The sequence below is a fragment of the Micromys minutus genome (assembly GCF_963924665.1).
Source record: "Micromys minutus genome assembly, chromosome: X".
NCBI classification, from domain to species: Eukaryota; Metazoa; Chordata; class Mammalia; order Rodentia; family Muridae; genus Micromys; species Micromys minutus.
Genome location: NC_137970.1, coordinates 60282017 through 60354105, shown reverse-complemented (window position 1 = coordinate 60354105; position 72089 = coordinate 60282017). Strand labels below are relative to the sequence as shown.

Genomic DNA, 72089 nt, shown 5'->3' with positions numbered 1-72089 from the left:
GAAAATTTTAAGTGCAATAAAGATAGTTAGCAGCTAGTTTTAAAGAATGTTGCCTGTATTCTTGGATTTCATTTGTATAATACTTCGGAACATTTCTATCATTAAGTAGATTAAACTTGGGAAAAAGACACATGATTAATCATTGACAGATTTGATAATTCCAGGCTCAGAAAATAAGATCAAATTTTATTATCAGTTCATATTTGGTATTCAGAATATCATATATTTGATAGCTCAACCAGAAACACACTACCCCTTCCACATATAAGAAACACCTAGGTTTCATCCTCAGAACTCATGTAAAAGTTATTATGTGTCATTGATTCTGCTTATGATTTCAGCACTGGGGAAGTAGTGGCAGTTGAATCACTAAACCCCACTAGAAAGCCAGTCTATACTACTTAGTGAATGCTATCAGTTTCAATGGGAGTAGGTGGCACTTGAAGATTTTCTCTGGCCTCCATAAATGTACACATATGTGCACAGTATTCTGCCTCTTAAGATCAGAGCACAATTACATATACACAAATAAAAAGAGTATGAAAAAGTTAGTTACAGAAGTTACTTTCCTTGAATCAAGAAAAATGCTCCAAATTGTGGTATAGACGTACATATTTATTGGATAGTCTCTGTATTTACATTTCAGATGTTATCCCCTTTTCCCCAATCCCAACCCTCTTCCCACTCCCATTCCTTCCATGAGGGTGCTCCCTCCCCCAACCACCCCCAGCAACTAGGTATTCATCTACACAGGGAAAATGAACCTTCCCTGGACTAAAGGCCTCTCCTCCCATTGATGGCAGAAAATGATATCCTCTGCAGCATATGCACCTGAAGCCATGAGCCTATCCATGCAAACTCATTGGTTGGTATATTCACAGAGCTTACGAAACTCAAAGAGAAGGATGGCCAAAAAGTGTTTGCCTCAGTCCTTCTTAGAAAGGAGTACAAAACATTCATGAGAGGAAGTAAAGGAACAAATAGAGGAACAGGGATTGGAGAAAAGATCATCCAGAGACTGTCTCACCTGGGTATCCATCCCAAATGCAGACACTAAACCCATATAATATTGCTGATGCTAAGTAATACTTACTGGCAGGAACGTGATATGGATGCATCTTCAGAGGCTCCGCCAGAGCTATATTGATACAGAGAATGATGCTTGGAACTATCCATCAGACTGAACAAGGGGACACCAATGAAGGAGCTAGAGAAAGGAATAAAGAAGTACATACTTTAACTAATGAATACCTGTAAAATTGTTCTTCTCTAACTTTTAACTGCTTGTTTTTCAACTTCATTCCTGTTGTCTTTCCGTAATTAATATAATAACATTTGTAAATGTTTCTTACAATTTTCCTCAATACCCAATTCGTTTTATATTTTTCTCAATTTTTTGTGTATTTTATTTTCCATCATGTCCATCACAGAAAATAGAATGTAAAACTTCTAAAATAAGTGCTTATCTCAGCAGACATTTCTTGAGATTTATGTCTAAGAAAACCATTTGCCTAAAATGCACATTTGTTATTAGCTGGTTTCAAACAGCCATGCTTTGCAACAAATCTTCATGATGTCTATAATTTTGATTAAATATATCCTAAATCATATGCTTAAAATGTGGGACAGATGTGCAATAGAAATAGAGCAAATATGAGTATCATAATATATTTTATATACAGACAATGATGTGTTAAAAACATCTGCTGTGCAAAAGAAAATCAACAACAACAAAATATAATGCATCATGTTGAGCAGGAATTTAATTCAGGATGAAGCAGCCCAAAATGATCTTTTAGGAATTTATTTTTGTTGTTATTATCATATTGTGGTCTAATGCGATCTTTTTCTTATTATTTTTATACTACACCCACAACTCTATCTCACTCATATTGAGGTTTACATTTTATAATATTAATTTATAATTAGTCTATTATGCACAGTTAGATGTAGAAGTTATATGTATGTTAGCATGACACCATAGGTACAATTTAGAATAAATTCACTAAAAGATACACTTTGGACTGGAGATGTCACTCAGTTGCTACAGCTCTAGACTAGCATACATGAAATCTTGCATTTGACCTGAAGCAGCACATAAATATCATAAGATGCTATGCATGTTGCATACTAGTAACTCTTCCAAAAATGAAGCTAAAGTAAGACTTTCATGAATTGGAGGACAACCTACACTACACAATAAGTATCCTGGTTGGATTAAAAAAATTGTTCAAGTAGAGCTATCTGGGAGGAAAAAGAACTTCAGCTGATAAACATACTCCCATAGGATTGCCCTGTAGGAACGACTGTGGGGTCTTTTCTTGATTAATAATTAATGGGGCAGTACCAGAACATTGGTGGTACTGCTACCCCATGAAAGTTGTCCCTGATATGTATAAAAATTTTTAAGTAAGCCATAAGTAGCAAAGCATTTAGGTAACATATCACTGGGTCCTCTGCATCAGCTCCTATCCACAAGGTAGTAGGAGTCTTGTAGTGTGTGGCTAAAAAAAGGAAGTAATACTTTATCCCTCACATTGCTTTTGGTTATGGTATTTTACTATATCAGTGGAAAACTCAACTAAAACATAAATATATTCCAGGTTCATGCTATATTGTTGTGACAGACCTGTCCATACTTAAAGGAGAATTGTAGAACTATTTTTGGAAATTGAGGCTAGGAAGTTAATTGAGTGTTCTGGGCAGCTTGAAAGATAAGTGAATCAAAGCAGTGAAGACAACAGAACCTGGCTTGTGAAATTTCTGAGGGAAGTAAACACTGTTCTTGGTATTTTATGTTAAGACTCTGATTATGATTAACTAAGGATGCAGAATCATCTATTATTAAAACAAGATCAATTTCACCGAGGGGAAAGGGGGTTCAGATTGGCAAAGGCTGTGCCTTGTATTGCATCTGAACTCATTAAGTTTAAGAGTTTTATAGGTGATTGTAATTTTGAAGGCATGCAGGGTTCATGTACAGTAATCTAGGATTGACTCTATGGTGAGGGTGCAGCATCAGTTACAAATGAAGTCCCAGAATTGAAGTGGTCATGGAGAGAATTTAATATTTGGCATTGTGCTGAAGGGTTAGATTCCTTGTTGCATTTTTATTGTGGCTACAGATAAAGCAGCAATAAATGTAGTGAGAGCAGAGTCCTCAGAATTTTAGAGATTTCAATGTGGAAACATAAAAGGAAGCCTGGTTCCTGGTTGACCTAAGGTTAGAAACTCCAGTGACCCTGAAGGGAAGTGGAGCTTCCAAGGCCATTTGTAGACTAGAAGATTATGAGTTCCCAAAGTATGACAATTTAGTTTTACAAGGTTAGACTGTGGCTTTACTTTAAGTTGATTACAAATATTCCCTGACTTCATTTTTGGGAATAAGTTTTAAAATTTTATACTAGTACAAAAATAAGAAATATTGAAACATTAGAAAGACTTTGGGCATTTTAGAGAGATCATTTTATCTATTTTTACTTTAAATATATTGTATTTTTGTGCATTTACATTTCAAATGTTATCCTCTTTCTCAGTTTCCCCATCTGGAATCCTCTTCTCCCAAGCCACCCTCCCCTGCTTTAAAAGGGAGATTTTGATTACTTTAAAGTCACTGAATTTTTTTTAAGGATTTTAACTGAGAAATACAAAAGTCTCTTCTCACTCATTTGGATTGGCTCGTAGGCAAGTCTATAGGGTATTTTTTGATGAATCATTGATATAGGAAAGCCCAGTTCACCTTGGCCATTCCACTCCAGAGCAGATAGCCTTGATGGTATGAGAAAGCAAGAAAGTTAATCATGGGAAGTAAGTCAGTATGCAGCATTCCTTTGATGGTTTCTGAATCATAAGTTCTAGTTTTGAGTTCCTCTCCTAACTTCAAGGATAAACCAAATAAACCCTTTCTGCCCCAAGCTGCTTTTGCTCGTAGTGTTTTATTGTAACAATAGAAACCTAAAATAAGATAAAATATCCAAGCTATTATATCTAACCAATAAACTGAAAAACTTATACAATGAAAAACGTAAGGCCCTTAAAATGTTAGTTAATGAAGACTTGAAAATAAAAAGCCCTCTCTCACCCAGAGATTCTTTTTTATAATTAGATACTCTGTATTTACATTTGAGATGCTATCCCTTCACCTTGACTGCTCCCATCTCCCTCCCTCTCCAGTTGCCTTCACAAAAGCACACTCCCTTCTGATGCCTCTCTCTACCCCATTGCCTTGACATTCCACTACATTGGGAAAATGTGTACTCTCTGGGACAAAAGTATCTTCTCACATTGATGCTAGACAATGCTATCTTCAGCTACATATGCAACTGGATCAATAGGTCTCTCAAAGTGCACACAGAGGTTGGTAATTTACTCCATGGGAGTTTTGGAGGGTTTGGTTGGTTTATAATGTTGTTATCTTCCCATGAGTTTGCAACCCCTTTCAGTTCCTTAGGTCCTTTCTTTAGCAAGCTCATTGGAATTCCCATGTTCAGACTGATGGTTAGCTGCAAGCATGCCCAGCTGTATGTATATGACTCTAGGACACTCCCTGAGGTGGCATCTCTGTCTGGTTTCTACCAGTAATTAATTTTTGGTATCAGCTATAGTGCTTGGATTAGGTGACTGCTTATGTAGTGGACCCCAAATGAGGTGGTTTCTGAGTGATCTTTCCTTCAATCCCTGTTCCTCTATTTGACCTTGCGTTTCCTCCCATGAGAGTTTTGTTCTCTTTTCTAAGAAGGACTGAGAAATCCTCATTGTGGCCTTCCTTCCTTTTGAGCTTCATATTGTCTGTGAATTGTTTCTTGGGTATTCAGAGCTGTCTGGAACTAGTATCCCCTTTTCAGTGAGTGCATACCACGTGTGTTCGTTTTTGACTGGATTACTTCACTCTGGATGATAGTTGTTAGTTCCATCCATTTGCCTACAAATTTCATGAAGTCATTTTTTTGTAATACCTGAGTAGTACACCATTGTGTAAATCCACCACACTTTCTGTATCTATTATTCTGTTGATGGACATTTGGGTTCTTTCCAGCTTCTGGCTATTATAAATAAAGCTGCTATAAACATGGTGGATCATGTGTCCTTGTTATATGTTGGAGCATATTTTGTGTATATGCCCAAGACTGGAATAGCTGTGCTTTCAGAAAGTACAATGTCCAATTTTCTGAGGAATGGTTAGACAGATTTCCAAAGTGGTTGTACTAGCTTGAAATACCACAAATGGTTGAGGAGTGTTCCTCTTTCTCCACATCCTTGCCAGCATCTGCTGTCACTTGAGTTTTTTATCATAGCCATCCTAACTGGTGTGAGGTGGAATCTCAGAGTTATTTTGATTTGCATTGCCCTGAGATTAGGGATGTTGAGCATTTCTTTAGGTGCTTATCAGCCATTAGATATTCCTCAGTCATTCAATATTCCTCAGTCATTCAATATTCCTCAGCTGATAATTCTTTGAGTAGCTCTGTACCCCATTTTTAATAGAATTATTTGATTCTGTATAGTCTACCTTTCTGAGTTCTTTGTATATTTTGGATACTTGCCCTATATCAGATGTAAAAATTGGTAAAGATCCTTTCCCAATCGATAAGCTGCCATTTTGTCTCCTTAACAGTGTCCTTAGCCTTACAGAAGCTTTGCATTTTCATGAGGTCCCATTTGTTGATTCTTGATCTTAGAGCATAAGTCATCGGTGTTCTGTTCAGAAAATTGTCCCCTGTGCCTATGTGTTCGAAATTCTTTCACAAATTCTCTTCTAAAAGTTTCAGTATACCTGGATTTATGTGGAGAAATTTGGTCCACTTGGCCTTGAGCTTTGTACAAGGACATAGAAAAGGATCAATGTGCATTTTTCTGCATGCTGGTTGTCAGTTGAACCAACACCATTTGTTGTAGAGGCTGTTCTTTTTCCATTGGATACTTTTAGACCCTTTGTCAAAGATCAAATGACCATAGGTATGTGGGTTCATTTCTGGTTCCTCAATTCTGTTTCATTGATCTACCTGCCTATCTCTGTACCAAATTATGCATGTTTTTTTTTTCCACAATTGCTCTATAACATAGCTTGAGATCAGGGATGGTGATTCCCCCAGAAGTGTTTTTATTCTTGAGAATAGATTTTGTTATTCTGGGTTTTTTGTTATTCCAGATGAATTTGCAAATTGCATTTTCCAACTGTATAGAGTTGTGATTTTGATGGAGATTGCATTGAATCATTAGATTGCTCTGAGCCAGATGGTCATTTTTACAATGTTGATCCTAAAAATCCATGAACTTGGGAGATCTTTCCATCTTCTGAGATCTTCTTCAATGTTCTTCTTCAGAGTCTTGATGTTCTTGCCATACAGATCCTTCATTTGCTTGGTTAGGGTCATGCCAAGGTATTTTATAGTCTTTGCAACTATTGTGAAGTTTGTTGATTCCATAATTTCTTTCTCAGTCTGTTTATCCATTGCATAAATTGATTTGTTTGAGTTAATTTTATAGCCAGCCACATTGCTTATGTTGTTTATTAGTTGTAAAAGTTCTCTGGTGGAATTTTTGTGGTCACTTAAGTACACTATCATATCATCTGCAAATTGTGATATTTCAACTTCCTCTTTTCCAATGAGAATCCCTTTGATTTCTTTGGTTGTCTAATTGCTCTGGCCAGGACTTTCAGTACTATATTGAATATGAAGTGGAAAAGTGGGCAGACTTATCTAGTCCTTGATTTTAATAGGATTGCTTCAAGTTTCTCTCCATTTAATTTGATGTTGGCTACTGGTTTGTTGTATATTTCTTTTCCTATATTAAAGTATAGGCCTTGGATTCCTTATATTTCCAAGACTTTTATCATGAAGGGGATGATCATGTGTGTGTGTGTGTGTGTGTGTGTGTGTGTGTGTGTGTGTGTGTGTGTCTGTGTGTGTGTTTTGTTTTTTATTTGTTTTCCCCTTTGAGTTTGTTTATATGGTAAACTGATGGATTTCTGTATGTTGAACCATTCCTGCATCCCCAGGATAAAGCCTACTTGGTCATGATGGATGATTGTTTTGATATGTTCTTAGATTTGGTTTGCAAGAATTATATTGAACATTTTTGCATTGATATTTATGAGAGAAATTGGTCGGAAGTTCTCTTTCTTTGTAGTGTCTTTTTTGTGGTTTAGGTATGAGAGTAATTGTGGCTTCAAAGAACAAATTGACTAGTGCTACTTCTGTTTCTATTTTGTAGAATAATTTGGAGAGTATAGGTATTAGGTCTTCTAGAAAAGTCTGATAGAATTCTCCATGAAACCCATCTGGTCCTGGTCTATTTTTTTGGTTGGGAGGCTATTGCTAACTGCTTCTATTTCTTTTGGTGTTATGGGACTCTTCAGATGGTTTATCTGGTCCTCATTTAACTTTGGTATCTGGTATCTGTATAGAAATTTATTTATTTATTCCAGATTTTCCAGTTTTGTTGAGTATATGCTTTTGAAATAGGACCTGGTGATTTTTTGAATTTCCTCAGTTTCTGTTGTTATGTCTCCCCTTTTATTTGTGATTTTGTTAATTTGGATACTCTCTCTTTGCCCTCTAGTTAGACTGGCTAAGGGTTAATCAATCTTGTTGATTTTCTCAAAAAAAAAAAAAAAAGCAGCTATTGGTTTTGTTGATCCTTTGTATAGTTCTTTTTATCTCTATTGGTTGATTTCTCTTCTGAGTTTGATTATTTCCTGCTGTTCATTCCTCTAGGGTATATCTGCTTCTTTTTGTCCTAGGGCTTTCAGCTGTGCTGTCAAGCTACTAGTGTATGCTCTTTCCAGTTTCTTTTTGGAGACACACAGAGCTATGAGTTTTTTTTTTTTTTTTTTCTCAGTACTGCTTTCATTGGATCCCATATGTTTGGGTATATAGTGGTGTCATTTTCCTTAAATTCTAAAAAAAAAAAAAAAAAAAAAAAAAAATCCTTGATTTCTTTTTTTTTATTTAATTTTTGACCATGTTATCATTGAACAGTGCATTGTTTATCTTCCATCTGTATGTGGGCATTTTGTTGTTTCTGTTGTTATTAACCAGCCTTAGTCCATGGTGATTTGATAGGATGCATGGGAGTATTTACATCTTCTTGTGTCTGTTGAGGCCTGTTTTGCGACCAACTATATGGCCAATTTTGGAGAAGGTATTGTGAGTTGCTGAGAAGAAAGTATATTCTTTTGTTTTTGGATGAAATGCCCTGTAGATGTCTGTTAATTCCATTTGGTTCATAACCTCTTCTAGTTTTGCTGTGCCTCTGTTCATTTTGTGTCTCAATGATCTGTACGTTGATGGGAGTAACATGTTGAATTCTCCCACTATTATTGTGTATGGTGTAATATGCTTTGAAATTTAGTAGGATTTCTTTTATAAATGTGGTTGCCCTTGTATTTGGAGCATAGATGTTCCAGATTGAGAGTTCATCTTGATAGATTTTTCATGTGATGAGTAAAAAGTGTCCTTCCTTACCTTTTTTGATGACTTTTGGTGATGATATTAGAATAGCTACTCCAACTTGTTTCCTGGGCCCATTTGCTTTGAAGGTTTTTTCCCAGCCTTCTACTCTGAGGTAGTTTCTGTCTTTGTCTCTGAGATGAGTTTTTTATATGCAGTAAAATGTTAGATCCTGATTATGTATCCAGTCTGATAGGCTATATCTCTTTATTGGGGAATTGAGTGCAGTGATGTTAAGAAAAATTATGGAATAGTGATTTTTGTTTTCTGTTATTTTTGTTGTTAGAAGTAAACTTATGTTTGTGTGTTTTTCTTCTTTTGGTTTCCTTGTATGATTGTTATTATTATTATTATTATTATTATTATTTTTATTATTATTATTATTTTGCTTTTCCTTGGGTGTAGTTTCCTTCCTTTTGTTGGATTTTTCCATCTATCATTTTTTGTAGGGCTGGATCTGTAGACAGATATTATGTAAATTTGGTTTTGTCCTGGAATATCTTGGTTTCTCCACCTATGGTGATTGAGAGTTTAGCTCGATATAGTAACCTAAGCTGACATTTGTGTTCACTTGAGGACAGTATGACGTCTCTTCAGGATATTCTGGCTTTCATAGTCTCTGTTGAGAAGTCTGGTGTAATTCTGATTGGTCTGCCATTATATGTAACTTTTCATTTTTCCCTTATGGCTTTTAGGATTTTTTTTTTTTTTTTTTTTTTTTTTTTTTTTTTTTTTTTTTTTTTTTTTTTTTTTTTTACTGAATATTCGGTGTTTTGACTATTATTTTTGGGGAGGAGCTTCTTTTCTGCTCCAATTTATTTGGAGTTTTGTAGGCTTTCTATATGTTCATGATCATCTCCTTCTTAAGGGAAGGAAGTTTTCTTCTATGGTTTTGTTGAAGATATTTACTCTGCCTTTATTTGGTATTCCTCACCCATTTCTACAACTATTATCCTTACCTTTGGTCTTATGTGTCCTGAATCTCCTGGACATTTTGGGTTAGAAGCTTTTTGGTTTTTTCATCTTCTCTGAATGTTTTGTCAATGTTTTCTTCATCCTCCAAGATTCTTTCTTCCATCTCTTGTAGACTGTTGGTGATACTTGCATCTGTAACTATTGATTTTGTTTTTTGTTTTTCCATCCCCAATGTTGTCTCTTTTGTGTTTTCTTTATGTTTTCTATTTCCATTTTTAATTTCTTTTTTAACAACTTTATTTTAAAAAAACAAATATAAATGTACAAATATTAAGCATTTTTGTATAAAAGTATACAAATACATTTTTGTCAGTGCTTGTTTTTTTTTTTTAAGTTTTGATAGTGTGCATTAAAATCTTACTAGTTACAATGAGCATAAAATACATGTAAAACAGGATGTAACCTGGAATGAGTCAACGTTTTCTTGGTGTGTAAGGATTAAGCATAATGTTTTTTTTTTTTTTTCTTTTCTTTTCTTGAACTTCATATAGTCTGTGAGTTGTTTCTGGGGTGTTCATAGCTTTCTGGGGTTAGTATCCACTGACTGCTCTCCCAGAGGTCCTGATTTCAAATCCCAGGAACCACATGGTGGCTCACAACCATCTGTAATGGGATATGGTGCCCTCTTGTGGTGTGTCTGAAGACAGCTACAGTGTACTTATATATAATAAATAAATCTGAAAAAAAGGAAAGAAAAGAAAAAAGAAAACCAAACCAACATTTTCAATTTCTTTATCTGCTTATTTTTTCTTTTCCCTGTAGTTCTTTGAGTGATTTTTCCTGGTTCTCTGTTACTTGTTTAAGGGAGTTATTTATGCATTTCTCCAAGATCTCCATCATCATTATGTAGCATGATGTCAATTCTAGGTCTTGAGTTTTTGTGTGTTTGGAAATCCTCTACTTGCTGTGGTGGGAGAGCTGGGTTCTGATGTTGCTATGTTGTGTTGTGTTCATTGCTTAGGTTCCTTTATTTTTCTTTTGCCATCTTGTCTGTGATTACAGGTGCTCTTGTTGCCTCTGACTGGAGCCTGTATCTCTTGTGGATCTGATGGCCTGCAGGCTCAGGAAAAAAAATCTTCTGGATGTTTGACTCTTTGCTGGCAGGTAGTGACTTCTGATTGTAGTGGCTTTGTTCTGTCTTTGTGGACTCAGGGTGCACCAAGCTAGCTGGCCTCCAGGTCTCCAGGCTATCTCTACTGGGGCAGCCAGAATGGCATGTGGCAAGCACCCATTCATTGGGTCAGGTAGGAGAGCACTTGCAAAGCTCCTATGTGAGCTAAGCCCCTGTGCAGGCAGGTCCTGAGTCTTAATGGTGTTTCCAGTGCCCTCTTGCTGGTCTGGAAAGATCCTGATCTCACAGTTCACCTCCCATCTTCTCAGGGGATCACTAGGTGTTCCTTCCCTGAACCGCTAGTGAGCATTTGGGGCAGGCTTAGGGCTTAATGTGGGCTCAGATGGGAGAACACTTGCAAGGCTTCACTGCAGGCTCTGCTGTGTGCAGGCGGGTCCCGAGTGTTGATGGAGGTCACCTGCCCTCTTGCTGGGTGGAAGAGCTTGCTCAGAGATTCGTAATATTATTATTAATATAATCCCACCATAAGTAATCTAAACTTTCAGTGAAATTTCCATCAAATTCCAATGAAATTGCATCTAAAACTTGAAGAAGAATATCAAATTTCACATGGGAATACAAGGGACACAGCATTAACAAAATAATTATTTAAAAAAATGAAATAAGTTAGAGGTATCACCATCCCAGATATCAAGTTATAAAAGAGAACTATATTAATACAAACAATATTGTACTGGCGTAAGACAAATGGATAAGTGGAATCAAATTGAGGACTCACGTATAAGCCTATATTACTATAGACAACTAGATTTTAAACACAGATACCAAAACACATAGGAAAAAAGAAAGCATCTTTAATAAATACTGCTGTTCTGACTGAATATCTGCATGTAGAAGATGAAAATCGATCCTTTGTACTCACCTGGTACAAACTCATTTTCAGGTAATCAAGAGATTAAACAAAACTAATCGAATTCACTGAATTTGGTTAGAGGAAGTAGAAGAACCACTGATTTAAGGATTTCCTGAGAGAATGTATATTTCTGACATGGTTACACCAAGGACCCCAGTGATTCAGCCACATTGAATGACAAAGTGTTTCCTCTATGAGTCACAGAATAATATCAAAGCCTTCCTCAGGGTCTGAGTACATACAATCAATCAGTTTGTCCAAACTCTAGTAACTGCAGCTTCCTCCTCTCAAATATTTATAGCCTGAGTCTGATCATTTACAGTAACAAAGAGATTCTGGATTATGGTGGCAATTGCCATTTCATTTCTTCGCATTCAGAATGGATAAGAATTTTCTTAAAAAAAAAATGACTATAAATAACTACATGATTTTGAGACAGTGGAACACTGACTTACTTTTAGTAATAGTTCAAACTGGTGCAGCCACTGTACAAATCAAAGTGGAGGTTTTATAAAAGGCTACAAATGCAGCTATGCCACTCTTAAAAGCAAACATAAATTACTGTGTTTTATTACAAGAACAGCAGCATTTTCATGTTCATTACTACTCTCTTTAAAATCGTCAAAACATAGAAATTGCTTAGGTATTCCCCAATTGATGAATGGATAATGAAAATGTGCTCGATTTTCATATTGACAATATTACACATCTATTAAAATATAAAATTGTAAAATTTACAGGTCCAATGATAAAATCTAAGAACAAAAATATCCTCAGTGAGTTAACCCAGAGCAAGATAGACAAATAGCACGTTATTTTCTAATCTGTGAAGGTGTCTCAGGATACTGAGAACTGTGTGTTTCATTTGGAACACAAACAGAGGCTAGGTAATTAGTAATGAGTAATGGGTGGAAGGTCAGGTGCTCCAGGAGTGGGAGATAGAATGTAGTGATATATAAAAAGAACAGGAAATAATGGATTAAGAATTGTTAAATGAATTGGGAGACAGAAAGGCACAATATAGGAGGAAATACGGAGAAGGATATCCAATAAGAAAATCTTCTGAAAAAGTCATTTGAAGAACTACTACTTCCAAAACTTTTATATAATATAAAACATGTAAAAAGTACTTCAATGGAGTTACTATATAATGGGTCAATAATAATCCTAATAGACAGCATAGGCTAACAAATAAGTCCAGTGACAAAAATGGCTTTTCCCTATTAGACTTGTTGACTAATGTGGAAACAGAGACTCCCAAACTTACAAGCTCTGACATTGGTCTTAGTTGCTATGCAGAACTCTATAGAACCCTATTGTTAAAGGCACCATATGCTTTAGTCACAGAACATGGACAGAACATGGACAAATCAGGGTGATACTCACCTGGAAGCTTCATTTTACTGGCTTGCTATGAAATTGCTGGAAGGCGATATGTACTGAAAATTTCTAATAAAATAATACATAGTAATCATTGATCTTACCCTGATGTGAACATGGACTTCAATAATGATTATGTTAGCAAGATATGCCTAATGATACAACTGTTGCCTAATTGTCATGGGAGTGATAAATCATTTTCTGACTGCATTTATATTCCGCTCTACAGGATGTAACCCATGTCTGACATCATTATTAGAGCTAAAAACTGTGATTTGAAAAGGCACAATCCCCCAATCCCCAGAGAAAAGAACTCCTGTCATTACTTTGATAAAAGAACACAGTATTAAACTGACTACTAATGTCTCATCATACATTATTCCTATAAATTAGCACATTTACCAAACCCTGTCAGAAAAGTATATTTTTGGTCTCAGTGGATAACTAACATAGCAAGCCTCAACTGGCCACAGAGCTGAGAGTAAGAGACTGGAATGATTGTCCCTAATTCTCATATCCATACGGACACCTCTTGCAAATGCTCAGGACAATAGGACATGAGGGATAGAAAAAAATACAAAACCCAGAGGTAATTCATGACTACAAAGAAACAATGATTTGTGGACACAACAGGGAATCTGTATATATGAACTTAGTGGTTGTGATAGTATGCACAAGACCTGTGTTAAGTTCAAACCAGAGCATATAAACATGAAGATATGATTTGGACATGAGGTTTAACTTTCATCAGGGGAACTGAAGATAATTTTCTTTAAGCATGTGACTGCTATTATATCAACAACCTCAGAGAATATGGGCAACACAATTCAGACTCGGTGGATTTAAAAACTGAGTAGACAATGTAGGGTAGAATAGAAGAGATAGATGACTATGAAAAATATAATGAATAAATATTTAATGATTCGATAATAAAAACCACAGTAAGGTGAACTTACAACTATTTTATCACTTAAAATATTAAATAATTATCCACCATGTACAATGTGGGTGTTGATGATTATAAAATATTTACATTGTAAAATAAGAGATTAACAAGAGTAAAATATGTAGTTAGTTTCTGTCATTTGCTATTGTATTCAATTTAAGAATTAGTTAAACATTGATATTTAAGTCTTATAAATGAAAAAGAAAAAAATATTAGTTTATTCTTAGGAATATTTCTCATTTGAAAATAAATTTTAGTATTATATGAAGATATAAACATCATAGATGACACTGATTAGATGTCATTTCATATAACTCAACATCAAGGTATTTATGAGGGGTGTTAAGGTAGATCAATGGGTGAATATGCTTTATGCCAAACCTGGAGACCTGAATTCAGTCTATGAATTCCACAGTGGAAGGATAGAAGGGACTTCACAATGTTGTCTTCTCACCTCAGTGTATAGACTGATATATGCATGCATACAGATATGCAAACACACACACACACATAACCCCCACACAGACCACATGACTTCTTACACTACAAGTTAATATAATTGAAAATATCATAACACTTGAACATTATAAACACAAGGAATTCTTTGTAGTTTATTCTCTGAGGATTCTAAATGAATCTAAATAGTGGTAAACAGTGTTAAAATTATTTAAAATATTTAACCTTACATTATTTAATTGAATGCTTAAAGCCAATAATTCTCATTTACTTTTAACTATGCTATGTATATAGGTCATACTTATGCAAAATGAAAATCCCTAGAAATTATTTCAAAGCATCAATCTTACTACCTTTTCACCCATTATACAGCACACTCCTAGGTAACAAACTAATTCAAGTGTTTTTTGTAGGTAGTCTTATATTGTCTTTATTTATAAACATTAGTATGTGAGTCATTTCTCTTGTTCAATCATGCAAGTCTTCAAAAACTTCTCTGTTTTCTCTGAGACAAAATAAAATTTGATCAAATAAGTCTACTGAAACCGTTGAACCCATTCTTAATGATGGTGCTTGCATTATTGAGTGTTTCACATAACATGGCTAACCTTGTAATAAATTTAGAAACCATAGATTTGAATACTCAGAACTTAGGCATAGTAGGAAGGCTTAAGACCTGTCTAGGCTGCAGAAGGTCCTCAACATCATTTGGCAAAAGCTAGGTATACTATATCCCAAAATATAATAGAATAAAGGAGACATGAATATAGTATGTTGATTAGGCATCTTGCCAAATATCAAGATGTAGAAATAAAAATATTAATTAAAGTAACAATAACTGATGGAATAAAGAATAAATAAGGAAATCAAATAGAGCCCATCACTTTTCTTTTTTTTTCTGTAGTAGAGATTTCAAGTAGTCTTTTTTCCCTCTCTTACAACTTTATTAAAAAAGGAGGGATACATATACAGATTTTTAAAGGCATTTTGGCATAACACTATATGAATATACTTTTGTCAGTACTTAATTCTTTTAGAGGTTTGATGGCATGCATTGAAATCCCACTAGTTGCCATAAGCCTAAAGTACATGTAGAGCAAAATGTAACATGGAAACAGTCAGTTTTCATGGTGAGTATAGATTAAGCAAATGGTCTTTGAATACCAAAGATTGCCACAATGCTATATCCAGAGCCCTTGGATTATTAATGATTTAAGGTCCAGGTATAACACACTCTGAGAGGGTGTTATATATTTATTTTTTTCCTAAGAAGGACTGAGACTTTCATTTTTTGGCCTTTGTTTTTCTTGAGCTTCATATGGCCTGTGAGTTGTTTCTGGGTTATTCGGGGATTTCTGGGGTTAGTATTCAATAATCAGTGAATGCATATTGTGTGCGTGTTTTTGTGACTGGGTTACTTCACTCAAAAAGATATTCTCTAGATGCATCCATTTTTCTTGGGAATTTCATAAATTCAATGTTTCTAATAGCTAAGTAGTACTCCATTGTCTGAATATACCACAATTTTTAATCCATTAATCTACTGAAGGACATCTTGGTTCTTGCCAGCGTCTGACTATTATAAGTAGGGATGGTATGAGTATTGTGGTGCATGTGCCCTTATTGTATGTTGGAGCATCGCTGGGGAATATGCCCAGAAGTGGAATAACTGGGTTTTCAGGTAGGACTATGTCCAATTTTCTGAGGAACCATCAGACTGATTTCCAGAATGGTTGTACCAGTTTACAACCCCATCAACAATGGAGGAGTGTTCCTCTTTCTCTACATCCTCACCAGCATCTGCTGTCATCTGTGTTTTTGATTTTAGCCAATCTGACTGGTGTGAGGTGGAATCTTAGGGTTGTTTTGATTTGCATTTCCCTGATGACTATGGATGTCAAGCACTGCCTTAGATGCTTTTCAGTCATTTGATATTCCTCAATTAAGAACTTTTTGTTTAGCTCTGTATCCCATTTTAAATTAAATTGTGTGATTCTCGTGCATCTAACTTCTTTGTATACATTGGATATTATACTGCTAACAGATGTGGGGTTGGTAAAGAACTTTTCCCAATATGTTGAATGACGTTTTGCTTTCTTGACAGTGTCCTCAGCTCTACAAAAACTTTGCAATCTCATTATTTCCCATTTGTCGATCTTTGGCCTTAAGCACAAGCCATTGGTGTTCTGTACAGGAAATAATCCTTTGTGCCTATGTGTTCCAAGGCTTTCCCTACTTTCTCTTCTAACAGTTCTAGTGTACCGGGTTTAATGTGGAGATCTTTGATCCACTTGCACTTGAGCTTTGTACAAGGAGATAAGAAAGGGTCAATTTTCATTCTTCCACATACTGAGTGCCAGTTCAACAAACACCATTTGTTGAAGAGGCTGTTCTTTTTCCATTGAATGTTTACAGCCCCTTTGTCAAAAATCAAGTTACCATATGTGTGACAGTTCATTTCTAGATCTTCTGTTCTGTTCCATTGATCAACATGCCAATCTCTGTACTGGTATCATGAGATTTTTAACACAATTGTTTTGTAGTATAGCTTGGGGTCAGGAATGGTGATTTCTGTAGAAGTATTCTTGTTATTGAGAATGGATTTCGATATTATAGATTTTTTGTTATTCCAGATGAATTTGCAAACTGCTCTATCCAACTCTTTGAAGAATTGAGTTGGAATTTTGGTGAAGATTGCATGGAATCTGTAGATTGCTTTTGGTAAGATGGTCATTTTTACACTGCTAATTCTTCCAACCCATGAGCATGGGAGATCTTTCCATCTTCTGAGAACATCTTCAATTTCCTTCATCAGATATCTGAAGTTCTTATTATACAGATCCTTCACTTGCTTACTTAGAGTAAATCCAAGGTATTTCATATTGTTTGTGACTATTGTGAAGGGTATGTTTTCCCTAATTTCTTTCTCTGTATGTTTGTCTTTTGAGTAGAGGAAGGCAACGAATGTGTTGGATTTAATTTTATATCGAGCCACTTTGCTGAAGTTGTTTATCAGCAGTAAAAATTTTCTGCTGCAATTTTTGGGGTCACTTAAGTATATTATCATGTCATCTGCAAATAGTGATATTTTTTACCTATTCCTTTCCAATTTGTATCCCTTTAATTTTGTTTTGCCTTCTAATTGCTCCGGCCAGGACTTCCAGTACTATATTGAATAGGTAGTTTGAGAGTGGGCAGGCTTGTTAGTCCCTGATTTTAGTGGGATTGCTTCAAGTTCTCAATGTTATGTTTGATGTTGGCTATTGGTTTGCTGTATATTGCTTTTATCGTGTTTAGGTATGGGCCTTGGATTCCTGTTCTTTCCAAGACTTTTCACATGAAGATGTATTGAATTTTGTCAAATGCTTTCTCAGCATCTAGTGAGATGACCATGTGTTTTTTTTTTCTTTGACATTTTTTATATAGTGGATCACATTGATGTATTTCCATATATAAAAGCATCACTGCATCCCAGGGATGAAGCCAACATAATCATGGTGAATCATCATTTTGATGTGTTCTTGGATTCATTGTGCAAGGACTTTGTTTAGTGTTTTTGTATCAATGTTCATATGGAAGATTGGTCTTAAGTTTTCTTTCTTTGTAGGGTCTTTGTGTGGTTTAGTAATGAGGTTTATTGTGGCCTCAAAAAATTACTTGGGTAGTGTTCCATCTGACTCCATTTTGTGGAATTGTTTTTAAAGTATTGTTATTAGGTCATTAATAAATGTCTGATAGAATTCAGTACTGAACCCATATGGTCCTGGGCTTTTTTGGTTGGGAGGCTTTTGATGACTTCTATTTCATTAGGAGTTATGGGATTATTAAGTGGTTTATCTGGTCCTGGTTTAACTTCAGTACCTGGTATCAGTCTAGGAATTCATCAGTTTCCTCCAGATTTTCCATTTCTGTTAAGTATAGGCTTTTGTAGTAGGATCTGATGATTTCTTGAGTTTCCTCAGTTTCAGTTGTTATGTCTCCACCTTCATTTCTGATTTTCTTAATTTGGATACTCTCTCTTTGCCCTCTAGTTAGTCTGACTAAGGGTTTATCAATCTTGTTTATTTTCTCAAAGAACAAGCTCTCTGTTTTGTTGATTCTTTGAATGGTTCTTTTTGTTTCTATCTGGTCATTTTCTGCTCTGAGTTTGATTATTTTTTGCTGTCTACTCCTCTTGAGTATATCTGCTTTTTTTTTTTGTTCTGGAGCTTTCAACCATGCAGTCATGTTACTAGTCTATGTTCTCTCCTGTTTCTTTTTGGAGATAGAGCTACAAGTTTTCCTCTTAGTACTGCTTTCATTATATCGCATAGGTTTATATATGTTATGCTTTCATTTTCATTAAGTTCTAGAATATCCTTTATTTCTTTCTTTATTTCTTCTTTGTCCATGCTATTGTTTAGTAGAGTATTGTTCAGCTTCCATGTGTATATGGGATTTGTTGTTATTAAAGACTAGCCCTAGTCCATGGTGATCTGATAAGATGCATGGGATTATTTCAATCTTCTTATATCTATTGAGGCTTGTTTTATAACAGACTATATGATCCATTTTGGAGAAGGTGCCATGAGATGCTGAGAAGAAGGTTATTCTTTTGTTTTATGGTGAAATGTTCTTTAGGTGTCTATTAATTCCAATTGGTTAATAACCTCTGCTAGTTTCATTGTGTCCTTGTTCAGTTTCTGCTTCCATGATTTGTCCATTGATGAGAGTGGGGTTTCGAAGTCTAACACTATTTTGTTTGTGGTACAATGTATTTTTTGAGCTTTAGTAGGGTTTCTTTGATGAACATGGGTGCTCTTGTATTTGGAGCATATATATTAAGGATTGAGAGTTCCACCTGATAAAATTTCCCTGTAATGTGTAAAAAGTGTCCTTCCTTATTTTTTTGCTAACTTTTGGTTGAAAATCTACTTTATTCGATATTAGAAAGGGTACTCCAGCTGGAGGCCATTTGCTTGGAACTTGTTTTCCCAGCCTTTTACTCTAATATAGTGTCTGTATTTGTCTCTGAAATGAGCTTTCTGTATGCAGCAAAATGCTGGATTCTGTTTATGTATCCAGTTTGATAGCCTATGTCTCTTTATTGGGGAATTGAATCAATTTATGTTAACTGATATTAAGGAATAGTGGTTGCTGTTTCCTGCTATTTTTGCTTTCAGAGATAGAATTATATCTGTGTGTCTTTCTTCTTTTCGTTTTCTTGCTTATTTATATTCTTGTTTTGCTAGGATGTAGTTTCCCTCCTTGTGTTGGGTTTTCAATTTATTATTCCTTGTAGTGCTGGGTTTGTGGTCAGGTATTGTTTAAATTTAGTTTTGTCCTGGAATATCTTGTTCTCTCCATCTATGGCGATTTACAGTTTTGCTGGGTTAGTAGCCTGTGATGACATTTGTGTTCTCTTAGAGTCTGTATGATGTCTGTCCAGGATCTTGTAGCTTTCATAGTCTCTGTTGAGAATTTGGGTGTAATTCTGATTGCTCTGCCTTTTTATGTTACATGACTTTTTTCCCTTACTGCTTTTTGTATTCTTTCTTTGTTTTAAACACTTGGCTTTTTGACTATTATGTGTTGGGATTAACTTCTTTTTTTTTCCACTCTAATTGGTGTTTTGTAGGCTTCTTTTATGCTCATTGTCATCTCATTTTTAAGTGTAGAGAAGTTTTCTTTTATGATTTGGTTGAAGTTATTTACTGTGCCTCTTAGTTTATATTCTTCGCCCTCTTCTATTAATATTATCTGTAGGTTTGGTCTTCTTATTGTGTCCTGGATCTCCTGGACATTTTCGGTTAGGAGGTTTTTTTTTTTTTTTTTTTTTTTTTTTTTTTTTTTTTTTTTTTTTTTTTTTTGCCTTTTCTCTGACTGTTTTGTCTATGTTTTCCATGTTGTCTTCGGCCCCTGAGATTCTCTCTTCCATCTCTTGTAGTCTGTTGGAGATGTTTGCATCTGTGACTCCTGATTATTATTATTTTTTTTTATGTTTTCCATCTCCAGGGTTGTCACTTTTTTGGATTTTCTTTATTGCTTCTATTACCATTTTCAATTCATTCATCTCTTTGGTTCTGTTTACCTGTAGTTCTTTGAGTGTTTTTTGTTTCCTCTTTAAAAGCTTCTATTTGTTTATGGTTGTCCTCACATACTTAAAAAAAGAGTATTATTCATGCTCTTCTCAAAGATCTCCATCATCACCTTGAGGTGTGATTTCAGGTCTGAGTCTTCTTTTTCTGGAGTATTTGTTAATCTACTGCTTGTTGTGGTGGGAGAGCTGGCTTCTGATGTTGCCAGGTTGTCTTGGTTTCCCTTGCTTATGTTCTTTTGTTTTCCTCTTGCCATCTTGTTTTCTGTGTTTATTCATGGTCTTGTTGTCAGTGATTGATACCTGTCTCTCCCATGTACCTGAGGGCCTATGAGTTCAGGAAGAAAACCAGTTCTGAGTGTTTCGCTTTTAGTGGGCAAGCTGTGAGTTCTATTACCAATGACTCAGCTCTGGATTAGTGGGCTCAGATGTGGAAGCTCTTGTGAGGCTGTTCTGGTAGCTCAACACTGTGTCCACAGGTCCTGAGTACTACTGGTGGGGACCTGGCTCTTTCTCTAGGCCACAGCAGATCCTTTTCCAGACAGCAAAGTACTTTCTGATCTCTGAGGACTCCTGATGTGCTCTCCCTGGGCCTACGTGTCAGGCTCTCCTCTGGATCAAGTAAGTGTAAGAGAGTCTGTAGAGTTGGACTTCAATGACTGCCTTTCCAGGGCAAACCACAGCTCCGACTGACAAGGGCCTGTGCATTATTGTGTGCCTGTGTGTCTAGACATTGAGCCAGGCCTTCTGGACAGATCTCGATCCCCTATGACAGAGGACAGGCTCCATTGAACCAGAGGGCAGTGTTTTCCACATGCTCTGCCTAGCCCTCTCTGTGCTTTGGTTACTCACAGTGCATTATCACAAGGCCTGTGTTCCTGGATCTCTGCTGTTCCAGATGCCAAAGGGCCCTATCATTTTTCAAATGCCCACGGACTTTCCGGGCAGATTCTGAGTCCCTATACCAGAGGTCTGGCTCCACTGAAACAGAGGGCAGTGTTTTCCACATGCTCTGCCTAGCCCTCTATGTGCTTTAGTTACTCACAGCGCAGTATCAACTGGTCTGTGTCCCTGGATCTCTGGTGTTCCAGGTCGCAATAAGTATTCTTATAGGAGACTATGGAAGAGAAAAAAGATGTTCTTAAATGAGTTTGGAAGAGGAGCAAAAATGAAGGAAATACAGTGATTAAAGTGCAGGGGACAGAAAAAAAAATAAAATGGAGAATTTGAAGTGAAGGGAACACCAGCCAAGGGAGGAATGAATTGTGAGTGAAAATGAGGAAGAGGATCAGCGATCAAACTACCTATGCCTTACCACTGATGCGATTGCACTTGCATGCTGCCTGTATTTGCCTTAAAAACAAACAAACCAAAATCCATGGGTATTTGGGGGATCAACCTTGGACACGCCTGCTTGCATGGCAGGCATTTCACTAATCAATCCATTTTCAGTGCTTAGAATTATAAAAATGTTGTGATTCCTTCTAAAGCTTGGAGTGCCTCTCAACTGTTACATTTCAATTTTTACTGATAATGCGTTCTTTTGAATATTTTAATATTTGTAAATATTGGTGTCATTGTTACTTGATTTATCAAATTATCAAACTCATTCAGTTTTGTAAACTGAGCCTGAGAAAAAAGATAAATCAAACAAAGGGAAATTAAATCTTAAACACATTTACAGACTATTTTTTCTTGTTGTAAGATAAAAGGGTTTTTTCTTTGAAATTCAGTGAACATAATTTATTGAGGTAATAGTATTAACAGAGTTCAAGTAAAATAATTTATCATTATTCTGTTTAGGTTTGAATCTGAGAATTCCCCATCACACATATGCACATGCACACACACACACACACACACACACACACCCACTCATGTACCAACTCTTAATTAAATTTATCCAAATTTTAACACTGTTTTGTAGCCTATGAAACTTTCGGGACATGGGAATAGACAACTAGTGGAGGTAGGGTCTTTCAGAGTCATTTATCCTCGGCTTCTAGTCCTACTAAGGGGTTTGTAGTTTGCCAAGTTTTCTTAAATGCCAGGAAGCCAATCTGTCCTACCTCCTTTGCTATGGCATAACTTTCATACCCCCTGAAGTGAGAAAAATAAACCTTCCTTCCACCCATTTGCTCCTATCCCATGTTCTCTCACAGTAGTGATAAAAGTAACTAATACAGTTATTGGAGCAGTTGTTTAGGTAACTATTTATTAGCATTACAAAATCACAACGGTTTCTAAATAGAGGACAGAAGACTATCTAAATCTTTTGCCAGTTTTCTTTTATCTCATCCATACTAAAATGATTTATTCTTATGTTCCCAAAAGATTCAAGTCCTTAAATTTCATTTATTAAAAATCTTTGTCAAATTGGCACATAAGCTAAACATAAATTTCTTAATGATTTGTAAATAAATAAGCTCAGAAAAGAAAAGCCTTCTACAGGCATTCTCCTTAACTTTGCATAGATTGAGTCACAGAAGGCAATGCTATTTGTGAAATGAGAATTTATTTCTTTCAGGAGCCTTGTATTAGATTCATTTGTGTCTTTGTAATATTTCCTGGCTATTGATTGGGAAAAAAAGAAACCAGAGTCTTCTGTATTCTATTTCAGTGTCCTTCCATTTATTTGTACTGTGCAAAGAGTCCTTGGAGAGAACTTCCAGATTGCAATAAGGAAATTGCATTTTCTGAGTATAGACAAAATAGACCCAGTGAAGCACTTTTGTGAACTCTAGTGGTTGTGAGAGTCCATGAATATGATTATCGAGATTCCAATGATATATGTATGTCTCGTGTAGGTGACCCACTCAGTAAAAGGAAACAGGATTATGATCTTAAACAACACAAAATACACTAAAATAGAGCTAAATTTAGCTAAGGAATACACTATTCTAGAAATTACCTTAGCAGTTCCAAATACATAAATCAAAACCAAACATCTAAATAATATTTTGCCTTATTTATATTTTACCTGGAATAATAAGTTTAGAATCTCATGCTTAATATATACTAATATGTTCACATTATTTTTCAAAAAAATGTTTGTAATTTCATCTCATACCAGTCACAATGCCTACGATCAATAACACAAGTGACAGTTCTTACTGGCAAGGATGTGGACCAAGAGAAATAATCCTCCATTTTTGTGGGAGTACAAACGTTTACAACCACCAAGAAAATCAGTATTGTATGACAGTTCCTAAGAAAACTGTGAATGTATCTTCTTCAAGATGTAGATATACCACTCTTGGGCATGCATTTTAAAATGATATCCCATCCTACCATAAGAACAAATGCTCAACTTTATTTCCTGTTTATCAGTAATAGTCAGAACTTGGTAAAAACCTAGCTGTCCCTTCATTAAATAAAAGATGAAAATGTGGTACATTTACAACATAGAGTATTATTGAGCTGTTACAACATAATATCATGAAATCTGAAGGCAAATGGATTCAACTCGGAAAAAAAAAATCATCCTCAGTGGGGTAGCCCAGACCAAGAAACATAAATATTGTATGTATTCACTTATTATTATGTATGTATATTATCAATTGTACTGGCTGACTTTGTGTCAGCTTGATTCAAGCTGGCGTTATCACAGAGAAAAGAGACTCAGTTGAGGGAATACCTCTGTGAGATTCAGTTGTAAGACATTTTCTCAAATAGTTACAAAAAGGTGAGGTCATAGCTTATTATGGGTAGTGCAATCCCTGGGCTGGAAGATGTGGGTTCTATAAGAAAGCAGGCTGAGCAATCCGGGGGAAACAAGCCAGTAAGCAACATCCCTCCATGGCCTCTGCATCAGCTCCTGCTTCCTGACCTGCTTGAGTCCAGTCCTGACTTCCTTTGTTGATAAACAGCATGTGAAAGTGTAAGCTGAGTAAACCTCCCCACCTTGCTATTTAGTCATAATGTTATATGCAGAAATAGAAACCTGGACTAAGACATTCACTAAGTAAATGATAATAGAGTTACTACCCATAGACCCAGAGAAGTTAGATAAAGAGAAGGGGTCTAAGGTGAAACACATGGACCTCCCATTGAAAGAACAGAATAGTTTTGTATGGGTAGACTGGGGGTGGGAAGGAATGAAATTAGGAGGGGTAAAGTGTCAGACACATGGGATAGAGGTGTGTTCTAGCACAAAAGAATAAATGAAGTCAAATAACATTTTTGGACGTAGAATGAACTTGGATAATGGTTTATTCCTTCCCAAGGGGCATGAATCATACATATATAAAATGTGGTAGGTAATGAGTATTAGGGTTTATAATTTAAGAAGTTAGTGCCATCATCTAGAATGATAAAATGTATGCAAAAAATCTAAAACATAAATAGAATTAATTCTGAATAATAAAAATATGTTGTAATTCAGTCAGATAATAGCAATGCCAACCCAAGTACACAGTAATTTAGAAATAAATGTTTTACAGGTGTATAATTGAATGAGTTGATATAGTTAGAGAAACTCTTAACTAGATGTATAATTTCTACACTAATAAAATAAACCATTATTATTTATTTAAAATTTAAGATACATAATAGTATTTGGAACTATTCAGTTTACTATTTAAACATATATTAAGCTAAGCTTTCATATTTTTATTATTTTCATATTCTAAAGTTAAAATATTTTGTTAAAATCTGTCTCTTCAACAATTATGAATTTATTTTTTTCGTAGTTTCTCACTCATATTGCATATAATTGCATCTCTTTTAGCTGCTTCTTATAAATATAAAAGAGGTACAATAATATTATCTTCTCTACAGGGGTTTTGACATATCCTATTAAATAGGCTATGAAAAGTAGCTGCCACAGCAGGCATCCATTTTATATTTAAGGGGAGCTACAGGAAATGTGAATCATTTTATTTATTGACTCCCTTCTATCTACTAAGATGTGAATTAAAAAGTTCAATTTAATACCGTTTCTGTATTTCTGTCACTTGTAAATGCATACCAAATCAAAACTGTATTTTTACAAATCTGTTCTTCAAATTAAGCAAGCAATAAAATGAAAGGGAAAACAGATGGGTAGTAAGAGAAAAAGTTTTCTAATAATAAAAACACAATACATTTTGGGTTAATTATCTAAGAGTTCAATTGAAAAATTGATTGCTTTCTTTTCCCTTCAAGGTGGGATTGGGTGTCCTCACTTGGGCTTTTTGTTCTGTTAGCTTTCCTGAGATCTGTAGACAGTATCCTGGGTATTCTGTACCTTTTTTTGACTAATATCCACTTTTTATTGAGTACATACCATGCATGTTCTTTTGGGTCTGAGTTACTTACATGATCAGGTATTGAGTGGGGATAGGCAGGGTGGCAGATAGGAAAACAGCCTTGAGGGTATACAGAAGGAATCTCATGATGTAAGAGGTAGAGGTAACCTCAAGAATATGCCATAGTCCTGGAAGGTGAGAGACTATCAGGACGCAATGGAAGTGATATTAGGGAACTTGTAGAGTTCTATCTCTATTTTAAGACAACGCATCAAGTGGAGTTGTCATCCAATAGTCAAAAATTCTGACCCAGAATTGTTCCTTTCTGAAAGAACTTTAGGGACAAAAATGGAAAAGAGTCTGGGAAGCCAAGGTCCAGTGACAGGTCCAAATTAGGATCCAGCTCAAGGAGAGCACCCAAAGCCTGATGCTATCACTGATTCTATAGTGTCTTTACAAACAGGGGCCTATCATTACTGCCCTCTGAAAGGCCTAACAAATAGATGAAAGAATAAGATGCAGATATTTAAACCCAATCAATGGTTAAAAGCCGGTGACCCCTGTGGTTGAATTATGGAAAAGCTGGAAAAATCTGAAAAGGAATGCAACCTCATAGGACGACCAGCAGTCTCAACTAACCTGGACCCCTGAGCTTTCTCAAACACAGAGCCATCAACCAGGCAGCATACACCAGCTGATATGAGACCCACAACACATATACAGCAAAAGACTGTTGGGTCTGGACTCAGTCAGAGAAGATGCACCTAACCCTCGAGAGACTTGGGCTATAGGGAATTGGCAGGTCCCATGGAGTGGGGGTGAGAACATCCTCTTAGAGATGGTTTGCCACCAGTACTGGTAAATAGAGAGGAATGAATACAAAACTATTTTAAATTTACACAATGGAGTACTACACAACTATTGAAAACAATGGCTTCATGGAATTCTTAGGCAAATCGATGGAACTAAAAAATATCATCTTGAGTGAGGTAACTTCATCCCAAAAGAACACAAATGTTATGTACTCACTGATAAATGGATATTAGTCCCAAAAGCCCAAAATACCCAAGATACAATCAAGAGACCACATGAAGCTCAAGAAGTTGAAAGACCAAAAAGTGGATGATACAGTCCTTCTTAGAAGGGGGAACAAAATACTCACCGGAGAAAATGCAGAGATAAAGTGTGGAACAGAGACTGAAGGTAAAGTCATCCAGAGATGACCCCACACAGGGAACCATCTTATATATAGTCACCAAACCCAGACAGTATTGTGGATGCCAAGAATGCATGCTGACAGGTGCCTGATATAGCTGTCTCCTGAGAGGCTCTGAAAGAGCCTGAGAAATAAAGGAGAATGCCAGCAGCTAACTATTGGAATGAGAATGGACTCCCCAATAGAGGAGTTAGAGAAAGGACAGAAGGAGCTGTAGTGTTTTCAACCCCATAGAAAGAACAAAAATATCAACCAACCAGACACTTCAGAGGTCCCAGAGACAAAACCACCAACTAAAGAGTTCACATGGAGGGACCAATGGCTCCAGCTGCATATGTTGCAGAGGATGGCCTTATTGGGCATCAATGAGAGAAGAGGTGCTTGGCCCTGTGAAGGCTCAATGCCACTGTGTAGGGGAAAGTCAGAAGGTGTGAGGGAGTGGTTGAGTGGGTGGTTAAGGGAACACTCTCATAGAGGCAGGAGGAGTAGGTATAGGATAGGGGGATTCCAGAGGGAAAATCTAGAAAGGGTATAACATTTGAAATGCAAGTATAGAAAATATCCAATAAAAAGAAAGAGGGAGAGAGAGAAAGAAAGAAAGAAAGAAGGGTAAAGAAAATAAAAGAAAAATGTCAAAGTGTTCCAAACACGATGCCCTGCTCCTCTCCAGCTCCAGTGGTCTCTCCACCTCCATGGCTAACTCTTTGCAGAGACTACCTATCTCTAAGCTCTCTGACCTTTTGCTCTAAAATATCTCCACATGACTTGCTAATTTCTCATGGTTGTTCTCTCCCAAGCCAACCCCAAGCCTATCAATTCTGTGGCAGGCTTGGTGAGTCTTGTCACTTTTTTTTTTTTTTTTTTTTTTTTTTTTTTTTTGGAACTCAGTTGGCATCTGTTACTAGAAGATTTATAATTTAGAATGACTTAAAAATTAGAATGCTAGTTGCTGCACTCACTGATTGTTGATACCTGTTGAATCTAAATTATGATTGTGTGGAGTTTTATTTTCTGGCATGGGAACTTTGTGATTTTAGGAAAAAGGTCAGAGATCCGCTAGCCATGGAGGCAAGGAGACCACACAAGTCAGAAAGTAACAGGGTGTAATATGGCATGATTCTTGGAAGCATTCACTTTATTCTAATATTTACCACTAGAGCTGGCATCCTGCTAAAACAACCCCATAGAGTTCACTATTTTTATACATAAGGTAGGTTTGGACTGCTGTCTTACACCTTGCATTGCCTTAAGTTGCATCCTCATAGTTCCACCAGACTTTATTCAGAATAGTGACTTAACTGATCTATGGTTCCACAGGTCATCTCACCTCCGCAGCTCTCAGAGGCATTACTTTAAATGGTACAGAAGTTGCCCTATGCTTATAAAAGTGCATGGATCCATGATGGATGTAATATTGCTAATGATTTCTGAATCACCTCTAAAATAATTGTACCATTACTTTACATGTTTTCTATAAGTTCAATTTGATGAGAGATGAATCTGCCTATCACATCAGCATTTGGTATCACATATGTGTTCTCATTTGAACACATATTTTTTTGTGAATTTGTTGGAAAGTTTTTACATATTATGTTCTGTTTCCACTTGAATGAGAGTTTACATTTCAATGATTTCTTTTCTCTCATACTTTACTCAGAGCAGTCAAGAGAGACCAAACCACATAGTTGATACATGATTTTTTATCCAAATCCAATTTCATTGCTCATGAGGTCCATATTCCAAAACACATTATATCACTGTAATAACAGAAATTAAAAAATCTCCTTTTCTTTGACCAAAAATGTATTTCTCATTTCCATAAATGATTGCAACAGGATATTTTATAACCATTAATCTTTAATCACATTGTTTGACTACCACAGAGGTGTTCTATAAAACACTGTAAACATTGCCCATACCTATGTTTTCTTTGGTAACTTTAACAGAATGACATTTAAAGTCTGTTCATGTTAATGTAAGTAGAGTTTCTACAATGATCACCTCAAGAATTCTGGCCACATAGCATAGTTCCAAAACCATGCTATCTTTTCCAGTATTAGTTAAAATAATCACACTTACTTCTTGATACCTGTTGTGTATTAATATCTCATGAATTACAGGCTAGAAATTCAAAGACTAAAGTATATTGCCTGCATAGTAATTAATAGATTACTTTATATATATACAATTGGGATTAGCTAACTTTGTAAAATTTTTGTTTACAAATTGCCTATGTTTTCTTTCTTATTAGAGGACTCTACTCTCCTCAAGAGGTAACCAATTTGTAAAGAACCAAACGTTTCAAACCCATTACTTATGATGAGAATTTTAACATAAAAAATTTAAAGGTACATAAATATTCAGACTATGCCACACAGATTGAAAAAAATATTGTTAGAACAGTGCCAGCCATCTGCTAAATTTCAAATGACAAAGCCTCTTTTTAGAATTTGAGATATGATAAATAGTGATGGGTGAAATAGGCAGAAAATAAAAACAATTAGAAACATACTTTAAAATTTTATAATCTTAACTGGAAATTTTATTTATGTTTTAAAGTATTATACTTTTCATAGAATTCTGTATTACAGAGGTAGTGAGCCTGTGTGATTTATAATATTTTGAGTTAAGGTTTTGTTGTACATATTCTGCTATTGTTTCCTGTTTCAAAGGCCACTAACTACAACTTATGCTAGACTATTGTCTTAGTTAAGGTTTCTATTTGCTGAAACACTGTGACCAAATCACCTTGGAAAGAAAAGGGTATATTTCATCATATGCTTCCACATCACAGTTTATAACTAAGGAAAGTCAAGCCAAAAATTTAAGGCACAAACCTAGAGGAAAAAGGTGGTGCAAATGCCATATAGGAACTATGCTTACTTATTTGTTATTATGATTCCTTCACTCTGCTTTTTTATATACCCCAGAAACATCTTAACAAGTGTGGCAACACAATCATGGGATAGGTCTTTCCACATCAATCACTAATTTAGGAAATGGCATACAGGCTTTCCTACAGGCCAGTCTTATGAAACCAGATTCTTTTTTTTTCATGATATAATAACCTTTAATGAATGAATATTGAAAGGAGAAACAAGTAAATAAAAATGAAATTATAACTAATGAATCAAAAATACACATTTCTACATATGACCAAAATTATTATAGGTTTACTAATTCAACTTTTCTTTTTGGTTTTGTTTTGTATTCTTTTTTTCTTGGATTTCACAGATTCTGTGAGTTGTTTCTGGGGCAGTGCAAGCCTCTGGGATTAGAATCCCACTATCAGTGACTGCATATTATGTCTGTTCTTTTGTAACTGGGTTATCTCACTCAGGATGATATTCTCTAGATGCAGCCATTTTCTTAAGAAATTGTTTAAGTCATTGTTTCTGGTGGCTGAGTAGTATTTCATTGTGTAAATGTACCGCAATTTTTGTATCCATTCATCTACTGAAGTACATCTGGGTTCTTTCCACCTTCTGGCTATTATAAATAGAGCTGCTAAAACATTGTGGTGCATGTATCTTTGTTTTGTATTAAAGTGTCTCTGGGGTATATGCCCAGAAGTGTAATAGCTGGGTCTTCAGGTAGTACTATGTCCAATTTTCTGAGGTATCGCCAGACTGATCTCCAGAGTGGTTGTATCAGTTTACAACCCCACCAACAGTGGAGAAGTGTTCCTCTTTCTCCACAACCTCGACAGCATCTGTTCTCATCTGAGTTTTGGATCTTGGCCAATCTGACTGGTGTGAGGTGGAATCTCGGGAGTGATTTGATTTGCATTTCCCTGATGGCTAAGGATGTCAAGCACTTCCTAAGATGTTTCTCAGCCATTTGATATTCCTCAATTGAGAACATTTTGTTTAGCTCTGTACCCCATTTTTTAATAGTGTTGTTTGATTCTCTTGTGTCTAGCTTTTTGAGTTCTTTGTATACCTTGGATATTAGGCCTCTATCTGATGTTGGTAAAGATCTTTTCCCATTCTGTTGGCTGCTGTTTTGTTTTCTTGACAATGGAAAGGACCTTTTCTACATTAATGATAAACTTTTATATACATATCTCAATTAGAGAAAAAAATTTAATATATAAATATTTTTCCAGAAAGTTCAAGTTTTCTTAAAGTTTGAAGAATTATGTTTTCCTTTATTTTTATTGGATATCTTTTATTTACATTACCAATGATAACGCCTTTCCCAGTTTTCCCTTCATAAGCCCACACAATTCCTTTGCCCCTTCCACTGTGCCCCCTCATCCCCTCCTGCTTCTCTGCCCTGATAATTAGCCTTGGCAACACCAAGGGCTTCTCTTCCCAGTGATGCCAAACAAAGCCATATTCTGCTATATATGGAGCTAGAACCATGGGGCTGTCCATGTGTACTCTTTGGATACTGGTTTAGTCCCTGGGAGTCCTGGTTGGTTGGTATTGCTGATCTTATGGAATAACAAAACACTTCAGCTCCCTCAATCCTTTCTCTAACTGCTGCATTGAGGACACTGTTCTCAGTTCAGTGGTTGGCTGTGAGCATCTGTCTCTGGATTTGTCATAATCTGGCAGAGCCTCTCAAGAGACAGCCCTGTCAGCACTTACTTATTAGCATCCTCAGTATAGTCTGTGTTTAGTGTATGTATATGGGCTGTATATCCAGGGGGGAAAGTCTTTTGATGGCCTTTGCATGAGTCTCTGCTTCAAACTTTGTCTCCATATTTCTTCCTGTGGAAATTTTTATTCCTCTTCTAAGAAAGACAGATCTGCTTGTACTTTGGTTTACCTTCTTTTTGAGATTCATGTGGTCTGTTAATTGTATCTTTGTGATTGTGTTACCTCACTTGGGATAATATTTTTTAGTTCCATCCATTTGCCTACAAATTTCATGAAGTCATTTTTTTTAGTAGCATCTTAGTATGCCATTGTATAAATGCACCAAGTTTTCTGTATCCATTCCTTTGTTGAAAGACATTGGGTTTCTTTACAGCTTCTGGTAATTAGGCTGCCATAAACATAGTGGGACAAGTGTTATTGTTATATGTTGGAACATCTTTTTGGGTATATGACCAGGAGTGCTATAGCTGGGTCCTCAGTTATTACTATGTCCAATTATCTGAAAAACCTCCAGACTGATTTCCAGAGTGGTTCTACAAGTTACAATCCCACAAAGAGTGAAGGTATGGGTCTCTTTTTCCACACTCTTGCCAGTATCTGCTGTCACCTAAGTTTTACAATTTAACCATTTTGACTGGTGTGAGGTGAAACAGTGTTATCTTGACTTGCATTTCCCTGATGACTAAGGATGTTGAACATTTCTTCGGGAGTTTCTCAGCCACTTAATATTCCTCAGTTGAGAATTCTTTGTTTAGTTCTGCTCCCCATTTTTAATGTGTTATTTGATTCTCTGGAGTCTATGTTCTTGAGTTCTTTGTATATATTGACTATTATCCCTCTGTCAGATATAGGGTTGGCAAAGACATTTTGCACTCTTTTGATTTTCATTTTGTCCTAATGGCAGTTTCCTTTGCCTTATTGAAGCTTTGCCATTTTATGAGATCCCATTTGTCTATTATTGATCTTAGAGCATAAGACATTGGTTTTGTATTCAAGAGCTTCTCACCAGTGTCCATGTCTTTGAAGCTTTTCCACATATTCTTTTCTATCATTTGAGTGTATCTGGTTTTATGTGAAAGTTCTTGTTCCACTTGGACTTGAGCTTTGTACAGGACAATGGATTGATTTACACTTTTATACATGCTGACTGCCAGTTAGACTAGCATCATTTGATAAAAATGCTGTCTTTTTTCCATTGATTGGTTTTAGCTATTTTGTCAAAGATCAAGTGACCATACGTGTGAGGGTTCATTTCTGGGTCTTCATTTTTATTCCATTTCTCTACCTCCCTATCTCTGTGCAAATACCATGCAGTTTTTATCACTATTGCTGTGTAAAACAGCTTGAGATTGGGGATCTCAATTCTCTCAGAAGTTCTTTTATTGTTGAAAATAATTTTCGGTATCCTATATTTTATTTTATTTTGTTTTTCTTTTTTGTTATTCCAAATGAATTTTCAAATTCCACTATATAAACAAACTCAAGAGAGAAAAACCCATGATCATCTCATTAGATGCTCAAAAAGCATTTGACAAAATACAAGACCCCTTCATGTTAAGAGTCTTAGAAAGAATCGGGAATACCTAAATTAGTCCATACCTAAATTAGTAAAAGCAATATAGAGCAAACCAGTAGCCAGCATCAAACTAAATGAAGAGAAACTTAAAAAACAATCTCAGTTAAATCAGGACTAGACAAGGCTACCTATTGTCTCCCCATCTTTTACATATAGTACTAGAATTCATAGCCAGGACAATTAGACATCAAAAGGAGGTCAATGGGATACAAATTGCAAAGGAAGAATTCAAATTATCATTATTTGCAGATGATATGATACTATATTTAATTGACCCCAAAAACTCCACCAGAGAACTTCTAAACCAGACAAACAACTTGAGCAAAATGCTTGTGTATAAAAGTAAATTAAACAAATCAGTATTGTTCTTCTACTCAAAAGATAAACAGTCTGAGAAAGAAATAAGAGAAATGACACCCTTCACCATAGTCAGAAATAATATAAAATACCTTGGTGTAACTCTAACCAAGCAAGTCAAAGATTTGTATGACAAGGACTTCAACTCTCTGATAAAAGATCTCAAAAGATGGATAGATGTCCCATGATCATGGATTGGCAGGATAAATATAGTGACAAAGGCTGTCCTGCCAAAATAAATTACAGATTCAGTGCAATCCCTAACAAAATTTCAACTCAATTATTTATAGAGTTAGCAAGAGTAATTTAATTATGTTTTTCTAAGTCTCAGCAGTTAAACTTAGAAATATGTAATTCCTAGACTTTGACCTTTCTCAATGTACTTCAGTTAATATTCATTAATTTTTTATATTCTTAGAACAAGCATATAGTTACCCTACAATGACCTACTCACTTTCAGCACCCTAGGAAGCAAGTTATTAAGTTTTAGAGATATGAATGCATCAAAAACATTCAAATTAGTTTTCACTAAGTGTTGTCATAGACTACTGTTCTGCCACATTTCATAAACCTCATTATTAGTACCTGTCCTGAGTAACTGTAAATTAAAGTAGTAAAATGCAATAATTGAACACTAATTTTTACTTTATCTCTCACCTTGGATTTTTTTGACATAATTGCTCTAATGTTTTTCAAAATATGATCTTCTCTTTTTCACGCATGAATATATATGAATAGCAGAAAATCTATTATTTCACTATTTAGAAAGTCATATTACCTTCTTTTACTTTTGTCTCTATTAAATGGTGTTTAGTAATGATTTTCTAATCTTTTATAAAACTTTACCTTTCACTGGTATATAATTTCATTAAACTTTATAAAAAGTCATACACCTTTGAAGAATATTCATTAAATATATAGAACAGGGTGGTGTTTCAGTGAGGGTGTCTCTTACTAAATTCAAGAACTATAACAAATAATAAATTTATTGCAGTTGTGGTTTGATATTTACTATGTTGTTATTTAATTTTTATAAAACTCTCTAACCTTTTATTTTCTAATTTTTATATTTCTACTAAGTTGTATTGGATTGAGCAGAATCTTAATCTGCAATTCTCCCCTTTGTTTTAATATTAGAGACATTAGGGCTCCCTCTTTAGGGTTAATTGAAAGATAACTTAAGAATTTATTCAAATGGGCATGCAAGGACAATTTCATTATAGTTTTATAGTAAAAAAATATGCTGGGTAATCAGTAAAGCTCTGTAGCTACTCAAAAAGTGAAGAATGAACAAGAAATGGGAATGAGAGCAATGCCAATTGAGTTAAGTTGGCACAGATAATAGCCACATGCTGAGCAAGATGCCACATGATAGAGAAGGAAGCTTTTTAAACAGAAAGTTCACATTGGTAGGAAAAGCATCTTTAGAAGAATTTAGAAAACAGAAAAAGTAAATTTACAATCTTTTGACTAATTCAGGAAAATGGGCAGACTTACAAAGATGAAAGTCACTGTTCTGGGATGGACAGAAATTCTGTGAACATACTTGTCCTCAAGGCAGGGTCAGTGGGGCCAACTTAAAACTTTAATTCTTCTAATAGCACTTTACAAAGTTGTATTTAATGACAGAATCATGTTGCCATATCATTTTGTTTTTTTATCTTTTTGGATATTCTAGGTATTTGCATTTCAAATGTTATTCCCTATGTTCCCTCTCCCACTCCCCCTCCCCCTGCCTCCATGAAGATACTCCTATTGCCACCCATGCAGTCACTCATACATCATTACCCTAGCATATTTTTATATTATGAAACCAGCCCCAACAGGACCTCCCTATCACTGAGGCCAGACAATGGCATCTTTTCCTACATATGCAGGAGGTATCATAGGTCCCTCCATGTGTTTTCATTGGTTGGTGCTTCAGTCCCTGGGAGCTCTGAAAGTTTAGGTTGGTTGATATTTTTGGTCTTCTTATGAGTTTACAGACACCTTCAGCTCCTTCAGTCCTTTCTCTAGCTCCCACACAGTTATGTCCCCATGCTCAGTTTGATGGTTAGTTGCAAGCATCCTCATTTGTATCAGTAAGGCTCTGACATACCCTCTGAGGAAGCAACTATAGCAGGCTCCTGTAAACAAACACTTCTTGGCATCAGCAATAGAGAGTAGGTTTGGTGGCTCCATATCAGATAGATCCCCAGGTGAGGCAGACTCTGAATGACCTTTTCCTCAGTCCCTGCTCCACTCCTTTTTCCTGTATCCTCCCCCCCAAAGAATATTTTGTTCACTCTTCTAAGAAGAACTGAAGCATTTACATTTTGGTCTTATTTCTTGAGATTCATATGAATTGTGAGTTATTTCTTGGGTATTTCGAGTTTAAAACTCTGATATTCCACCTCATACCACTCAGAATTGCTAAGATCTAAACTCAGGTGCCAGCAGATGCTGGCTAGGATGTGGACAAAGAAAAACACTCCTCCATTGCTGGTGGGATTTCAAGCTGGTACAACTACTCTGGAAATCAGTCTGGTGGTTCCTCAGAAAATTGGAAATAGTTCTACCTGAAGACCCAGCTATTCCACTCTTGTGCATATACCCAAAAGATGTTCCACCATATCATAGTGAAAAGTTATTGATGATATTCATAGTGGCCTTATTGTAATAGTCACTATGAAAAATAAAACTTAGATGTCCTACAAATGAAGAGTGGATACAGAAAATGTGGTTCATTTATAAAGTAGAATACTATTCATCTATTAAGAATGAGTACCTGCTCAGAAAAAAAAAAAGTTTTTTTTTTTTTCATTTAAAGTGGTTATCAATTGGAGATAGTGTCTGGGTTGAGAGATATGAGTATGTGTCTACTCCTTTAAACTCTAGGAATCTCTATTTGGTGCAGACCCATTAAGGTCCTATACATGTTCCCACAGTATTTGTGAGTTTGCATATATGTTTGTCATTCTGTGTATAGAAGACTTTGTTTTAATGTTATCTTCCATCCCTTCTGATCCTCTTACACATAAAAGGTCATTTTATTGGATTTCTCTGAACCATGAAGGCAGAGATTTGGTGGGTATATCCATTTAGGAAGAAATTTTTCAAGGTCTCTCATTTGCCAAGTTATTTGTCTATGAGTTTATTCTCAACCACTGCAGAAGGCATTTTATTTAATAGTGACTGAACAAGGCATTGATGCATAAGTAACAAAATTTTATTTGGAATATTGTATCAATGCATTGCTTTATACTAATACTAGTATTTTGTTTTCCTTTATGTAAACAGTCTATCTAGTGTTAGATTCCTGGTCACTCAATAAGCTTTGTATATGGGTTCCATCTTATGGTGAGTCTTAAATCTAATCAGATAGTTCTTGGTCATGCCAGAAAGCATTGTGCCACTCCAGCATATCTATGTAGGTTGAAGATTTTGTAGCTGGTTGGTCTTTACCTTCTTTTGTTGGTACACTAGAGAATGCTTTTCATTACCTTGTAAACTAATTATTACGGGAGAAGGTTCTAGATTAACATCAGCTTGACTTCTTTGTTTTCAGTGGTTTTTATTGGTTTAAGGAGAACATTTTAGATAAACTTGGCAATAGCTTGTGTTTTTTAGAAGTTCCAATGTTTTCCATTTATCCAACCATTTGATTAGATGTATATTAGAATCTTCATTTGGTGGGAAATCTCCATTTCAATGATTGATTTATAATTTCATTTAGATCATTTTTATATATGTATATGTTTAGTGTAAATTCAGCTGCATTAGTTTTTTATATAAACCTTCAAGTGATCCTAATAGGAGGCCAGCACATTTAATGGGAGAGATCCCATATAACTATAACAACAGAACAGGAACCAATGAACAATGCTTGTTGATAACTCCCAATTTCAATGGGCTTAATTTCAACATTAAAATGATGGAAAGTAACAATATGTTTGAAAGTAGGACTGATATATCTGCTGCATCCAAGAAACACATATTATCAATGGATATTGTACCCTAGGGTAAAAGGATGCAAAAATAGTATTCTAGCAAATGGACTTAAAAAGCAAGCTGGAATAGCCTTTACATTATCTGACTAAACAGTGTCCAAGCCAGAACTTTCATATCTAAAGAGATACAGGATCATAGTATATACGCATCAAAGGAAAAATTAATTAAGAAGATATTTCAATTCTTAACATTTATGCCTCAAACACAAGAGCAAACACATTTCTAAATTAAACACTGCTACAGATTAAATTGCATATTTAGCCTCACACAATGTTTGGTAGTTTGAATATGTTTGTACAAAGTGATGGTACTATTAGGAGGTGGTATCTTTTTGGAATAGGTGTGGCCTTCTTGGAGGAAGTGTATCATCATGGGAGTGGGCTTAAGACTTTTATGTAGTTGCCTGGAAACCAGTCTTCTAACAGCATTCAGATGAAGATGTAGGTCTCTCAGTTCCTCCTGCATCATGCCTTCTGGACACAGCCATGCTCCTCCTTTGATGATAGTGTATTGCACATCTGAATCTTTAAGACATCCTTAATTAAATGGTAACCTTATAAGAGGTGCCTTGATCATAGTGTTTGTTCACTACAGGAAAACCCCAAATAAGAGGCACTGATAATGCAAAACTTCAATACCTCACTCTTATTAATAGACAGGTCATCCAAATATAAACTAAACAAACAAAGAAAAAGATAGAACTTATAGGATTTAAAGTTATAGATAAATAACTAACATCATAAGCTAAATGGACCTAACAGATATTGTAGGGCATTTTTTATCTAAACACAAAGGAATATACATTCCTCTCAGTAGCAAATTGGACTTTCTCAAAAAATGACCACATACTTAGACAAATATCTAAAAGAAAAATAAAATAATGTCCTTTATCTTTCCTTACTACCATTGATTAAAAATGGATATCAGCAACAATAGAAAACTTCCAGACTAATGGAAACTGAATGACTTACTACTAAATGAAAAATTGCTCAAGACAGAAATTAAGAGAAAAATTATGGACTTTTCAGAATTGAATGAAAATGAAAAGACAGCATACATAAGTTTATGGGACTCAACAGAGGTGGATTTTGGGGCAAGTCCAAAGCACTGCATGCCTACATCTAAAAAATTAAATAAAGAGGGTACAGTTCTTTTCATACTACTAAGAACAGCCCATTAAAAGATCTAGAAAAAGAGAAAAACTAGTTTCTAAAAGACACATTCAGTGGGGAATAAATTCAGTGCTAAAATCAATACAATAGAAACAAATAATAAAAGTACAAGATAAAACAATGAAACAAAGAGATTGCACTCTGAAATAATAAAACTGACAAACTTCCATTATATTAATTAAATTATTATTAATTAAAAGGTATAGAAAAAAATCCAAACCATTAATATTAGAGACAGCAAAGGAACATAACAACAGACATTAAGGAAATCTATCATTTACTTTTCAAACTCTCACTGATTTTACCAATTTTTAAAATTTAATTTAATTTATGTATATGAGTGTGTTGTCATTGAAACACCAGTAAAGGGTATCAGATCGCATTACAGGTGGCTGTGAACCAACATGTGGTTGCTGGCAATTGAACTCATAATCTCTTGAAAAGAAGCCAGTGCTCTTAATCACTGAGCCATCTCTCCAACCATGTTCCCAGTGTTTTATGCAAGGAAAAAATTAACATTTCCCTGTCTATTTAAATATTAGGGAATTGACAATTAAAACAAAAATAAGTAAAAAGATTATAATAAGTTCAGTTACCTAGGTAGTTATGTTAATTACAATCATATATTTGGTTTTAATTATGCCAAAGTGATAAGATGATTTAAAGTGAATAGAAGTTCTAATATACTAAAAACCAAAACTGTAAGTCTTGTAAATATTTCTTGACTCATATTTTAGATAATGCAGAACTGAGATATTTTAGCAAAGAAGGCCCAAAACTGAAAATTGTATGGAATTTCATATTCACTGCTTAATCTTTTTGGTTAAAGGTATCACATTGTACTGCATTTGTATTTTTAAAACAAAATTGTGTTATACAAAAAAGAAATTTAAATCTGTATACAAAAGCTAGATATAAGATTATATTTTTGGTTTCACTAAATAGTAGAAAGTTCTGTATAACATAATTTTCAAAAACACAAAAGTGATATTTATAGAAACTTACCTCATTAAGGTTGAATTCTTTTGCATCACAAGGCTTTTATAAAAGTGTCACAACCTTACCTTGAACACTGAAGATCCAATCCTGTAAGAGAATGTGAGTAATAAAATGTAGGCTTCATAAACACTTACAGACCATGTAACTGGCTTGCATCTTAATATGAGTTCTCTACTTTCAGTATCATTAAATCTGACATATCAAATTTTATTCTCTTTAGCCATGTTGTTAGGATGACTGCCCACAAAATATGAACCTTATGTGGAGACTGCTTCACCTTGATACTGTTCTTTCTTTGCTTGAATTAACTGTAATACTTACCCTGTTGTAATTAGCTATGTAACATCTGTTGGTAAAGTCTTATTATTAATGCAGAACATTTGTGTAAGAAAGTAAAACACATGTTCTAAATGTATAGTATCATCAAGGGATATTACTTTAGTTTCATGAAGTAAGTGAATAAAAAAACAAAGATTGGAAGGCACAATAAAGAAAACTAACATTACAATAATCATTTATTTTTCATTTAATATTTCTTTCTAATATCTATAACTATGCCTTTCTTCCTTATTTGCTATCACACACTATATTTTCTATAGAATTATGTTATTGAGCACAAAGCAAAGAGTTGTAATTCAGCTAGTACTGTAAGGTTAATGTATTACTAAATTTATTAACCTGTAATAAAGCTATAGGTGGTCATGTGACTCTCTCTACAATAAGGATTTCAGAGTTACATTGAGAAAACATTTTCTAGATGAATAGAATAATACTAGACATTACCTGTCCTTGCCACCCTTCCCCTACATGTGGAATACTATTATAAATTTATATTGAAGCAGTTAGTGGAAAACAAACAAGACACTCTTAAAATGCTTTGTATATCTATTTACTATACAAACATGCATACATGTCATAAAAGTAAACCTATACTGATTGTTAAATCAATAAAAGTAGATATTGTGGTTATAACTTATGCCAGCTTTTATTACACTTATAGAGAATCAAAGATCAAATACCTGGCAAGTATTTATTTTTCCATCATGAAACTTTAGGTTACTCATTTTTTTTGAGATTTCATCATTATGATTTTAATTAATCTAAAGACTGGAATATGAATCTCTATTATATTTTCCAATGTGGAGACGCAGAGTTATTATTCATTACATGACAGGCACACTTGATCCTGTAGTCAACTATTAGATTCTCATGAGGAATGCCAGTGATGAGCATTTATTACATATTTATGTCATTTTTGTCTGTATAGCATTGAACAGATAAAGCACATCTTTAAGCCAAAAATTACTGAAATCTATCCTCTTGACTGCCAGCGAGAAAAGGTACAAGTGAACATATTTATCCTTTAATGCAACATGAAGAAATAATTTTGGCCACAGATTAAATATGGTGTGGTATCCATCATTTGCTATTTTTATGTGTATGAGATATCTCATATTCTATGTAATCCTTAGAAAGCTTTGCAAGATGTTTTCTTTAGATCATCAACAAACAATATTTTATGTCAAGAAAGAATTGCAGTAGATATAAGAAACTAAGAAACACAAGAAACTGATAAGTGAAATAGAATACTACGAGAAAAATTAAAAGTAAACATTATTTATGTAATGCATGCGTGTAAGTATGCTAAACAAGATTTAAATTATGAAGTAAATATTATGTTTATGCTGAATATGAAACTATACTGAGTATTTCTCACCAGCAAACTTTAAGTTGTATCAGAAAAAAAATTGACATAATTGATGAAGCCAAATGTGAAAAGATCTTTTATTGTATTTCACGGCTGCTGCTGCTTATTAATGATTAAAGCTATACAAAATTGTGCATGTACTTTATGCTTATGGTAACTACTGGGATTTCATTGCATGCTATCAAAGCTCTAAAATAATCAAGTACTGAAAAAAATATTCATATAGTGTTATGCCAAAATGCCTTTAAAAATCTGTATATGTATTACTCTTTTTTTAAAAAATAAAGTTGTAAGAGAAATAAAAAGAAAATGTATTGTAAATAATTAAAAATGATTTAACTTTGTTTCTGTTTGGCCTATATTTTTCCTGAAGATGATTAGAATACAGACACAAATCTATGATTAGATAATTTAAAATTACACATTTTCTAATATTTAAATACTACTCTCATTCTTTTAATCTGCACTTAGTTTAGTAAATCCTCCTTCTGTAACACCAAATATTACTGTTTTCTACTTATGAAAGACAAATGTACATGCCTCCTGGTAATTACATGTTTCTTCTTGCTCCATATTTACTTCATAATCTCATGATTTATAAAAGGACACCATGAAGACTCATCCTATGAGTTTTATAACTTGTTTACAATCTAAAATTTTTGATTTAATAATTTTAATAGATGAAAATATTTACAATATAGCTAGAGTTTTTTGTATTATATACCAGTGAGTGCTCATGTAGATCTTATGATTAATAGAGCTTGCAATATACTCCTTTCCAGTAGCTATAACACAGTGACTTGAATAGGTGGCATTTAGAGAATAATTCGTTTTAGAATTAGGACATTGGGCATCCAGCTCCCAACTTCAAAGCCATAGCTGTTTTACCAGATGGACAATTCAAAGATATCAGTCTATGTGATTACAAAGGAAAGTATGTTGTCTTTTTTCCCTCTTGACTTTACTTCTGTGTGTCCCACAGAGATCATGCTTTCACTGATAGAGGGAAAAAAAGAAAAAAGAAAAGAAAAAAAAAGAATTAATACACTCAACTGTCAAGTTGTTGAAGTGTCTGTGGATGCTCACTTCTGTCATCTGGCATTTATTAACACACCCAAGTAACAAGGAGTTTTGGACCCATGAACATTCCCTTGGTATCAGATACCAAGCCCATCATTTCTCAGAATTATGGAGGCTTAAAGGCAGATGAAGTTCTCTCATTCAAGGTATTACTGACGATAGAGATTTTTTTCAACAGGTAACAATAAATGATCTTCGTGTTGACTACTCTGTTGATGAGATTCTGAGATTAGTCCAGGTCTTCCAGTTCACCGACAAACATGGGGAAGTGTGTCCAGCTGGCTGGAAACTTGGCAGTGATACAATCAAGCCTGATGTTATTAAGAGCAAAAAATATTTATCTAAGCAGAAATGAGCACTGGACTAGTTTTCTGCCAGGCAGCATTGAGCAGCCAGAAGAAAACTGTACTCTACTCATGCTTAAACCTATAATGTGATATGATTTCAGCTTAAGCATTTATTTCCTCAACTGTGGTTTGGGTTGGGTAGACCATCTTATATATTAGTCACAGAAACCAGCCTGTTAATTTCTTTCTTTTTTCTCTTTCTTCCTTCCTTCCTTCCTTCCTTTTTTTCGATCTATTAAACATGAATTCTGAGGAAAAAAGGTAAGAATTGAATTTTATTTGTATATCTGTAGAGGTGTGTTTCAAAGAATCACTTAAATAGGAATATTATGTTTTTTCCATTGTTACAATTACAATGTGTCAGACCTGGTGCCTAGAATCCCACATAGTCATAGCCACTGGCACCTTAACTGCTGGGTCTGGATAGCATGTGAAAACTCAGACTTGAGCCTGTGTGATCAGCTCTAGGCTAAGCTGAACTGAGTTGGCAAGAAGCTCCAGTGCAGGATCCAAGAAACTTCAGGAGAGAAAATCTCTTCCCAATCAGAGTTGTTATTAGCTCTTTAGAACAAAGGGACTCAGGCTAAGGAATGATTTCGACATGTGTCTCACTTTATTTTAGTCCCAAGCTCCTGTATAAATATAGTTTTGAAATAGTTCAGCCTGACAACCAGCACTTCCTGTAGGCTTGACCTGAGGACTTGGAAAAACCTTGTCTTCATATTTCAGGGTGGTCCTGCTCCTGCTTAGAGCTCCAGCCTAGCTAATTATGTCTACCTGCAGGAGAGGGACTTAAGGTGTGACCAGTTCCCAAAGGGGCAGTGTGATGCCTATGTCAAGGGTCCCTGAAGCTTCAGGAAACCTTGAAGGGTCAGGAAGCTACCTGCCATCTCATTTACCATTCCCGGGGCTTCAACCAGTCTCAACCACAAGTCATGGTTCCTAAATATGGCCTGAGTCCCTGTCCATCCCAACATGATGATCTGAGTCCCACAACAATGTATTGCATAAGATCTTTTTATAGTATAACAAAGTGTAAATAAAGAAAAATAATTAAACATCTAAGTAAAGCTATGATAACCAAAATTATTTGAAATGATATATTAAGATTATTAGTATTTTTATAAACTTCATATGTTAGAAATAATATATGCATACAAATAAGTATTAGAAAAACTGACTTTTAAGGCATCTTAAGATACTCATATTTTAATTTATTGTTTAATATTTCTCAATGAGCTGTCTGAGGTAATTATGTAGAAAGTATAAAAAAAGCTTGGTGAACAAGAGTCTGGCAATTCCCAAGGAACTCATTCTCATGCACAGTAAACTGAACATAAGCAGACATGAATAATAATTGTATGTGGTATTTAGCACAATAGTAAAATAAAATATTCATAACTCAATTTAGAAATTGTCCCTAAGGAATTAATATGGATAAAAGATTGCAATATCTTAAAGATGATGTAAGATTAGACAGAACTAATAAAAGAGGCTGGTGAATATTGGAATCACTTATGAAATATCATAAAGTATTTCATTGAATGCAGAAAAGAATATAAAGTAGAAAAGATTGTTTTTCAACTTGAATTACTACATGAAAAATTTTGTCACTTACAAGTTCACAGAAAACAGAAGGTGCAGAAAGCATGATAGATAAAGGCATAATCATATTTGTTCAAAAATAAATATACACATGTATCTATTAATAAACAATGTTTAGCATATATTGTCTCAGCTGAAGAGATGTATTTGAGAGTTGTTAGAAAATAATGTGACATTTGAACCCATAACTATTTGTAACGTTATGTATTATGTCTGTATAGAATGAGAAAAAAGATGTTCAAGTGTAGGGGGATGATAGAGGGGTGAAGAAGTGGGTGAATGGGTGGAGGAGCATCCTCATAGAGGCAAAGGGGAAGAAGTTGGGAGAAGGGCATGGGGTTTGGTGGAGGGATAACTGGAAAGGGGAATGTCTTTTGAAATGTAAGTGAATAAAATGATTAATAAAAAAGAATACAGTATGAATCTTCATGGAACTTAAAGGAATATAAATAATATAATTCAAATGAGTCAGTATATAAGTAATACATAGAATATTCTCATGTATTAAAGAGATGGAAAGAGCAATACCCTTGAAACCTAGGGAAGAAACAATCTTCCAAGAGGTACTAAAAACATAAAATTGTATACAAAGCCAAGTCAGGAAAAGTAAAAGGATGGGCTTCCCAAAATACATTAAGAATTCTATACTTTTCTACACAAGGGTTGTTATATGTCTCTCAAAGTACTGAACTGGGATTTGATGTTTGTAAAGATGGGTGTATGTACTTCTTTCATTTTGATTTCGAGTAAAATAAAATTAGAGATCTTTACATTTTTTGAAAGTCTACAGTTTACTCAATCTTTGACGCAACAATATTTTATATCAATTATTTAATGTTTAACCATATGATTCAAATTAAAATATAAATAGCAAAATACATATAAAATAAATTAATGGAATCTAATTATGATTATGGAGTATATATTTTAGTATTTTATAGTTTATTTATTTGTCTAATATATCAAAATCATACAAAGTGTGGTGCATGGATATAGGTGACTATCAACTATGAAATTAAATTAAAATAAAATAATTTATGTAGGTAAAAATAAAGATTATTTTTATATTGATCATTATAAAAATGTGTCATTTAATTTGCCAATATACACAAATAAAAAATATGGTCAACAGAAAATTAAATATTTAACTGAATGTCGAAATGTATAAAATCAGAAAAATACAATATCTCAGAAAAATGTTCCTCTATTTAAAAAAGACCTTTACCTGGTAGACTACATATGCAAAAATCAGATTGTATGAGTTTAGATATCAATTCTACCATTTTTGAAACTAGAAGCTAATATTTATAAAATGGGACTTAATGAGACTGCAAAGTTTCTGTAACGCTAAGGACACTGTCAAGAAAACAAAACGGCAGGCAACAGATTGCGAAAATTTCTTTACCAACCCCACATCAGATAGAGGCCTAATATCCAAGGTATACAAGGAACTCAAGAAGCTAGACACCAGAGAATCAAACAACCCTTTTATAAAATGGGGTACAAGTAAACAAAAAGTTCTCAATTGAGGAATATCGAATGGCTGAGAAACATCTAAGGAAGTGCTTGACATCATTAGCCATCAGGGAAATGCAAATCAAAGTAACCCTGAGATTCCACCTCACACCAGTCAGATTGGCCAAGATCCAAAGCTCAGATGACAACAGATGCTGGCAAGGATGTGGAGAAAGAGGAACACTTCTCCACTGTTGGTGGGGTTGTAAACTGATACAACCACTCTGGAAATCTGTCTGGCGATTCATCAGAAAATTGGACATAGTTCAATGATCCTCAGAAAATTGGACAACCTGAAGACCCAGTTATTCCACTTCTGGGCATTTATCCCAGAGACGCTCCAACATAAAACAAAGACACATGCACCACAATGTTCATAGCAGCTCTATTTATAATAGCCAGAAGCTGGAAAGAACCCAGATGTCCTTCAGTAGATGAATGGATACAAAAATTGTGGTACATTTATACAATGGAGTACTACTCAACTATCAGAAACAATGGCTTAACCAAATTCTTAAGAAAATGGATGCATCTAGAGAATATCATCCAGAATGATATAACCCAGTCACAAAAGAACAGACATAATATGAAGTCACTAATAATGAGTTACTAACCCCAGAAAGCTCTGAACACCCCAGAAACAACTCAGAAACAATATGAACTTCAAAAAAAAAAAAAAAAGAAAAGAAAGAAAAAAAACATTATGCTTAACCTTTACTCACCAAGAAAACTTTGACTAATTCCAGGTTACATCTTTTCTTACATGTACTTTGTACTCACTGTAATTAGTAAGATCTTAATGCACACTATCAAACTTTAAAAAAAAAAGTACTAACAAAAATGTAATTGTATACTTTTATGCAAAAATGCTTAAAATCTGTTAATGTATCTTTGTGTTTTTTTTAACAACTTTATTTTACAAAACAAAGATAAATGTACAGATTTTAAACCATTTTTGCTTAAAATTTACATTTTTGTCAGTATTTTTTTTAGATTTTAACATAATTTTTATATAAAACTATATGAATATATTTTTTAGTCAGTACTTGATTTTTTTCAAGGTTTGGTTGTATGCCTTGAAAACTAAATAGTTACAATGAGCTAAAGTACATGTAAAACAAAATGTAACATGGAAATAGTTAAAGTTTTCTTGTTTTGTAAATATTTTTTGTTTTGTTTTGTTTTCTTTATTTCTTGGACTTCATACAGTCTGTGAGTTGTTTCTGGGGGAGTGCAAGCCTCTAGGGTTAGCATCCCACTATCAGTGACTGCATATTATGTCTGTTCTTTTGTGACTGGGTTATCTCACTCAGGATGATATTCTCTAGATGCAGCCATTTTCTTAAGAATTTGGTTAAGTCATTGTTTCTGGTGGTTGAGTAGTATTCCATTGTGTATATGTACCACAATTTTTGTATCCATTCATCTTCTGAAGGACATCTGGGTTCCTTCCAGCTTCTCGCTATTATAAATAGAGCCGCTATGAACATTGTGGTGCATATATCTTTGTTGTGTATTAAAGGGTCTCTGGGGTATATGCCCAGAAATGGAATAGCTGGGTCCTCAGGTAGTACTATATACAATTTTCTGAGGTAGCGCCAGACAGATTTCCAGAGTGGTTGTATTAGCTTGCAACCCCACCAACAGTGGAGAAGTGTTCCTCTTTCTCCGCAGCCTCGCCAGCATCTGCTGTCATCTGAGTTTTGGATCTTGGCCAATATGACAGGTGTGAGGTGGAATCTCAGAGTTGTTTTGATTTGCATTTCCCTGATGGCTAAGGATGTGGAGCACTTCCTCAGATTTTTCTTGGCCATTCGATATTCCTCAACTGAAAACTTTTTGTTTAGCTCTGTACCACATTTTTTAATAGGGTTATTTGATTCTCTGGTGTCTAGCTTTTTGAGTTCCTTGTACACCTTGGATATTAGGCCTCTATCTGATGTGGTGTTGGTAAAGATCTTTTCCCCTTCTGTTGGTTGCTGTTTTGTTTTCTTGACGATGTCCTTAGCCTTACAGAAACTTAGCAATCTCATTAAGTCCCATTTGTTAATCTTTGACCTTAGAGCTTGAGCCATTGGTGTTTTGTTCAGGAGATTTTCTCCTGTGCCTATGTGTTCTAAGGTTTTCCCTACTTTCTCTTCTAATAGTTTCAGTGTATCTGGTTTAATGTGGAGATCTTTGATCCACTTACACTTGAGCTTTGTACAAGGAGATAAGAAAGGGTCTATTTTCATATTTTTGCATGTTGAGTGCCAGTTTGACCAGCACCATTTGTTGAATAGGCTGTCCTTTTTCCATTGAATGTTTATAGCTCCTTTGTCAAAAATCAGGTGACCATATACATGAGGGCTCATTTCTGGATCTTCTATTCTATTCCTTTGTTCCACGTGCCTATTTCTGTACCATTACCATGCAGTTTTCAGCACAATTGCCTTGTAATATAGCTTGAGGTCAGGGATAGTGATTCCCGCAGAAGTTTTTTTGGTGTTGAGGATGGATTTCGCTATTCTAGGTCTTTTGTTTTTCCATATGAAATTGCACATTGATCTTTCCAATTCCATGAAGAACTGGGTTGGAATTTTGATGGGGATTGTATTGAATCTGTAGATTGCTTTTGGTAGGATGGCCATTTTTAAGATGTTGATTTTTCCAATCCATGAGCATGGGAGATCTTTCAATTTTCTGAGATCCTCCTCAATTTCTTTCTTTAGAGGTTTGAAGTTCTTGTCATACAGGTCCTTCACTTGCTTAGTTAGAGTCACAGCAAGGTATTTCATAGTTTTTGTAACGATTGTGAAGGGTACGTTTTCCCTAATTTCTTTCTCCACATGTTTGTCCTTTGAGTACAGGAAGGCTACTGATTTGTTTGAGTTAATTTTGTATCCAGCCACTTTGCTGAACTTGTTTTTCAGATGTAGGAGTTCTATGGTGGAATTTTTGGCGTCACTCAAGTACACTATCATGTCATCGGTAAAGAGTGATGTTTTTATCTCTTCCTTTCCAATTTGTATCCCCTTGATCTCCTTTTGCTGTCTAATTGCTCCAGCCAGGACTCCCAGTACTATGTTGAATAGGTAGGGGGAGAGTGGGCAGCCTTTTCTAGTCCCTGATTTTAGTGGGATTGATTCAAGTTTCTCGCCATTAAGTTTGATGTTGGCTGTTGGTTTGCTGTATATTGCTTTTATTATGTTTAAGTATGGACCTTGGATTCCTGTTCTTTCCAGGACTTTTAACATGAAGGGGTGTTGGATTTTGTCGAATGCTTTCTCAGTGTCTAGTGAGATTACCATGTGATTTTGGTCATTGAGTTTGTTTACATGATGGATTACGTTGATGGATTTCCTTATGTTAAACCATCCCTGCATCCCAGGGATGAAGCCTACTTGGTCATGATGAATGATGGTTTTGATGTGTTCTTGAATTCTGTTTGCAAGAATTTTGTTGACTATTTTTACATCAATGTTCATAAGTGAGATTGGTCTGAAGTTCTCTTTCCTTGTAGGGTCTTTGTGTGGTTTAGGTTCCAGGGTTATTGTAGCCTCAAAAAATGAGTTGGGTAATATTCCATCTGATTCTATCTTTTGGAATAGTTTGGCGAGTATTGGTGTTATATCCTCAATAAATGTCTGATAAAATTCTGCACTGAACCTGTCTGGACCTGGGCTTTTTTTGGTTGGGAGGCTTTTGATGACTTCTTCTATTTCTTTAGGTGTTATAGGGTTATTTAGATGGTTTACTTGGTCCTGGTTCTTTGTGTTTTAAAATAACGTTGTTCAATTAAAAAACAAAAATAAAGAATAAACTCACCTGAGTATTTTCTTTTCTTTGTAATTTTAAAAACTACAAATGAGTTAGGATAGATTTCAAGAAATGAATTTTAGCCATTATGAGATATTTGATTTTGCAAAGTATTTCACACCTCTAAAGGAGGGAAAGTTAGTTACTATTTCACATTTTCTTGATTCACTTTTTGTAGTTTTTGTAGAGATTGTAATTAAGATTCATAGTCATTAAGTTTTAAAAGGAAGTCTTTACAATCCTTTTCTTTTTTATGCTTTTAAATGGCATGACACATTATTTTATTTAAAATATGTTTTCCAAAATACACTGTTCAGTGCTGTTTGTCCTGAAATATTTTTCATATCATTTTACAAATACATCTGATGACATGGAGTTGGTATCATCTGGGCCTGAGCGACTGATATTTTGTGTTCACATTACAAAAGGTAAGGAGGGGGAAGGGTTGAATCAGTCACTGGCTTCAAGTAGATATTTTATTCAGCCCTACAAACTTCAGTGCAGTTCAAGGCCTGAAAAATAGTCTCTTTTGACTTAATGTCCACTCAGGATATTGTTGTTCTGGGCTGAGAGATTAGGATGAGTTCTTGGAAATATGTTACATCCTATGTTCCTGATAGCTCTGATGCTTTTGTTACTTATTACTTATCACAATTCTCTTACCTTAAATAAATATAATTCCAAGTACTAACTTTCAATAAAGTTTGGATTCAAACAATATTTGTATACTTTGCTAAGGGTTGTAGAAAAACATATTTTGAATCTTTAATTAGATTCCTTAAATTTATTTTATATTATGAAGAAAGTTTATATATTATTATGCTGAGTCATCACACAATGTTCATACCTAAATTATTTTTTTACTGATACTATTTTTTAATTATACATTTTATGAATATTTTTGTGTTATAAGGACATATGTTCAACAAAAACAAAAACAAAAACAAAAAAAACTAAAACAAGGAGTCAGTTCAAAAAACTTCAAAATTTATCATCAGTTATCAACATTATGCTGAAACCCATTCTTCAAGCTTTTGAGGAAGGGAAGGGAGTTTTGCACGTATGTATTTTCTTTTTCTTTTCTTTATTTTTTTTCTTTCTTACAACTTTACTTTTAAAAAAGAGGGATACACATACAGATTTTTAAAGGCATTTTGGCATAACACTAGATGTTTTCCCCACTCCTAGTACACCTCCCACAGTTCCTTGTCCCACTCCTCCTCCCCCCTTGTACTCCCCAAAACAGGCCTCCCCCAACCCTGCAGCCTCAGATCTTTTAAGGATTACACAGCAATTTCTTAACTTTGATCTTCAGCATATCTCCTTGGGCTAGTCACCTGTTAGACATATCTCAGCTTAATGTCAAATAAACATTTTAACAGACAGAAGTCTCTGATATGGAGCTCAGATTCTGGGGACAGTCTCCAGCCATATGGCAATTTAAAGTGAAATCTCTCCAGGTGTGTAGAGCAGAATATTGTTCTTTGAGTCTGTATAGTGTATTGTGAGTGTCATGACATTAGTGGATTGTGTTTTATTATCTTCAGTGAGTGATGCCATTGATTTTTAATTATCAGCTGCAACCTTGGGTATAGTAGTCTTCAAAATGAACAACTTTTTATGTTGACAAAAGGCATCTTTATAATAATATCTGTTTCTTTGCATTAATGGATTCTTGAAACATACAAAGTACTGAAAAAGATGATATAAGATTTTTGTTTAATTTCCTAGAAACTTAACAATTTGGGAATCTAAAGGAAAAGAAGAAAGGATACAATAAATATTCCCATGACAAATAAGCAATTAACAGCAGGAAAATAAGTCTCGGGCACTAATACTTACACATATTAACTAAAATGTTCAAAACAATGTAGATCATATGATATTGCCACAATACCTCTGGCATATGTCTATTCGGCAATTTATATTTTTCCAGGGCTCTTAGTCTTTTCTGCTTTTGAAAGGAAGCACATTTTATTTATTGAACAGTTGCCTACATGGCTTTACCATGGTGACACTACCTTTATGGCCTCAACTGTACTTACTTGAATGGGGAACTTTTGTTACCTACCCTAAGGGGCCTCAGCATAGTTGTTCATCCTGTTCAGTGCCAATTCCAAGTCACTATCTTTCTGTTTTGTTTTATTACTGTTGTTTTGTTTTATTAATCATTCCATTTGTTTTCATCTCAAATAATATAACACTACCTGGTAACCCCTCCACAACCTCCCTCTCTTCCCACTACTTTACCTCTATGAAGGTACTCCCCAAACAACCCAACCTCTTCTTCCCCACCCATCCAGCATCCCCCTATAGTTAGGGCATCAAATTTTCTCAGGACCAAGGGTCTCTCCTCCCATTGATATCAGACAAGGCCATTCTTTGCTACCTATGAATCTGGAGCATGGATCCCTCCCTGTACTTTTCTTGGTTGGTGGTCTAATCCCCGGGTGAACTGGATGGTGGTCTGGCCAGCTGAGAGTCTTCCTATGGGGTTACAATACCCCTCAGATCCTTCAGAACAATCATCACAGGTTACTGTACTCTTGGCAAAGGCGACAGTGTTGGATTTGGTGTTTGTAAACAGGATGGATCCTCAGGTGGATCAGTATTCTGGTGGCTGTTCCTTCAAGTTCTGCTCCATTTTTGTCCCTGTTCTTCCTTTATACAGGAACATTTCTGGGTTAAAAACACTGATATGGGTGTGTAGTCCCATCCTACCACCTTGGGCTGTGCCTAGTTACTGGAGGTTGTCTCTACAGTTTTCTATCACCCCTTCTCTGCTAAAATCATAAACTATTGTGTCCTGGGAGCCTCTCTTTTCCCTGGCATCTGGTACCTCCAGTGGCTATCCCCAGTTCCTCATCCCCCATGTTACATAATTTTATTCAATTTCTTGACCTGTGTAACTCTTTCCTGTCCCCTACAATACCTAATACTGCCTCCTTATTTCCTCCCCTCTTCTCTCCATTTCTGCTCCTACCTCTACTTTCCAGGATCATCATTTCCCTCACCCAATATATGACCGAAGCATCTACACCCTGGACTTCCTTCCTCCTAAGCACCATATGTTCTGAGGGTTGTATCATGAGCATTTGGAGATTTGGTGCTATCATTCTGTAATATTGACAGTATCTTTTGCCTTACAGATTCCTTAAATTTTAATAACTGGGAACTTATATTTTATTTTCTCAATGCTAACAAAAATTATGTATTATATAATTATGTTTTTAATCATTTACATATAAAACATATTTATATTAAAATTATATAAAATACTTCTATAATACATAGGTTTTATCCATTGAGTCAAGTTTATACTTTTTTATCAATGATGCTCAAAGTATTTGAAAGAATCACACACACACATATTACTTATTTACCTTTCTAAAAGAACATTCTCTGAAATTTTTATGAATAAACATTAAAAATTTAATTTTTCCATTCCCATAGCACTTTGGTAAAATTTGTAGTCAGTTAGTTTACCAAGAATTTAAAAACACTGTGGGTATGACCTATTGTTTTTGTTACAATTTATTTTCTATATTTTTATATTGATCTTGTGTTCTATTTTCGATATATATATATACATATATATATATAGACATATGTATACAGGTATTGATAAAATTCTTTCAACAACTTAATATATTTTGTATATTTAAAATGAAACACTTCCTGTACAGTTCATTTTATTCATAAAGTTGAGGGGTACTTAATAGCTAATAAGCTTTGCAATAAAGCAATAATAATGGGCACAACTTGTACTTGTTTCTGTGTTCGAAAGCTTCACCAGTAATACTAATGAGATGTTCCTGCAAATAGCATCCAGCTTTTCTATGAAAATTTGCTTCATACCCTGAACAGCATTAGCTTTACTTATAATTATTATTTATCAAATGGTAAACATTTTGCAGTAGTTCAGCAAAAAATTTGGAATGTCTAATTTCCTTTCAACTGTCCTTAAAAGAAAAAGTATTTCTTCTAAGTATGAATTCTTGAGACCTAAAATTATTTTATTATCCAAGGACTTTTTTCTCTACTTCTGCCTGTAGGAGTAATTAGTGATGTTGTATTTGCTTTATCTATGTTAAGAGAAAATAAAAGTTAAAATAAAATGCACTATTTTGAGCAGAGGGATGAATGCTGAATTATGATAATAAAACTTTTCTCAGGTGGTTTTGCACAATATGGAATTTTGTGGATTCGAACTGCATTCTTTTTATAGTTTATTTTGAAAGCAAAACATTCTAGGTTTAACATCAAACATATATTTTATTTTCAGGGTAAACACGTTTTCATAAGTAAATAGTAATTAGATTAATATTAAAGTTGGTAGAAAACTAATGCTTTATGAATTAAAAATAATTTTATCTATATATGAAATACTTCAAATATACATATTAGTTTTTAAAAATTTCAAATAGTTTTTAAAGAGTTAGAGTTATTTTGCTAATTTATAATTTTATTAGAATCAAATAAATTAACAAAAGACCAATCATTTGTAGTGTTGTTTACACATTTCAATTAATGATTTATAATCATGAATATATATTTACATATTATATATACTAATATCCATAGCATCATCAAAGTTTCATAAGTTTTTATCCTTTAAAATGTAACAAATATTTTCATTTGAGTTTTCAGCAATTCAACAAAATGAAATAATTTTTTCTTCACTACCAAGTTGAAAATACTCTGTCTCACAGGGATGAGAAAACCTGCAATGTATGTAATGCTGCCAGATGTTAGAGCTCTGACTGGACTTGTAGCTTGCCAGATGACATACTTCACATTCTTTGCCTTTGGGACTTTAACCTTCTGTGGTTGCAATGATTATTCTCTTCTTCATCCTGTAGTCATCAAGGAAATCTGAGAATCAGAGAGTTTTAATTTGCTCCATGAATATCACAGTCCACTTAGCTGGCAGAAATTATTAGAGTACAGATTTTTTAACTCTAATGTCATTGTTTTATATATTTTTTTTGTATTTTCTATGCTGAATTCACTGTTCACAAGAAGTTTTTAACAACTTCCCCTTCTTATCTGACCTGCGATTGCATAGGTTGTATGTATTCTATCAGTTATGTGTCTGTATGTGCAGTTGCCCTGCTAAATCTGGAAATCTGTTTCCTTGCAGTCTTCCATGGTCTCAGAACTTGACAGTCCTTCTGTTCCTTTTTTATTAATTTACCCCCTTTGAGATATGATGGACCACATCCTCATAATATCAGACAAAAAGAAAAGACAAAACTGTGGTTTAGTGACAGGTACATTTATGCTCCTTTAAAAAACAGAACAACAATATAATAGAAGATTTCAGTTAAGTATACACGTGAAAATGAGCCAGCTCTGAAGACACTCCCCACTGATAACCAGTATATTCATCTGTGGGTTACCTAGTATGCATTTCCATTAGATTTTTATGGTTTTAAGCATGTCACAGAAGCTCTTGCATATATTCCTAATACTCAAGAGGTGGGACAGGAGGATTACTACATGTTCAAGTTCAATCTGAACTTCAATGTGCATTTGAGGCATAGTCAAGCACTATCTTGAAAACAAAAAAAAGAAAACAAAACAAAAAAGAAACCAAAAAAAGAAAAAAAAATATTCCACAACCACATAATATATAAACAGATGATTATAGTTTTATTTTGAAGTCTTATTTAAGGTATGCTTATATAAAAATAGAAATGGTGATTGCTGTCATTTTGTTTGATGCTTCCATGTACATTAAAGTCCAAGTCACTTTAAATGAGTTCTCAGTTTTATTTTCTTTTTACACACAGATAATAGTAGTTCTATCCCAAAACCGGGAAAGCCTGTCTCTCTGGTCATGAATGCTAAGAAGAGACTTTGTTTTTATCTATATCCAAGCCAAGGCTTTTACTTTTCCTTTCTGCAAGAGAAGAGAGGAATACCTAACTTGATACTTTAGCTTTATTTGTTATAAAACCTATACACATTCAAAGAAAACAATGAGTTGAATTTTAGATTTTAATCACGAGCAGCTACATGTGGCAAATTCTCTGTAGTAGTATGCAGCACACAATGTCAATGGAATATTCCCATGCTATGCTGGACTGAAGGGTCCAGCTCTTAATCCAACACAGGATCAGATGGGTGAATTAGTCCAAAATTTTTTTTGTTGCTTCTATGATTTGTGGAACATATGCATTTTGCATTTCAGATCTACAAAAGTTCAGTCCATGCAAGAAATTGAATATCCAGCACAGTAATATGAAATTCATGTTGTGTTATTTGTCACTGCCCAGTTGTATGCTAATACCTAACCTTACATGATTAGTCCAGCCTATGCTATTGATAATTCCATGTATTTTCATGTAATACCTTTTAAAACTGTGGTTTATTAAGATAATACTCCACTGTAAGATCAAAAGTATCAAAATTATCTTCCATTGTAACCTAACATTCTGAAAGGTTATTGGTTTAAAGGTAAAATATTCCAGTTCAAATGGAGGAAAACTTTGGTGTTTTTGGTGAATGAATATAGTAATTATATAAAATCATCTAGTGGACAAACACACAAAGACACATATATTTTAGCAAAATTTTGTTGCTGGGGTGTTCAGAGCTTTCTGGGGTTAGTATCCAATTATCAGTGACTGCATATTATGTCTGTTCTTTGATATGGTCTAGATGCATCCATTTTCTTAAGAATTTCGTAAAGTCATTTTTTTTCTGATAGCTGAGTAGTACTCCATTGTAAATATGTCACAATATTTGTATCCATTCATCTACTGGAGGATATCTGGGTTCTTTTCATTTTCTGGCTATTATAAACAGAGCTGCTATGAACATTGTGGTGCATGTATCTTTGTTGTATATTGGAGTGTCTCTGGGGTATATGCCCAGAAGTGGAATAGCTGGATTTTCAGGTAGTACTATGTCCAATTTTCTGAGGAATCGCCAGACTGATTTCCAGAGTGGTTGTATCAGTTTACAACCCCACAAACAGTGGAGAAATGTTTCTCTTTCTCCACATCCTCTCCAGCATCTGTTGTCATCTGAATTTTTGATCCTAGCCAATCTGACTGGTATGAGGTAGAAAGAATCTCAGGGTTGTTTTGATTTGCATTTCCCTTATAGCTAATGATGTTAAACACTTCCTTAGGTGCTTCTAAGCCATTCAATATTCCTCAATTGAGAAATTTTGTTCACTTCTATACCCCATTTTTAATAGGGTTATTTTATTCTCTGGTGTCTAACTTATTGAGTTCTTTGTATACCTTGGATATTAGGCCTCTATCTGATGTGGTGTTGGTAAAGATCTTTTCCCATTCTGTTGGTTGCCGTTTTGTTTTCTTGACAATATCTTTAGTCTTACAGAAACTTTCCAATCTCATTAAGTCCCATTTGTTAATCTTTGACCTTAGAGCTTGAGCCATTGGTGTTTTGTTCAGGAAATTTTCTCCTGTGCCTATGTGTTCTAAGGTTTTCCCTACTTTCTCATCTAATAGTTTCAGTGTATCTGGTTTAATGTGGAGATCTTTGATCCACTTACACTTGAGCTTTGTACAAGGAGATAAGGAAGGGTCTATTTTCATTCTTTTGCATGCTGAGTGCCAGTTGGACTAGCACCATTTGTTGAATAGGCTGTCCTTTTTCAATTGAATGTTTACAGCACGTTTGTCAAAAATCAAGTGACCTTATTTGTGAGGGCTCATTTCTGGATCTTCTATTCTATTCTATTGAACCATGTACCTATCTCTGTACCAGTACCATGCAGTTTTTTAACACAATTGTCTTGAAATATAGCTTGAGATCGGGGATAGTGACTCGCGCAGATGTTTTCTTGTTGTTGAGGATGGATTTCGCTATTCTAGGTCTTTTGCTATTCCAGAAGAATTTGCACATTGCTCTTTCCAACCCTATGAAGAATTGGGTTGGGAAATTGATGGCGATTTCATTGAATCTGCTGATTGCTTTTGGTAAGATGACCATTTTTACAATGTTGATTCTTCCAATCCATGGGCATGGGAGATTTTTCCCATTTTCAGAGATCTTCCTCAATTTCCTTCTTTAGATATTTGAAGATCTTGTCATACAGGTTCTTCACTTGCTTAGTAAGAGTCACACAAAGGTATTTCATATTGTTTGTGACTATTGTGAAGGGTATCTTTTCCCTAATTTCTTTCTCCGCAGGTTCGTATTTTCAGTAGATGAAGGTTACAGATTTGTTTGAGATAATTTTATATCCAGCCTCTTAGCTGAACTTGTTTATCAGCTGTAGAAGTTCTCTGGTGGAAATTTTGGGGTTATTTACATACACTATCATGTCATCTGCAAACAGTGGTGTTTTTACTTCTTCCTTTTCAATTTGTATCCTTTTGATTTTCTTTTACTGTCTAATTGCTCATGCCAGGACTTCCAGTACTATGTTGAATAGGTAGGTGGAGAGTGGACAGCCTTTTTGAGTCCCTGATTTTACTGGGATTGTTTCAAGTTTCTCATTGTTAAGTTTGATGTTGGCTATTGGTTTGCTATATATTGCTTTTGTTATGTTTAGGTATGGACCTTGGATTCCTGTTTTTTCCAAGACTTTTAACATGAAGGGGTGTTGAAATTTGTCAAATGTTTTTTTCAGCATCTAATGAGATGAGCATGTGGTTTTTTCTTTGAGTTTGTTTATATTGTGGATTAAGTTGATGTATTTCTGTATATTAAAACATCCCTGCATGCCAGGGCCAAAGCCTACTTAGAGCATATATGTTAAGGACTGAAAGTTCCTCCTGACAGATTTCCCCTGTAATGTGTAAAAAGTGACCTTCCTTGCCGTTCTTGATAACTTTTGTTTGAAAGTCTACTTCATCCGATATTAGAATGGCCACTCCAGCTTGCTTCTTGGGGCCATTTGCTTGGAACATTTTTTCCAAACCTTTCACTGTGAGATAGTGTCTGTCTTTGACTCTCAGATGAGTTTCCTGTGTGGAGAAAATGCTGGATTCTCTTTATGTATCCAGTCTGATAGCCTATATCTTTTTATTGGGGAATTGAGTACATTTATGTTAACAGATATTAAAGAATAGTGGTTGCTGTTTCCTGCTATTTTTGCTTTTAAAGGTAAAATTATGACTGTGTGTCTTTCTTATCTTGGTTTTATTGCTTAGGTATTTTATTATTTGTACTAGGATGTGGTTTCCCTTCTTGTATTGGGTTTTCACCTATTATTCTTTGTAGTTTGGGGTTTGTGGTCAGATATTGTCTAATTTTAGTTTTGCTTTAGAATATCTTGGTTTCTCCATCTATGGTGATTGAGAGTTTTGCTGAGTATAGCAGCTTGGGCTGAAGCTTGTGTTCTCCTATGATGCATTATATCTTTCCAGGATCTTCTAGCTTTCATAGTTTCTGAGAAGTCAGGTGTGATTCTGATTGGTCTGCCTTTATATGTTACATGACCTTTTTCCCTTACTGCTTTTAATATTCTTTCTTGGCTTTGGTCACTTGGTGTTTTGACTATTATGTTTCAGGAGAAATTTTTTTTCTGGTCCAACTTATTTGGAGTTCTGAAGGTTTCTTTTATGTTCATGGTCATCTCATTCTTAAGGGTAGGGAAGTTTTCTTCTACAATTTTGTTGAAGATATTTACTGTGCCGCTTAGTTGATATCCTTCTCCCTCTTGTATTTCTATTATCCTTAGGTTTGGTCTTCTCATTGTGTCCTAGATCTCCTGGACATTTTGGGTTAAGAGCTTTTTGCTTTTGTATCTTCTCTGACTGTTTTGTCTATGTTTCCAGTGTTGTCTTCAGCCCCCGAGATTCTCTCTTTATATCTTGTTTTCTGTTGGAAATGCTTGCATCTGTGACTCCTGATTTCTTTTTTAGGTTTTCTACCTCTAGGATTGTCTCTTTTCATGTTTTCCTTATTATGTCCATTTCCATTTTAAATTCCTTCTTCCATTCCTTCATCTCTTTGGTTCTGTATTCCTCTAGTTTTTGTTCTTTGTGTAGTTTTTTTGTTTCCTTTTTAAAATCTTGTATTTCTTTATGCTTTCCCCCCTTTCTTGTTTAAGGGTCTCTATCATCATCTTTAGGTATGATTTCGGTCTGAGTCTTCTTTTTTTCTGGAGTGTTTAGCATTCTGCTGTTTGCTGTGATAGGAAAACTGGGTTCTGGTGTTGCCAGGTTGTCTTGGTTTCCCTGGGATAAGTTCTTTTGCTTTCCTCTTGCCATCTTGTCTTCTGTGATTATATGTGGTCTTGTTGTCAGTAATTGGTTCCTGTTATTCCAGTGTACCTGGCCTGTGTCCCTGGACCTCAGCTGTTCCTGGTGGCAGATTGCCTGAGCACCTGTTCTGCAAGCACAGGTCAGGTGGGTAGAAACCGAGACCTATGGTAGGGTTCCTGCTCCCCTGAACAAATGGGAGAGCGCACTTTCAGACCACTTGGCATAGACCACTCTCCTCCCCCGTTACTCGAAGTGCAGTCTCATCAGGCATATGTTCCTGGATCTCCATTATTCCTGTTGGCAGATATCCTGAGTGTCTGTTCTGCAAGTATGAGTCCCTGAAAGGTTTGATAGTATGCATTGAAAACTTACTAGTTACAATGAGTGTGTGTCAAGTGGTGTTGTAACTCCTTTGGTCTTGTTTAGGAAGTATTGATAAATTACATGAGTGTGGCTTCATTTTCATATGTAGAAGAAACAATCTCAGTAGAGAATTCATGGTCCTCTGGTTATTCCAACCTTTCTGTTATCTTTTCTGAAGCAAAGCTCTCCAAGTCTCAGTTGTAGAAACTGTGTTGTAGATATATTCACTTTAGCCAAGAATCACACCTTCAGTTTTTCTCTATATTTTCACAATTTAAGGTTTTCTGTAATGGTCTTTACATTCTCTGAAATGATGCTCTTTGATGCAGGGTGAGTTCTATCCTTCCCTGAATAGGCAATCCTACAGGAGGTGATCTCATGATATACTCGGGTGGTGGGGAAAATAGCTTCATAATTAGCTATGTAACTTCATTTGCAGATGTTATAGTTGAGACATTTTCATCTATGTTTATGAGATTTCAGTATCAGGAAAACATTGTCTCCAGAGAATAAATTTGATAGTGTGTTATTCTTTTCTGTTTGGTTTAACAACATCAAAAGAGTGATTATATCTCCTCAAAATTTGGAAAAATTTACATTTCCATTTGTATACTTTGCTTCCACTTTGACCTGATTCTAGGAATTCTTGAACTTGCTCCTTGACTGCTTCAATGAGTCACTGGTCATTTGAAGTTGTATTATTCAGTCTTCAAGTGTTTGTGTAGTTGACATAGTATTTATTTCATTTATTTCTAGTTTGTTCCATCATGGTCTAGTAAGAAAAAAGTAGTTTTGGATTCTTTTCAACTTCTTAAGCGTTGGTTTGTGGGCTACAATATGCTCTACTTTAGTTTTATATACGTTTAAAAATAATGAATATCTTATATGTGTTGCTGGGGTGTTCTGGAGATATTAGTCAAGTACATTTGAAATATGGTGTATTTTCTTTATTGACTTTTATTATCAAAAGATAATAATGATGCATTCAAGCCACTTACCATTTTTTTTTAACCAGGAATATTATGACCTTTTATTTTTTACACATTGGTATTTATTTTATGAAATCAACATCTCAAATATTTTTAAATGTGATTTTTAAATTATGACTTCTTGATTAATGAATTATCCCCAATACAATGACTACTTTACCTCTTCTGACTTTAAGATAATGACTTTTGATGGACTCAGGTCGTTTACAGATAAAGACAACACAGTTAATATTTTTTTAACAACAAAGTATATTTTCATCAGTTTTGCCCATAATATTTACTTCTGATGACTATCTGCTACATATGTGTATCATTCAGCTTAAGCAGAGCTTACTCTAAAGTGGTTTTTCTAGGTAGAAAATAATGCACTTATAACTAGATTGTACAGAAATTAAACTAAAACCCTATAAGGATGAATGATATAATCTTTGTCTGTTGAAGAATATTCCAGGCAGAATATTTAGTATGTATGATCTTTGCAGAAAGTGTACACTACTACAGTTTATTCACCATGTTTACACATAAAAAAACAGGAAAGAGAAATGAAAAAGATATTATACTATCAAAATTATGCCATTTAATAAATGGAATAGGCCAAATTAGATATTAATTTGAGGTTTCAATTTATTATGCTAGTTTGCCTTCTGTGCAATCTACCATTTAATAACTGGCAACTCACCAGTGTTTGAGGACAAAATATACAACCATTTGCAATGATTTCTGATTTTGGCTAATAAAATTATTGATATTTTTATAAATTTGTTTTTCTCTTAACTTATTTTAAGAAAAGGGTTGAACAGTGAATAAATAGTGGCTTTTATGAATCTTACTAAAAATAGGTAGACATATTTGAGCAAGTATGAATGACCAGAAAGAAAAAAAAAGTAAGGTTATATAGGTCTATATATTTACAAATATATAAATAAAAATTGGGAAATGTGTGGGGAACTGTACTTTTTTAAATTCATAGCAATAATAAATCACAAGACTTTTCAATTTTCTTTTTTCTAGATGAAATTGAAAAAGTGCTTAGGGAAACATAGGGCTAACACTTTACGGAAATAATTTGCAAATAAGATTTTTACTTCAAAGTTGATGTCTGATTATCTATGCTTGGGTTTTTCTCATTGCAGGGTTGGGAAAACAGCTCTGCTGTGTGGGAAAACTGCTTGGACTCAGTTGGTTAAATTCTCATTTGTTTTTAATTTTCTAAGCCAATTTTGCTTCTCATTTATACATTGAATCTGAAGATGACCAGATGTCAGTTTTTCAAATTTCCTTTGAGGATTGCACACAGAAATAGTCACTAAACACTACAAAGAGGTTTGTCCTATTTTAAAACAATTCTTACAGAGCCACAGCAATGAAAAATATGAGAAAAGTCTACAGTATTTTCTTCCCCTGGCAGACAGTTCACTTCTTAATTTCCTGCCCAGGTCTGATGGTTAAAAATATCATGTGAAATAAATGTGTGCTCCTCTAAATTTCTCCAAATACACACCAACTAAACATCAACAAAAAGAGGATCTGAAAGAATGTTTCTACCTTTTTAGGAAAAAATAGCTAAAGGAATAATAATGGAAAGATATTGAAAAAAAGAAAAGCCTGTAAGTTCATTTTTTAACATTAGGTGTAACCATTTAAATATGAATTGTGTAATTTTGACTCTTGAAATTTGGAGGAATAGCTGTTTTCAATATTTGAACTTTTCTACTTGTCTAACTAGATGTCTATATGTAGAAAAATAAAAATTATAGATTAATATTTATAACCTTGCAGAAAACTCAAATCCAAGTCAATCAAGGACCTCAATATAAAACCTCAACAAAAGCACTAAATATCACTCAAAAGAAAGTGGGAAATAGATTTGAATACATTAACACAAGAGAACACAAATGGGACTTCCTCAAACTGAACAGCCTCTATAAGACAAAGGACATTTTCAACGGGACAAAACAACAGCCTACACACTGGGGAACAATCTTTACTAACTCTATATCTGACAGAAGGCTAATATCCAAATTTAATAAAAAAAGAAGAGACACAGAGCAGAGCCTGGCACATCTGCCACCCGGAATGGAGGCTCATAGAGGCTGAGCAACTGGTGGGTGGGAGACCTGGGCTGCAGGGGAGCAGAAAGATCTCTGTGGAGTACATCAGGAAAGTGCACCCCCTGCATTGCCCTGCCCTGCCGTGCCAGATTCAGCAAACAGAAACAGAACTTTGGAACTTCTGCTCACACCCGACGACTCTGAGGCATAAAACAGGGCTTGACCCATCTGACACCTCAACCAGTGGAGAACCAGGGACACAGACCAGATACAAGAGAAAGGTAAGAACATATCACTGAGAACAAAATGGCAAAAGGAAAGAGAAAGAGTATATCCCAAAGGAACCAAGACAATCTAGCAACACTAGAGCCCAGCTCTCCCATAACAGCAAACATTGGAACTCCAAACACTCCAGAAAAAGAAGACACAGACCTATAATCATGCCTCAAGATGCTGATAGGGTTACTTAAGCAAGAAAGGGAGGAAAAGCAAAAATATTCAGAAGCTTTTAAAGAAGAAACAAGAAAAAACACTCAAAGAACTCAAAGAACTAGAGGAAAACAGAACCAAAGAAAAAAAGGAATGGAAGAGGAAAATTAAACAGAGATTGACACTATAAAGAAAACACTAAAAGAGATAACCCTAGAGTCAGAACACCAAAAAAAGAAATCAGGAGTCACAGAAGCAAGCATTTCCAATAGATTACAAGAGATCGAAGAGAGAATCTTGGGGGCAGAAGACAACATTGCAAACATAGACAAAACAGCCAGAGCAGATGCAAAAAACAAAAAGCTCCTAACCCAAAATGTCCAGGAAATCCAGGACACAATGAGAAGACCGAACCTAAGGATAATAGGAATAGAAGAGGGAGAAGAGTATCAACTAAGGGGCACAGTAAATATCTTCAACAAAATCATAGAAAAAAACTTCCCTACCCTCAAGAATGAGATGACCATGAGCATAAAAGAAGCCTTCAGAACTCCAAATAGGTTGGACCAGAAAAGAAATACCTCCCGACACATAATAGTAAAAACATCAAGTGCCCAAATCAAAGAAAGAATACTAAAAGCAATAAGGGAAAAAGGTCGGGTAACATATAAAGGCAGACCAATCAGACTCACACCCGATTTCTTAACATAGACAATGAAAGCTAGAAGAGTCTGGACAGACATCATGCACTCCTTAAGAGAGCACAAGTGCCAGCCCAAGTTGCTATACCCAGCAAAACTATCAATCACCATCGATGGAGAGACGAAGATATCTCAAGACAAATCAAAATTCACACAATATCTGACCACAAACCCAGCACTACAATGAATTATAGGTGGAAAACCCAATACAATGAGGGAAAATACAGCCTAGTAAGAACAAGAAAACTCCTAAACAAGAAAACTAAAAGAAGAAAAAAACACAGACACAACTCAACCCAAAAAAGCAACAATGGCAGGAAACAGAAACAACTATTCCTTGATATCTATTAACATAAATGGTCTCAAATCCCCAATAAAGAGACATAAATTATCAGATTGGATACATAAAAAAATCCAGCCTTTTGCTGCATACAGGAAACTCACCTCAGAGACAAAGACAGACACTATCTCAGAGTAAAAGGGCGGGAAAAAAACTTCCAAGCAAACAGCTCCAAGAAGCAAGCTGGAGTGGCTATTCTAATATCAAATAAAGTAAATTTCCAACCAAAAGTTATCAAAAAAGATAAGGAAGGACACTTTTTACTCATTACAGGGGAAATCTGTCAGGAGGAACTCTCAATCCTTAACATATATGCTCCAAATAAAAAATCACCCACATTCATAAAAGAAACCCTACTAAAGCTCAAAAAATACATTTCACCCCACACAATATTAGTGGGAGACTTTAATACCCCACTCTCACCAATGGACAGATCAGAGAAACAGAAACTGAACAAGGACACTGCAAAACTAGCAGAGACTTTGAACCAACTAGAATTAATAGATATATACAGAACATACTATCCCAAAGTAAAAGAATACACCTTCTTCTCACCACCCCATGGCACCTTCTCGAAAATTGACCATATAATTGGACACAGAACGAGCCTCCATCGATATAAGAAGATTGAAATACTCCCATGCATCCTCACAGATCACCATAGTCTAAGGCTGGTCTTTAACAACAACAAAGACAACAAAATGCCCACATACACATGGAAACTAAACAATGCTCTGTTAAAAGATACCAGGGTCAAAGAAAAAATAAAGAAAGAAATTAAGGATTTTCTAGAATTCAACGAAAATGAAAACACAACATACCCAAACCTATGGGATGCAATGAAAGAAGTATTGAGAGGAAAACTCATAGCCCTAAGTGCTTCCAAAAGAAACTGGAGAGAGCTCACATCAGCAACCTGACAGCACAGCTAAAAGCCCTAGAACAGAAGGAAGAAGATACACCCAAAAAGAGTAGATGGCAAGAAATAATCAAAATTAGGGCAGAAATAGACCAAATAAAAACAAAAAGAACCATTGAAAAAATCAACAAAACCAAGAGTTGGTTCTTTGAGAAAATCAACAAGATTGATAAACCCCTAGCCAGATTAACTAACAGGCAAAGAGAGAGTATCCAAATTAACAATATCAGAAAGGAAAGTGGGGACATAACAACTGAAACTGAGAAAATTCAGGAAATCATCAGATCCTACTACAAAAACTTATACTCCACAAAATTGGAAAATCTGGAGGAAATGGATGAATTCCTAGACAGATCCAAGTTCCCAAAGTTAAACCAGGACCATGTAAACCATCTAAATAACCCTATAACACCTAAAGAAATAGAAGAATTCATCAAAAGCCTCCCAACCAAAAAAAGCCAATGTCCAGATGGGTTCAGTGCAGAATTTTATCAGACTTTTATTGAGGATATAACACCAATATTCGCCAAACTATTCCAAAAGATAGAATCAGATGGAATATTACCCAACTCATTTTTTGAGGCTACAATTACCCTCGTACCTAAGCCACACAAAGACCCTACAAGGAAAGAGAACTTCAGACCAATCTCACTTATGAACATTGAAGCAAAAATACTCAACAAAATCCTTGCAAACCGAATCCAAGAACACATCAAAACCATCATTCATCATGACCAAGTAGGCTTCATCCCTGGGACGCAGGAATGGTTTAACATAAGGAAATCCATCAATGTAATCCACCATATAAACAAACTTAAAGACCAAATCACATGGTCATCTCACTAGACGCTGAGAAAGCATTCGAAAAAATCCAACACCCCTTCATGTTAAAAGTCCTGGAAAGAACAGGAATCCAAGGTCCATATTTAAACATAATAAAAGCAATATACAGCAAACCAACAGCCAACATCATACTTAATGGCGAGAAACTTGAAGCAATCCCACTAAAATCAGGGACTTGACAAGGCTGCCCACTCTCCCTCTACCTATTCAACATAGTACTGAAAGTCCTGGCTGGAGCAATTAGACAGCAAAAGGAGATCAAGCGGATACAAATTGGAAAGGAAGAGATAAAAACATCACTCTTTGCCTATGACATGATAGTGTACTGGAGTGACCCCAAAAATTCCACCAGAGAACTCCTACAGCTGATAAACAAGTTCAGCAAAGTGGCTGGATACGAAATTAACTCAAACAAATCAGTAGCCTTCCTGTACTCAAAGGACAAACATGTGGAGAAAGAAATTAGGGAAAAAGTACCCTTCACAATCGTTACAAAAACTATGAAATACCTTGGTGTGACTCTAACTAAGCAAGTGAAGGACCTGTATGACAAGAACTTCAAACCTCTAAAGAAAGAAATTGAGGAGCATCTCAGAAAATGGAAAGATCTCCCATGCTCATGGATTGGAAAAATTAACATCTTAAAAATGGCCATCCTACCAAAAGCAATCTACAGATTCAATGCAATCCCCATCAAAATTCCAATCCAGTTCTTCATGGAATTGGAAAGATCAATGTGCAATTTCATATGGTATAACAAAAGACCTAGAATAGCAAAATCCATCCTCAACAACAAAAAAATCATCTGTGGGAATCACTATCCCTGACCGCAAGCTATATTACAAGGCAATTGTGCTGAAAACTGCATGGTACTGGTACAGAAATAGGCATGTGGATCAATGGAATAGAATAGAAGATCCAGAAATGAGCCCTCATGTATGTGGTCACCTGATTTTTGACAAAGGAGCCGTAAACATTCAATGGAAAAAGGACAGCCTATTTAACAAATGGTGCTGGTCCAACTGGCACTCAGCATGCAAAAGAATGAAAATAGACCCGTCCTTATCTCCTTGTACAAAGCTCAAGTGTAAGTGGATCAAAGATCGCCACATTAAACCAGATACACTGAAACTATTAGATGAGAGAGTAGGGACAACCTTAGAACACATAGGTACAGGAGAAAATTTCCTGAACAAAACAGCAATGGCTCAAGCTCTAAGGTCAAAGATTAACAAATGGGACTTAATGAGATTGCAAAGTTTCTGTAAGGCTAAAGACATCTTCAAGAAAACAAAATGGCAACCAACAGAATGGGAAAAGATCTTTACCAACACCACATCAGATAGAGGCCTAATATCCAAGGTGTACAAGGAACTCAAAAAGCTACACACCAGAGAATCAAATAACCCTATTAAAAAATGGGGTACAGAGCTAAACAAAACGTTTTCAGTTGAGGAACTCCGAATGGCTGAGAAACACCTGAGGAAGTTCTCGACATCCTTAGCCATCAGGGTAATGTAAATCAAAATAACCCTGAGATTCCACCTCACACCTGTCAGATTGGCCAAGATCCAAAACTCAGATGACAGCAGATGCTGGCGAGGCTGCGGAGAAAGAAGAACACTTCTCCACTGTTGGTGGGGTTGCAAGCTAATACAACCACTCTAGAAATCTGTCTGGAGATAACTCAGAAAATTGTATATAGTACTACCTGAAGACCCAGCTATTCCACTTCTGGCATATACCCCAGAGACACTTTAATACACAACAATGATATGTGTACCACAATGTTCATAGCGGCTCTATTTATAATAGCCAGAAGCTGGAAGGAACCCAGATGTCCTTCAGAAGACGAATGGATACAAAAATTGTGGTACATATACACAATGGAATACTACTCAGCCACCAGAAACAATGACTTAACCAAATTCTTAAGAAAATGGCTGCATCTAGAGAAGATCATCCTGAGTGAGATAACCCAGTCACAAAAGAACAGACATAATATGCAGTCACTGATAGTGGGATGCTAACCCCAGAGGCTTGCACTCCCCCAGAAAAAACTCACAGACTGTATGAAGTCCAAGAAATAAAGAAAACAAAAATTATACATGTATTTACAAACAAGAAGACTTTGACTGTTTCCATGTTTCGTTTTTGTTTTGCATGTACTTTAAGCTTATTGTAACTATTGGGATTTCAATGCGTACTGTCGGGCCCTTGAAAAAAATCCAGTACTGACTAAAAAAAATATATTCACATGGTTTTATGTAAAAAATTATTTTAATGTCTGAAAAAACAGTACTGACAAAAAAGTATAATTTTAAGCAAAAATGTTTAAAATCTGTACATTTATCTTTGTTTTGTAAAATAAAGTCGTTTAAAAAAAAAAAAAGAAGAAGAAAAATCTCAGGAAGTTAAACAGCAGTAACCCAAATCATGTACAGAGCTAAACAAGCAATAGAGGATATTTGATTATCAGAGAAGTACTGTTCAAAGTTTGTGGCCATCAGGAAAATGCAATTCAAAGCAACTGAGATTCCACCTTACACCTGTCAGACCGGCTAATTAAAATGCAGTTTATCTGCTTTTGGGACTGAGTTCCCTCAGTTTGAATGATATTCTCAATTTCCATTCATTTGACTGCCAAATTCATGTTGTAGTTTTTTTTTCCCTTGCTGGTGAAGATTTGAAGCAATGGGCACATTCCTACATTGCTGGTGAGAGTGCAAACTTGTACGACTACTCTGAAAATCATTTTTATTGTTTCTAAGAAAACTGGGCAATGGATGAAAATTGAGAATATCGTTAGAAATGAAATAACCCAGTCCCCAAAGAACAGGAATGGCCTGTATTCACTTATAAGCAGCTATTAGCTTTAAAATGCAAGATGCCTGTGCTATACTCCATAGACAAATGGAGGCAGGAGAGGAAGAAGAGCACAAACAAGGGCGCTTGCATCTCACTTGAACCAGGGAATGGAATGGTTTTAGAAGGTAGATGGAGAAAGGAAAGTGGGTAGGAGAAGGCAGGAGGAGAGTAGAGGGCTCATGTTTGGGTGTGGGGGAAAGGTCAGGAAGATGGCTTGATGGTGATGAGAAAAAATGGGAATTTTCAACTGACAGAGGATGGTGGTGGAGAGCACAAAAGAATCAATGGGGGTGTCCTGAACTGGGTAATACATCATTGGAGATATGGAGCCAGGCAGTAACTGCTTGCAGACAGTAATCTAGCATGGCTGTTCTTTGAGAGGCTCCAAACACCAGCTGATAGGTGCAGACACTAGTAGCCAAGTAGTATATGGAGTGTCTGGACTTTCAGGGAAGAATAGGAGGAAGGACTGTAGCCCTAAGGATGGAGGAACTCCACAGAAAGACAAACAGAATCATCTAAAATGGACAGTTGGGGCTCTCACAGATGAAATCATCAACTAGAGAATATACATGGGCTCAACCTAAGCTTTCTATTACATATTTAGCAGATGTACATTTTGGTCATTTATGTCCCAAAAACTGGAGACCGGCTATCCTAAAAGCTGCTACCTGTTTATGGGCTATGTTCTTCTAGCTGGGTTGCCTTGTCTGGACTCAGAAGGAGAGGAAGCACCTAGCTTCAAAGAAACTTAAGTGTCAGTGTGGGGACATTCCAATAGGGAGGGGGGTGTCCTAATCTATTCAAAGAAACAGAAGGTGGCTTGGGGGAAGTATTGTGGGAGGGGCTGCCCGAAAGGGCAGCAGTGAGCAGAATGTAAATTTAATAAGTAAAAATAACTAAAAATATTTAAACTTTTTTTGAAGTTTTTATTTTAATTAACTAATCATTTATTATGTACATCCAAAATGTTTCTCCCCTCAGTCTCCATTGTCAGACATCTTCTCACATCCTCCTCCCCTTCGACTGAGTGGGCCCCTCCCCCAACACACACACAAGTACTATGCCTCTAAAGGATTTGACACATCCTCTCCCACTGAGGCTAACAAAATAATCCTTTGCTTTACTTGTGTTTGCCATCCACTTCAGTTCCTTCCATCCTTCCCTTAACTCTTTCTCTTCCAAACATAATACAATGTATTCATGATGCCTTCCTAATACTGATACAATTTTTAAGGGGTGAGTAAAACGAAGAATTAAATATCCCATCTTCCAAATAATGTCATGTATGTAGCCACAGACTTTCTCATACACATACACTGCTTCTTTAACTACACAAAGGTAATTCTATAGTACATTTCCAGGATGCAAAGCTTTAGGAGAAGTAGTCGCTTCCTAATTGTTTTTCTTTCCTCCTAAATAAACTGCTAAGTGAAATAGGAGTACAGCTTGGCAAAATTTTCTCCTTCCACCACAGTGGTCCTCAGGATCAAATACAGTTTATTTATCTACCATGAAATACTTATTAACATTTCTTTTTTACTTTTAGTTTTTTCTTTGAAATTTTCATGCATATAGATATTGCATTCTGGTAAAATTCCTGCTTCTAGAAGCTCTTTCTCACCCCATAAACTTCCCTGCCTTTTCCCCACCAAGTTCCTATCTCATTTTTTTCCTGTTTAGTTTTATTTTTGTTTTGTGATCTCCAGTATTTAATAAGAGCTTTATGTGATGACATAGCTATGACACTATCTACAGGAACACAGACAATTCAGCAGTGATTTCATCACCAAAGACAATGGGTTCCTTTCCACCAGATGCCTCCAACTGACAGAAGCTTTCTTGAATGGAATGAGACTTACCACCATCAATAACTGAATGTTCACTGGGTAAGTCTTTTGTGGTCCCTGTCCAGGCAAACACAGCTTTTGTGAGATTATGACTGAAGCTGCAATGAGGAAAACTGGGAGAAAAACAAATCGACAGTTTTAGCCAAGTATATAATTCATACGCTATAGCGCAGTTTTATCAAGCAAGAGTACTTTGGTTCAATAGTACTTTGGTTATTGTGGGAGTAATCAATTTATTTCTGAATAGATCTGAGGTGGAGTTTATCAGAGAATTCTCATATTGAGTAGGTATTGTAGACCTGATCAAAGTCCCATGATTATGGATATCATAGATAACAAGGCTGAGCCTATTATTATTGTCATACTAATTGGAAATATTGTCAACATACCTTTTGAATATTTACCCATAGAGAAGTGCTACTCTCAGTCTTGATCAAAGAGGCTTCTCTTTGCAGCAAAAGACAGGTAGTAGCTAAGGCAGATCCATTGCTAATTGAAGTCCTGAGGATAATTTACCATTGAGTATTAGAATTAAGCCTGACATACAATCTCTCCCTGTATGACTTAATGAATAACATGAAAGGGAAGATAGAAAAACTGTAATAGCCGAATAATAGGAAAACTATGATGAACTTACTGCCTTATGGACATGACTTGACAGTGATAATCATAAATGTTTTAAAATTGTTTTTTAAGGTAAATTTTTAAAAAACGGATGCTTATGTACATTTTTATTGTTCATAGAGCTGTACAAAGTATATTTCTAAAAATATCTGAAAGATAATCAAAAGTCTCAAAATATTTTGAATGTATGAAGTATTTTAAATGTAAACATATTTACAAAAACTTAATCATCTATTTTGTAGATAAATATGAACATAGAAAACATAATATCATATTATCAATTCCATAATAATATGTCATATACATAAAATAGAATTTTCTCCCCAATTATGCAGTACAGTTTCTCATCTTACTTGCATACATAAAACAATGCCACACATGTTCTATAACAGGCTTTAGAAACCAGTATTTGTGGAGTTACATTGAAAAAATATCAAACAATTGGATGAT

At 35.1% G+C, this 72089-nt stretch overlaps 1 pseudogene across 1 annotated transcript; it reads left to right on the top strand.

Annotated features, from left to right (window-relative positions):
• The first annotated feature begins 41045 nt into the window (after positions 1–41045).
• On the top strand, positions 41046–42559 carry LOC308414981 (peroxiredoxin-1-like; annotated as a pseudogene). Its single transcript has 2 exons — positions 41046–41051; positions 41967–42559. The product of its transcript is annotated as a peroxiredoxin-1-like (transcript).
• The last annotated feature ends 29530 nt before the right edge of the window (positions 42560–72089 follow it).